The 72,089-nt window shown below is 34.7% G+C and overlaps 1 protein-coding gene across 1 annotated transcript; it reads left to right on the top strand.

Annotated features, from left to right (window-relative positions):
• Positions 1-34,320: 34,320 nt before the first annotated feature.
• RGS18 (regulator of G protein signaling 18) lies at positions 34,321-62,946 on the top strand. Its single transcript, XM_037825138.1, has 5 exons — positions 34,321-34,644; positions 35,116-35,217; positions 36,289-36,350; positions 58,945-59,111; positions 60,867-62,946. The coding sequence occupies exons 1-5, from the start codon at positions 34,526-34,528 to the stop codon at positions 61,122-61,124; spliced, it is 708 nt and encodes a 235-aa protein (XP_037681066.1). The 5' UTR covers positions 34,321-34,525; the 3' UTR covers positions 61,125-62,946.
• The last annotated feature ends 9,143 nt before the right edge of the window (positions 62,947-72,089 follow it).

Genomic DNA, 72,089 nt, shown 5'->3' with positions numbered 1-72,089 from the left:
CTTTGTCACACAACTCAATACTGTTGCAGTGTAGACTTGTGCTTTTTTGCTGTTTGTGTAAAAGAGAACTTGATAATTCTTTGCTAAGAGAAACTACACTTGAACTTTGACTATGTGATTGTCTTGAGATTCCTAAAAGAAGAATCTTTGTAAAGAAACTCATTTTTCTTCCCATGGAAGCTTCATCAGGGACCATCTTAAGCTCCCTGGGTCCCCACATTTTGGCAGATCTTCATTCTATATCTAAGCAACATTCAGTGCCACTGATAAATTGGCTGACTCAGGTAGCAGATTCTTTATCCACATTATGGGCATTTAGGAAATATATGTCTTTCCTGTTCAAAATCTATTATTCAGTTTTCTCTCAACAATTAATCAATGAGAATAATATCTACTTAGAATTAAAAACTATGGAAAATAGCAAAAAGTGAAGTATCTACAAATAAATAATAGTGTCTCTCTTTAGATACAAATACCATAAAAAGTAACATGTTCTCCAAGACACACACATTTAAGTGGAATAACATTTTTTTTCCCCCAGGAAGTCAACAGCAACTATTTAAAATATTAAATGTAATAGAAAGAAATTATTTATGTGGCCTGATAAAACTAAATATATTATAGTCAAGTATGTTCAGCCAGATTCTAATTGATTTATGCACAAATTCTTCATTTAAATTATCTTCACCCAAAGAAATTTTTCAGTATAGTTAATGTGCATAGTAAAAAATGTCAATGGGAAATACAGAAAGAGTGATCTCTTCCACTGTCAAAGGATTTGCATTTAAGATTAGAAAAACAACTGAACTTTTATGGGACTGTTAGAAAATAGAGAACATTGTTAAAGGGACTGTCAAGAGAAGATCAAAATACTAAATTTAAATAACTTGGCCATATTCTTTGCAAATTATTATTCCCTTGCTTAAAAATAATTTTAAAACAATTATTCTTTAATCTGTAAAATTGCTGACATAAAATCAATATTAAATAGGGATCACACTCCCGTTTGTCTAGTTTGTGGATGGATGAGTGGAAAGGTGGGGGAAGGAAACAAATAAACAAACAAACAGACAAGGGCGCCCAGTGTTCTTTTTTACTTTAGTTGCTCTTTTTCACTTTAATTATTATTCTGGTTAGTTTTGTGTGTGTGGTAACGAGGGTGTCGGGGATTGATTTTGGTAATGAATGTACAACTACGTAATGGTACTGTGAACAATCAAATGTACGATTTGTTTTGTATGACTGCGTGGTATGTGAATATATCTCAATAAAATGAATAATAAAAAAAAAAAGAGGAAGGGGAGCCAAAGAAATGAAAAAAGAGATGTTTTTTAAAAAGGCCCACACTTTAACCAATCACATAGTAAATTAATTTCTCCCTGAAAGTGCTTGTGTGACCCCTTATCAAAATTTTCTGCTTTCAGAATGATGTTTCATTGTTTGGAAAGACTAACCCTGCATTTCTCTAGTTTTGTGGTTTTAAATGGCAAAGTCTACAGAGACTAGGATTGGGTCTGTGGTTCTTTGCCATGTATCTAACATGGGAGAAAACTATAAAGTGTAAATATCTGATAATAACGTTTGTCTTCTGAGGCCTGAGAAAGTTTCCTTTGCATTTTGTTCACTAAATCCTGCTGACGTGGATCGGATGATGCTGGAGGTGACATTTGGTTGTACCCCTACAAGGAGTTTCTCCTTATATTTTCTCTGCTCCATTTATATTTGTGGGGATTTGCTTGGCAGTATGACTTGCTATCTCAATTCCCTTTCTCGGACCTCAGCCGACACCCCTTCAGAAGTAGGGCTCCCTTTTGTTGATCATGACTGAGCCTCCCATGGGAGATTCTGTGCTGTGGAGCCTCATAAAATGTGATGGTTACAACTCTAGATTGTAATATTTTTGGAGGGTGGAAACATTGTGCATCTCTTTATAGGGAACAGTATGTGTGTCTTTATGTGTACATTTATGTATCCTGTTAATAACCAGTTGTTGTCATTCAGCATCAGCTGAGTAACTGGCCAGCACTGCCTGTTCACTAAAAGCCAAAATATTAAAAAAAAAAAAATCAATATTAAGTCATGTAACTGATATTATACAGCCTGAAAATACATAATTTATTTTTTATCTCTCATTCATTTCTCTGGATTGTCTCCACTTAATGGAGACAAATAAGAATATACCTACAATGAATATTATGAAATTCCCTGATCCTAATGCTTGCATCAAAATAGCATATAGTTTACAACAAAAATAAAAAAATTAGATTGCTTATATTCATGAAATATTATGTGTAACAAGTGGCTCTATAAACATTCATTCATGTATATAGGCAGGGCATTCTTGCATTTTTATCTAGTATGTGATGACATCATGATCAAGACTAATAACATTCTGTAATACGTAAATTTTACTCCATGCTTTAAAAAAAGCTAAGATTTATGTAGTCTTTAAATCATTTAAAATATGTTCAGAAGTAAGTTTTGTTTGAAAAAAAATACATAACACAGAATCTGATTCCTTTTTTTTATTTAGCTAAATCCTAGAACTCCATGTGTGGGTCCACATCCATTTTTAAACCATGTCCAACAAAATAGCTAAGTTTATATTATTTTCCCATTAAGGATTATGTTTACAACCTAAGAGAATGGTCCAAAATGCAAACTGGAACATTTTACTTTCTATGAAAAACACTTGAAAGGACTTTCTTTAGATTACAAGATAAATTCCAAGGATTACATGGTCTTTAAGATGCTCAATGATCTCCTGTCTTCCTACTTTTCCATCCGTATCTCCAGTGTCCAGCAGCCAGCCCTGCCTTACTCTTCATACCAGGGGTCACAGACTCAAATGTCATCAGACGCCCAATGGCTCACTTAACACATGTACACAGTCTACCCCTGTCCTTTGACCCCAAAGCCCACCTCTGAATTCACCTGCAGCTGTAGAAAATAGTTAATGACATTCTCATAGCTTTCCACCCTAACCACCCATATCTCTCTCCTCTACCTGAGAACTTTTGCAGCCCCAGGAGAGCTTGCTATCTCCCTTATTGTTTACTTTCAGCACTTCTTCCTGTGCTTCCCACAACCAGCTCTTAAGGATGGTACGCAAGTCCTTGTTCCTGGGTTTGCTTAACAAACTAAAAGGACCAGTAGGCATTGTGTTGAGCTGGAGTGTCCATGACCAATACAAAAGCATTCAATGTTTCTTAAAGGAACCAAAGGGAAGGCAATTAGACAACCAGAAGTGTAGGCAATTACAATTAACTGCTCTGATACTAAATTGTTGGAAGTTTCCTGAATAATTATATTATTTCATGCCTTTCTATTTTCTCTCATGCTTTTCTCTAACTGAAATGCCCTTCCCCAGCTTCTTTACTCATATAAACCTTTCTCCAAATAACAGAGACGATATTCTGTTCCAGAAAGCTTTCCCTTAAATCCCATAGAGTCAAGCTTCTTCCATAACCTCTGGCACAAATTTCATAATATCATCATTAACACATTATAGTGAAATGCTTTATGTAAGTTCCTTTTCCCATACTGCATATAAGTTCTTTAAGTACATGGCCACACCTTATTTACCTTTGATACTCCAGGATAGCACTGTATCTCATATACACTAGCACTTAAAATAATAAACAAGTTCACGCTTTTTTAGAAACATTTACAAGGTGGCAGGCAACGTTTTAAGCACTTTACCTATGTTAACTCATTTAGTGCTCATGACAACTCTTTGAGCTAAGTACTATTATTATCATCCCTTAAAAAATATGAGGAAACTGAAACAGTGAATCTAAGGCACCTGCAGCACACACAGGCAGCAACTTGAGAACCAGAACAGACTGAGGCTGGAATCTGTCTTTCATAGTCATACCTTCTTGCTTCTCTGGGTTGAACTTAATAAGAAACAATGACATCTAACTAATCTGAAATGCAATGCCCTCTCACTTTGGTAGATATCTTGAGATCTAATCTGGACTAACCCCTGTTCTGTATCGCTACTTAGTTTTCAAAGGAAGAAGCTACAATTCTCCCTCAAATCACACCACATTATTTATAAAAGCTCAGCAAGGAAACATTTTCACCACAGCATTTCTAAACTCCCTAATTTGTAATTACCTATGTAGATTTTCTTGTGTACCAGAAACTTACTTAATAAATTTGTCAACACCCTAAGAAAAATGAGATGCCCTGTGTAGGTGTTTCTGTTTTTTAGAGATTGATACTCTTTGGAGTAAAGATTTAATGATTATATATGAATGGTGCATGATAAATGATTAATTGCTAATAAAATGCTTATTCTATGTAAATAAAACCGAAATATTAGACTTCTAATCCACTTGCTGTTCATGGCAGTAGAGTTGGTAAATTTCAGGGAACAGGTATCCAGTGGTGCAGCAAGTCATGTTTCACATGGTGTGCATCCTGTTCCTGTCAACAGTGGCTGTAATAGGCATATAAACTAAAATGTATGCACTATTTAGCTGTAAATGTTCTGTGACCAGACAGAAATATGCCCGTATCTTTCTCTTATATAATCCCCTTTCTCTATCTTATATGAAGAAATTTTATCATGGTATAAATTGTTAACATCACTTCTACATTGGTAAACTAATAGTGTTCTTAAATCCAAATAAAGAATTATCTTAAAATAAAATCATACCATAGTCATATGATAAGAAAAACTTACATCTAACATATACTTAATTAAAAACAATTCTAAATGCATTATCTATATAAACTTTGGGAGCTATTTAAAATTGGGGGTCTAAGAACAAATCTGGACTGAATGATAAAGCTCCTGAAAGCATTATTTAAGTAAAATGAATAAGAAATGGTGAAGAAATTTATTTTGTTAGCCAAAATATGTAACTAACATCGACTTTTTCTTTTTACTAATTAAATATTCCATAATCTCACTAAAGCCATTATTTTAATTGTATGATTTGCTCTCCACATTCTTCTTCCTTTAGTATACCCCAGCAAACAGGAAAATTTCTCTAATGTGATCATTTATTTAAAATACTATCTTTAATTATTTTTCTATTACATATTCTAGAAAATAGTAGTTTTATTAAACAATGCCAAGGAGAAGGAAAAAAAATTAAGTGAAAGGCCATTATAATACATAAAGCATATTTTACCCGATGATAATTGTGAATTTATGTATCTCATCAAATGTATCCTTTTTATTTTTATAAAAATTATTTTCCAATTATATTTCTATAAGCCACAGAAATATTTTCAGCATAAATACTCAGTGAAACAATGTACTTCAGGCTTCAGGTAGAGAATTTATGATTATTATAAATGCCTACAAAATATTCTTCACATGTATGGAACTTTAGTTTATCATAAAAGGACATCCTATTTCTTGAAGGCTTAAATCAGGAGTAAACTTTGAATATGCATTAGGCTCAACAGTTTATATGATTTGTTCTGAGAGGCTAGGGCCAAATTATCAAGTAGTACTTAGTAAGCATATTTTATTTAATTCTGTATGTTATATTAGTTTTAAATTTTGTTTTTATTTTGTACTAGACAGTTACTAGAGAGGGAGATTAAAAAATCAGCTTATTTGCACATTTCTGTTTTAGAAGTTTCAAAACTTTTTTCACATGTAATTCTAGGTATCCTGTATATAAGTGTCAAACCAGAGGCAAAAGAATTGTACAGTGCCCTTGAATATTTCAACTAAACATTTTTGTTCATCATGGGTATTGGAAAGATAGATTTGAGAGATTTTTTATTTTTACAAAGTATTTCTTACTCTTGGATAACGTTGGATTTCTAGAGTGGAAAGTTTTTGCAAAGGGCTTTGAACTTGAATATATACATATACATAAAAAAAGAAATAGCATGCACTTGTCCTATTGTCCGAAACACGTGTATGTGTCATCCTGAATAACATATATACTTATTTAAAAGCATTATTAAATCACAGTAGTTTTTGTCACTGTATTTCAAAATCAACAGATGCTGGAACTATCACAACACAACTACCACGTTGTGAAACTATTTTGACATCACTCAAAGACCTTCATACTCAAAATACTTAGGAAATACTGGTCTGGAATGCTTGCCACTGACTGAAAAATAATTTATATTTTCTTTTTCAGACTGTTTATCATTCATTTTGATTGTGACTCAGAGAATAATTTAAAGCATTGTGTTAAAAGAACCACTTCAGTAAGAAGTAAAAAGAAATGAATGGATTGTGGAGGGCACAATGTCCTCTCACTTCCACAGTTACTGAACTCTAAAATGTAGGCTTCAGTCAGAAAGACCATAGCAACCATCTGAAAAGCAAAATTTATGCCGGCTCAAAATCACTCTCACCTTTGACATGATACATTGTCATTGAACCAAACTCTCAACTGTCAGGATAATCAATTTTTACTCTAACCTGTTCTCTGGATTTGTCTTCTTATGAATGTATGTGTTGTAAGCAAAATATTGGCTTTCCAAAGATATCTATGTCCTGGCCTTCAGAACCTATGAATATGTTAGGTTGCATGGCAAAGGAGAACTAGAGTAGCAGATGGAATTACTGTTGCTAATGGGCTCACCCTGAAATAAGATGATCAGCTTAAATTATGAAGGTATGCCCAATGCAATCACAAGGGTTGTTAAACACGAAAGAGAAAAATAGAAGAAGAATCAGTACCAAAGTGATGTGATGACTTAGAGGTTTTGAAGACAGAAAGGGGCCATGATCCAGTGAATGTAGATGACCTCTAGAAGCTGGAAAAGGCAAGAAAATGGATTATCCTTGTCTTGGTTTACCAGGACTACCATGACAAATACCACAGGGAAGGTGGGCTTAAATAACAGAAATTTATTGCATCACAGTTTTGGAGGCTAGAAGTCCAACATCAAGGTAAACGCAGGCTGGTTTCTCCTGGACTCTGAAGTGTCCCAGCAATTCTGTCACAAGGTGACCTCTCTCTCTCTCTCCTTCCATCTGTTCCTCTGATTTCTGCTAACTTCTGCCTTCTTCTGAGTGACTACATCCAAACTTCCACTGCCTTATAAGAACTCCAGTCACATGGACTAATGCCCATCTGATTCAATTTAGCCACATCTAAACAGGATTGTTGAAAGTTTTATTCACAAATGAGTCCACGTCTTACCTAATAATAACATCTTCAAAGGTGTTATTTACAAATGGGTTCCTAAGCACAGGAATGCAGATTAAGAGTTGAATGGGTCATTATTAGGGGATGTAATTCAATCTCCAACATTTGCACTGTGGACCCCAAAAAGATATGTTCTTCTCCATACAAAATACATTCATCCAATCCCACTATCCCCAAAACCTTAAGCCATTTCAGAAACAACTCTAATCCAAAGTCCATAGTCTCATCAAAATCAATCATGGGTATGGCCTATCCTAGGACAAAATTCCTTTCTATATGTGGACTTGTGAAACTTAGGAACAAGGTGTCTGCTTCCAAAATGCAATGGTGGGACAGGCATAGGATAGATATTCCCATTACAGAAGGGAGACATTGGAAGGAAAACAGGGGCCATAGATCCAAGCAAGTCCAAAGCCATCAAGGTAAACCCCACTAGATTCCAAGGTCAGAGAGTCATGTATGGACTGATGTTTTGTCTTCTGGACTTGCTAGGGCAGCAGCCTACACTCCCCAAGTGTTGGAACAGTAATAAGTGCCCCCTGAAGGCTGCTGGGGCAGAAGAGCTTCCACTTCCAAATGCCAGGCCTGAACATCTGCCCCCTTCAATTGCCAGGGTGGGTCCACACTTTGCAAATTCCAGGACAGAAGAATTGTTCTATAAAAAGGCCAGGGAAGAAGCCCCTTTCTCTTTGCTGTGAAATCTCTTCTTTCCGCACCTCTGCCTCCATGGTTCTGCGCTTGAGGTCATTTTTCATTCATTTTATCCCATCTCTGTTCCTTTCAGCCCAGGGTGGCAGTATTTCTGCTTCTACAAAATTCTCTAAAACCTTGTCCATGAAATTCAAGGAGGCCTAAACCATCAGACAATAGGGTCTTTCACAAATCTTTCTTGGCTAACTGCATTTCTAATCCTCACTTCCTCTGAGGATTGCTCCCCTTTTAGCAAGGAGTTGTTCAGCCACACCATTACACACAGGCCTGTTCTCTGGAAATTCACACTGATAACTCAGGGAGGGCTCTAATAGAACCACTTGTAGCCCTAGTCTCAATGCACGCTATCTAGATATGAGAGGATTTTCCAAATCATTAATTTCTGGTTCACTATGCTTAACAGTTTGGTCTTCAGGTTAGCCCTTTCCTCTCTTGTTTTACTATAAGCAGCAAAGAGAAAGCAGGTTATGTCTTGCACATTTTATTGGATTTCTGCTCAGCTAAATATCCAAGTTCATTGTTTACAAGTTCTGCCTTCCATCCATCAGAATATAATCTTTCCAAATTCTCAGCCACTCTATTACAAGGGTTGCCTTTCCTCCAATTTTCAAAAAGATGTTCATCTTTTCTTCTAAGTCCCCATGAGAAGTATCTTTATCATTCATATTTCTACCAACATACTGCTTATGATGATACATGCATTCACTAAGATGATAGACACTTTCTCTACACCTCTCTTCCCAACAACCTAGGCTTTTCCTAGCATGCACCTTAAAATTCTTCCAGTCTTTATCCATTACCCAATTTTAAAGATAGTTTCATATTTTAAGGTATTGCAATAGCCGCATTCCATTTTCTGTTAGCAAAAATTGTCTTAGTTTACCAGGGCTCTTATGACAAATTCAAAACAAATTCCATTTTGCTTAAAAACAGAAATGTATTTTCTTGTGGTTTTAAAGGTTATAAGTACAACACCCAGGCATTAGCAAGACTTGCTTTCTCCTGGCATATGTAGAGTTTGTCATTCTTGCATCTCGTGGTGTTCTCTCCTTCTTGTTGTTTGATTTCTGCTGACTTCTAACTTCTTCCAACTTCTGGCTTCTTCTGACTCTGAATCCAAATTTACTCTGCCTTATAAGAACTCCAGTCATATGGATTAAGGACCACTCTAACTCAATTTGATCTCATCTGAATACGATTTGTAAAGGTTTTATTCACAAAAAACCCTGACAAGACCTTGATTTTAGCCCTTGAGACCCACTTCAGATTTTTGACCTACAGAACTGCAACAGAATAAATTTGTGTTGTTTCAACACACTAAATTTGTGTAATGTGCTACAACAGCAATAGGAGTCTAAACACTATGATAAAGTCTATGCATTTAATAATTGTATAAATTTTCATAGACATAGAGTGAATTCAAGTGAACTAACAATGAATTAGATTCTCTCCCAATATAAATGCTGATGAGTTTTTTGTCAAGCTAAATATGCTAAGATGAGAAGGGATGCCTTTTTTTCCTCAGAAGATAGCATTTTAGCCAGTAAGAAAGAGGCAGCAATCAGTAATGGTGCATTAAGTTAATGGTGTTGAGTAAAGCACTAGACTAAGACAGCTCAGACAGGGTAATTTCGGGACCACCTGGCCTTGACTTGTTCTGGTTTGCTAATGCTGCTGTTAAGCAAAATACCAGAAATGGATTGGCTTTTATAAAGGGGGTTTATTTGGTTACAAAGTTACAGTCTTAAGGCCAAAAAGTGTCCAAGGTAAGGCATCAGCAACAGGTTGCTTCACTGGAGAAAGGCCACTGGAAAACCTCTGTAAGCTCGGAAGGCACATGGCATCTGCTTGCTCCCAGGCTGCATTTCAAAATGGTGTTCTCTAAATGTTGCTCTTGGGGCATTTTGTCCTCCCTTAGTTTCTCCAGGGCAAAAGTTTGCTTTCAACAGCCATCTTCAAAATGTCTCTCTAAGTTTCAGCTCTGAAGTTCTTCTGTTTGTGAGCCCCTTTATAGACTCTAATGAACTAATCAAGGCCCATGCCAAATGGGTGGGACCACACCTCCACAGAAATATTCAATCAGCGGTCACACCATAGCCAAAGGTGTCACTCACAGTTGGGTGGGTCACATCTCCATGGAAATAATCAGACGGTTCCAACCTAATCAACACTAATACCTCTTCCCATACAAGACTGCATCAATGAACATGGCATTTTGGGGGCATAATACATCCAAACAGGCACACCTGGTCATCACAGCACTGATACTGCACAGAGGTGGGTTGAACAACTGATGAAAGCACTTGATTCATTGGCAAGCATGAATCTGTGGGGGATTTTAGGACTATTTATGGGAGAAGGAATCTCTGTGGGTAGGGAAATTTATGCTGGAAAAGGCAACAGAGGCTCTAAGTAACTTAAATTTTGTTATTAAAAAGGCCTCTTTTATTCAAGGATAAAAAGGTCTAGTCATTTAATATACACTTAAGTTTGTCAGTCTTAATGGATGAATGATTAATCAAGAGAACAAACAATAAAATAAACCCTTCTTTTATCAAAAGAGAGACAACACAGAGGGAGCTGAACTGATAACTTGGACAAGCCTCTCAAACTGACAGAGTAACTTCAGTCCCAGAACTGATAACATTTTGTGAATTGATTATGCTTTAGAAGCCTGGTTCCTGCAATGAAACTTAAAAGAAACTGATACATAAACCAGAAATCCAATTTATGTGTTAAAGATGAGGAATACCTCTTCCCTATGTCTGCTGTCAAGATTTCCTGAAAGTCTCAGTTTGTTTGATGAGCCAAGAATAAGAGCAGAAAGAATTGGAGAGCCTTAAAGAATATTTTATCCTATTCATAAAAAAAATTAAGCACTATCCTTATTCAAAATCTAAGTCTAGGTTTCCAGTGGGCGGAACAGTAATGTCATTTAAAATACTATTTCACTCAATTTCTTGGACCAAGCTAAAAGAAAAATGTCAAATTTTAGTATTTAAATCACTTTTTTGAACTTCATGTGAACCACATTTCAATGCAGTTATGAAAAATAGTTTAAAATATAAAAATATAATTTTGTATTGTACATATATAATGATGGTAAAGTTCATGTGTCAACTAGGCTAGCTTATGGTTTCCAGTTATTCGGTCAACCAAGCACTGGCCTGATTGTTACTGTGAGGATAGCTCATGGATATAAATCATTGGTCAATTAACTGTACCTGATTACATCTACAAATAGCTAAGGAGATTGCCTTTGACAATGAGTGAAATCTTATGCAATCATTTGAAGGCCCTAAAAGTAGAACTAAGGATTATAACAGTCAGAAGGGAGAATTTCAATCTCTACTTCAGCCAGCCAGCTTTTCTGGGGGAATTCATCACAAAGCTTCTTCACGAGGCAGGGAAATATGGTGGCATAAGGAGGTATGTAATTTATTTAATCCTCTGGAACAATTAGCATATAGCCAGGAACAACTAGTAAATAGTCTGGAAAAACTGTTGGAGAACTTCTGTGACCAGACACACATCATACACCAGTCTGAAATGGGTGGAACAGCTGAGATTGCAGCATAACAACTGTAAGTAAATCTTCTCAAACTGCTGAGCTGGTGTCCCTCCCCCACAGCAGGGCAGGCTGAGCTGAAACAGCTCCCTTTGGGAAAAAGAAGCAGTCTACTAGGAGGAAGCGAAGGTAGCTAAACCAAGCTCCAACTGCAGTTTAGTTAACTAATTTGGACTACTGAATACAATCTATGAGCACAGATAAACCCAGAGCAAGGAAGAAAGGAACCCACAGTTTCCTCCCAGAGGAGAGGAGGCATAGAGGGAAAAAAATACAATCAATACAAACTAGAGTCTATAGTTAATGGTAACATTGTAAGATGCTTCCATTAATTGTAACAAAGGCAATATACCAAAGCTAAATGTCTATAAGATGAGGTTATGAGGGAGTGATATGGGATTCTTGGTGGTGGTGGTGGTGGTGTCTGACCATTTCATTGTATTTTATTTTATTTTTCAACTATCTTTTGTATTTTTACTCTTCATTGTTTTCTCCTTTTCCTCTTTACTTGCAGAAGAAATGGAAATGTCCTATAAGTTGTGGAGGTGAATGCATAACTATGTGACTATACCATGAATCATTGCTTGTTTACTTAGAATGGATTGTGTGGTGTTTGAATAAAACTGCTCAAAAAGTAAACAGAGGGATAAAAGTGCTGGAGTAAATGTGGAGAGAGGAATGGACCTATTCACTATTGGTAGGGAAGTAGAATGGTGCAGTCTATCTGCGGGATAGTGTGGTGGTTCCACAGGAAGCTAACTATGGTGTTCCATATAGTCCTGCAACCCTCTTATTGGGTATATGCGTGGAAGAACCAAGAGCAGGGACATGAATGGATATCGCATGCTGGTGTTTATGGCAGTTGTATTCATGATTAGCAATGGATAGAGGTGGCCTAAGGGTACACTGACCAATAAAAGGAATGCTGAACTGTGGTGTATGCCTTCAATGGAATACTGAGCAGTGACAGGAAGAAATGAAGTTGTGAGGCATGCAAATAGGTGAATGGAACTTGAGGACAGTATGTTGAGTTAAATAAGCCAGAATCAAAAAGATAAACATTATAATGCCTCACTAATATGAACTAACTATAATGTGCAAACTCTGAGCATTGAATCTGAGAGCATAGGTTATCAGGGAAAGGCTTAAGGTGAAGGGTCCTAGATTGTAAGGTCTTACAGCAGTCACATTTATTCAACAGTTGTAATGGTTATTTCTAAATTCTGAGATGATGAGCTGTATGTGTATAACCTGGTCAGTCCCTGGAACTTCAGATGTCTTTATGACACCTGAGACTCAGAACCAGAGTTTGGAAGCTATGAATGTCAGCATTACCCCATACAGCAGATGTTAAAGAAGCTAAAAGGAGATCAGACTTTAATTAGAGATATGAACAAAATGGATTTGGTTAGGACTAAGGTAAACCAGACCAAAGGGAAAAGGATGATATTGATTGTATTTTAAAACTTCAACTTCTATGTGAGACCAAAGGAAGAGATGTTTGTTTGGTGGAAAATCTACATTCTCTGTAGCTTGCTATATAATTTAACTTGTATGGTCAGTTTATTCAAACTTGAATAGGAGTGAGATCTGGTTGGTTTGTACAGGTTAGCATGAAGCCCCAATACATCCCAGAGTAATTTGAGCAGGGAATAAACATATTTGCAAAGGCCCCTTGAGGAACTGGGGAAAATTGGAAATATTAAACTTCCCCACCTGGGGAATTCCTGATATTCCCACAAGCATTAGGGACTACCATTGTAGTAGGCCAAGCCCTCGATCTTGGGGCTTGCCCTTATGAAGCTTGTTACTGCAAAGGAGAGGCTAAGCCTACTTATAATTGTGCCTAAGAGTCACTCCCAGAGAACCTCTCTCATTGCTCAGATGTGGCCTCTCTCTCTAAGCCAACACTGCCTGCAAACTCACTGCCCTCCCCACTATGTGGGACATGACTCTCAGGAAACATGGAAAATGACTTCCAGGGATGAGCCAGGACCAGGCATTGTGGGATTGAGAAAGCCTTCTTGACCAAAAGGGGGAAAAGAAATGAAATGAAATAAAGTTTCAGTGGCTGAGAGATTTCAAATGGAGTAGAGAGGTCATTCTGGAGGTTATTCTTATGCATTTTAAATATATCCCTTTTTAGTTATTAGTGTATTAGAATAGCTAGAAGGAAATACCTGAAACTGTTGAACTACAATCCAGTATCCTTGATTCTTGAAGATGACTGTATGATTATAAAGCTTATACCATGTGACTGTGTGATTGTGAAAACCTAGTGGATCACACTCCCTTTATCCAGAGTAGGGACTGATGAGTAGAAAAAAGAGGGACAAAAAGTAAATGAATAATAAGGGGAGAAAAAGAGTATGATGAATGCATAACTATATGATGATACTGTGAACAATTGATTTTACACTTTGGATGATTTTATGGTATGTGAATATATCTCCATAAAATCACATTTAAAAAAAGAACCTTCCTCACCAGACTTCTTGACCAAAAGGTGGAAGAGAAATTTAACAATGTAAAGTTTCAGCTGTTGAGAGATTTCAAATGGAGTTGTGAGGTCATTCTGGAAGTTATTCTTGAACATTATATAGATATCCCTTTTTAGTTTTTAGTATATTACAAAGGCTAGAAGGAAATACCTGAAACTGTTGACTGTAACCCAGTAGCCTTGATTCTTGAAGATAAGTGTATAACTGTATGGCTTATACAGTTTGACAGTGTGATTGTGAAAACCTTGTGGCTCACACTCCCTTTATCCAATATATGGACAGATAATTAGAAAAATGGGGACAAAAGAGCAAATGAATAATAGGGTGGAATGGGCATAATGGGTTGCTATAGGTTTTCTTTTTTACTTTTAACCTTATTTTTATTTTTATCATGTTTTTGGTATAATGAAAATGTTCAAAAATTGATTGTGGTGATGAATGCACATTGATATGATGATACTGTGAACAATTGATTGTACACTTTGGATGACTGTATGGTATGTGACTATATCTCAATAAAATTGCAAGGAAAGAATAAAAAAAAAAACCTTCTTCAGAATTCCCAGCTTTCAGCCTGCACTACAGAATTTGGACTGGCCCATCCCCACAGTCTTCTGAGAAAATTCCTATAATAAATCCTATATATTTTATATTATATATATATATATATATGGATATATATATATATATATATCCTATCAATTGTGTTTCCCTACAAAACCCTAATACATATGTATATCCATATGTATACACATTTGCGTGTTTGTGTATGTGTGTGTGTGTGTATTGTTAGTTTTATTCCAGTCAAACCTGGTCCTCCAGAATTTGAAGGCCTTCTATTTTCATTAGCAATCCACTTAGAGGCACTATTTTAAGTTGGAGTATTTCTGAAGATAGTCTCTCTTTCTCTCTCCTTCCACACACATCCAGGTATTTTTATTTTTACTATTTTCCTTCTTAATTTAGGCAATTTCAACATATTCTAGATGTAGGTCATTTTAGCCATCTATATTCTAGTATTTAGCAAAACAAACAAATAAACAAAACTTTGTTGAATATTGCTTAAGGCACATGATTATGAAAGCCCCAGGTTCAAAGAACAGAGTAAAACTATGACCAAAGAAAGATGTCAATAAAACCCCTTCTCAAAGGTCATTTCATTACCACTTCCTAAGAATAATCAGATACTCACCATAGGAGGAAAACTAGAGTCATGGGTCACCACTGATAAACATCAGCATGTCCAATCAGTACCACAAAGGATATTTTAAAACATCAACCAAAAAAGCAGCCACCTTTGTCTATAAAAATGAGATGTGAATAAATGAATATTTGCTTGTGGAATTGGGAGGGGATTTCATCATAATTCATTAAATTAAAAATAGCAGCAGAATTGGGCAGAAATTTCCAACAAAGATGCCTATAACTACAATATATACTAACCATTACTGTCCTCTTCTGATTTACCCACTCGTCTATAGTAAATGTGAACAAAGTATACAGGAAGAAATATCAACAATTATAAATAGATATTTTCAATGAAATAATAAATGTTAGAATTTGGATTTTAAGTCTCTGATTTTTCTGTTGTTTCTTTAAAAATTCTCATTATGAAAGCATGTTTGTTTTATTTACCCATGTCTCCACTCAGAAAAACTTTACTGATGACCTTTTCATTCTAAAATACACATAAGACACATTAGAGAAAACAGTAGTGAAATTTCAGTAAGGATACAAACAGTACCCCGAAAAAGGAATAAATAAGAGAAGCCAGAAAACCATGGAACACAGGAAAGAAGACTAATCTAATACACTATAAAGTATCAACAGTTAAAAATAGATGTGACTGCTGAATTTTTTCATAGACCAATAGAACAAAATAGAAAGTTTAGAAATAGATTCAAATAAATAAAGAACTTTAAGATAAGCATCATCTTAAATCAGTGAGGAAAAGAAGGAATTTTAAATTGAAAATGAACAACAAATTAAAAAAAAGATAAAACTAGATACTTACCCTTCCATTTATAAGAAGATAAATTCCAAATGACCCAAAGATTTAAATATTAAAAAATGAAACTATGTTAGTGTTATAAAGAACTATGGATAAATTTTATTAAAATATGGGAGAGGATAGAAATATCCCTAAATGCAATTCAAAATCCAGAAGTAAGAAGTTAAAACATTTGAGAAATTTGAATATATTATAATGAAAGGAGAACATTTTAAAAACATAAACCAGAAGCCATAAACAAAAGACAAGTTGAAACAGTAGAAAAAATGAAACACAGAACACATAGAAAGGACTAATATACCTAACATGTAAAAAGTTCCTAAAAATCAAAAAGTGAAAAATCAAAACCTAAGGGGGAAATGGGCAAAAGGCACAAAAAAGATTTCACAGAAAAAGAAGTACAAGTGGGATTGAAATACATGAACTAATGCTCAGTCTCAGTCATAAGAATAGATCAAAGTAAGCAGACATGGAGGAGGATTCATAGAAACAGGTGAAATCAGAATAAAATTTATAGTTTAGTTAACAGGATTATCCAACTTTTAATTTCTTTGTATTGATAACTGTAACATGATTATATGAGATACTAACTTTAACTTTATGGGAAGCTAAATGAAGCATATATGGAAACTATTATTTTGCAACTTTTCTATATGTTTTTAATTATTTAAAAATATAGAGTTAAGTTTCTAAAAAAAAATCAAGCTGCAAACATTAAAACAAAATAAAACAAAAGGCAATGAAGGAATACTTCCCATTTTTTATGTGGTAAAACTTGAAAAGCTTGACAACAATGTGTTGATGAGGCTGTGAGGTAACAAGCAATATCCTACATTGCTTGTGAGAACACAAAGTGGTATAACCCTGAAGAGGGGAATCTTTAATATATAGCACAAATACCTACGCATTTACCATTAGATTCAGCAATGCCATTACTATCCCCAAAATACACGCGTACAAAAATGAAAGGACATAAGCATAGTGCTATTCAGTGCAGCCCTATTTGTCTTGGCAAATGATAGGAAACAGCCAAAATGGGTTATCAGCTATAAAATACCCACACAATATACTGGAAAAGTAAATAAGATCTCTGTGCTCTGATACAGAGTGATTGCCATATATACTTATTAAGTAAAACCAGCAAGGTGAAGAAGAATGTTTACAGAATATTTTATATATAAAAGATTTTGTATTGTAAGCTGAGAGATACATATATGGATATACACAAATATGTTTATTTATGTATTTACAAAATTAAACACTGGAAATACAAATCAAAGAGTAATAAAAATATATCTATCTTTATGGAGAAAGGGGGTTAGGTGACAGGGACAGAAGCAATTCTTCCCCAATATACCTCTGGTTATATGATTTGAAAACACCTCCTCCTTATGGAAATACATTGTAAGGATAAAAAGATTTGCAGAGAAAATTTAAGTGTTGATCAGCAGTCTTATTTTAACGTTAATTTTGTTACTGGTATTTCTAAACTTTCTATGTACATTGTAGGATATAATACATGGAGTTTTTTGGAAATGAGATTTTTAATGTAATAAAAATGTCCTAAAGTTAAAGGAATATAAAATTATTTTATTTCTTTTCAAAACATGCATTTGCTCTAGAAGCAATTACAAACCTGTGGCAAAGAACACCCATAGTGTTTTCATTTTAGATTCTAAATACCATTCACAAATAAAGTGAATTAGAGCTCCTTAGAGATATGACTTTTTCCAGGACTGGGGCAGGAAATGTACCAATGAAAATGAGAAAATTAGTTATGCTAGAAAGCAAAAGAGCAATTAAAAAAAAGAGAAAAAAAACTAATGGGATTGGGTCATATGGACACAAGAGCCCCTTTGAGGTTCCTCCCATGGCCCAAATAAGAGACAATTTGGGCACCAAGAAGAAAAAATGTAAAACTCATGAATTCATAATTATGTTTAAAAATAGATCAAATAAAACAAAATACAGGCACAATACCACAGCAGGTAGGGAATCAACTCATTACTATAAAATTTGGTTAATTACAGGGGACAAATTAAGTGTTTGCCCATTCCTTCTACATGAATTATATTTCAGATTAACCAAAAAAGTCTCAGTAAATGAGGAAAAATTATTTACACAAAAATTCCATGTAAAGCAAGTGGAAGAATTATAGAAATGAAAAATCATCATTTTGTAGCTGCTAACTAATAATGGATTTTGACAATGATCCCATATGCTTTAGATATTTGGTGAGTAGTTGATAGAAAACAGAATATCCAAATAAGTGCCAAAGTATGATGAGCTTATCACTGGGGAAAAATATTACAATGGAGGAATCAAGCTGTTACCAAACAAAACCCACTATCTTAGGATCTCTAGTCATTCCGTCTGTTCTGATGTAATGTACTAGGAGGTGCACTCTATCATCCATGAACTATTCTTACAAAAAAGGTTGGAACTGAGTAAAATCAAGTCTTTAGTTCTAATTTTCAACTTACAAGAAACACAGGTAACAGACACAAATCCATAATGTAACTCAGTACTTAAACTAATCAATGACATGAAAAAAAATTGGAAGGGGCAGAGGTGCAGGGTTATGTTCTATATTAAGTGTGGCTTAGACAACATAACTAACACATTTTGTTAGGGGGCAGTTTTTGGAACTGATCAAACAAACTATAAATACACATTTTTGAGGGAAAGAAGTTTGAATCTGGACTGGCTGTAAGGATATTAAGGAAAGATTGTTAATTTTTTTAAGCTGTGATAATGTCTTTGTGGTTATATAAGAAAATACTATTTATAGGTACATGCTGAAACATTTGGAAGAGGAATATCAATATCTGCACTTTGATGTGAAATACTTCATTAAGAAAAAAATATTAAAAGACTAAGAGAAAAAGTGTGGCAAAACATGGCTAACTGTAAACTGGCTGATGAGTGTATGGGGACAACTCTTTCTAGATTGCTGAATCCCCTGTCTATTTGGAAACAGGGATTGATTTTACATATTAAGCTCAGCACTGCATTATCTCTTTTACAAAGCTATTCATCACCTATTGGACAAAACTGACCACAACCTCCTTTGGGCTCCATTAAATCTGCTATGGCTTGCTAATGCTGCCATTATGTAAAGCACCAGAAATGGATTGGCTTTTACAAAGGGGATTTATTAGGTTACAAATTTTCAGTTCTACAGCCATAAAAGTGTTCAAACTAAGGCATCAAAAAAAAAAGCACCTTCACTGAAGGAAGGCCAATGGCAGCTGGAACACCTCTGTCAGCTGGGAAGGCACATGGCTGGTGTCGGCTAATCCTTTGCTCCTGGGTTGCATTTCAAAATGGCTTTCTCCAAAATGTCTCTAGGTTTCTGTTTCTCTTAGCTTCCCTCAGCTCTCCTGGGGTGTTTCTAAGCATCTGTAAGTCCTCTCTTAGCTTCTCTGGGGCAAACTCTGGGCTTCACCTCTTAGCTTAGCAACTCAAAACATCTTTCTGTCTCAACTCTAAGCACCCCCAAGAATCTGTGTCAGTTCTTGGGCTCTCTTAAGTAATCCAGTGAACTAATCAAGATCCACCTTGAATGGGTGGGGTCCATACCTCCATGGAAATAATTCAATCAGAGTTCTCACCCACAGCTGAATGGGTCACATCTCCAAGAAAACATCGAATCAAAAGGTTCCACCCAACAAGACTGGATTACAATTCATGGCTCTACTTGTATCCATTACAGTTTCAACCTGGCAACTTATCCAATATATAATTTTTCATAACAACTGCAAGATTCTGCTGCAATCGCCTCTTTTGTTGTTGCATCTTGGGTTTTTATTTTCCTTTATGATTTTAGTCTCAGACTCAGGAAACCATTCTTATTCATGTTTGTAAATCTGACACATAGCACTTTTCCAGCAACACATGAAGATCTTCATTAAGTATTCTCTTTAAAAATATATTTTAAAACAAATTATTTAGATATCTGTTAAAAATCTCACAAGACACATGTATAATTTAAAGAATTATTATTAAGCTAACACCCTTGTAACCACCATGCAGGTCACAAAATAGTACTTTGCCAGCTGCTTGGAAGCCCCATCTGTATGGCCTTACTCCAATCACCAAATCTTCCATCATCCCGTAAGTAACTATTATCTCAACTTTCATAATAATCACTTCATTTTTACAATTTTATCACTCAGACATATATCCTTAGATATTATAGTCTCACTTTTCCCATTTATTTTACTTGACATTAATTTTATGTCTCTTTTGATAGGTCCCCACTGATCCATTTTCCCCCTTACTGTTTATTTGTTAAAGAACCCAGGCTGTAGTTTCCCACAGTCTAGATCTGGCTGATTGCACATTCAAGTTACAATCCAACATGTTCCCCCATACTCAGTAGTTCCTCCTAATTGGTATCTGGTTCCAGACTAAATCAGACTCAGGTTAGTTTTGGAAAAACTATAAATGGGGTGTGGCAAGGCTGTAGGCAGCGTATAATGCCTGGTTGTCTCTAGTCCTCTGATCTTAGCAGTTTTGAAGTTTAATTTCTATAATTAATCATTTGTTTGGGATTGCAAAATGGTGAGATTCTAATGTTATTTCATCTTTCCTTGGTAGTCAGAATATTTTAAAAAGTAACATTTCCTTTCATCTACTATTTGGTTACCTATGGAAGATTTCATAGAAAAGTAGGATAACTGCTTAAATTTTCCCTTTATTAAACATTTTCATGCAAATGAATTGGTTTTCTATAATCCTCTGAAGACGGACAATTCTTTTTCTTAAATATAATTACAGATATAAATATGTTCAATTCATTGTAATTATTATAATTATCAAAGCTCAAGTGGTCTCATCTTTGGTTAGTGGAAGTCTTACCAATGTGACTTTTGAATCCTTTTGACTTGACGCTTGACTTTTGTAGCTTACTTAACAGACATGACAAGATATTCCACACCCAGCTTTCACATTTGTTATCCTAGACCTGAAATTGACCATTTTCCCACTAAACCCAGTAGCTTTTAGTGAGCAATGATGTTTCAGGGCTGCAAATCTGTGTCTCACTGCTACTGGATTCATTATTATATTTTAAAAAGATAGGAAATTTTACCAGTATGGAAATATATATATATCCTAGCTTCATTCACAATGAAGTTTTAGAAATCATGACCAACCAAATAACAATTTCCTAAATGCCTATTGAAAATTCCAGCTCAACTTCAAGGCTAAAGAGCTTTTAAGTCCCTTATACTACACCAAGAATTCTACTTTTCAAAGACACAGGGGTGATATTAGAATAGTCACTAATTATTCACTTGCTTTATTATTCTCAGAATAGTAATACTGATACTACAACAATGTGATTCCTGAAATCAAATATACCAAAGGCAGAAAAAATTTATTGCATTCTGGCTTATTCTATAACAAAACTAGTTTCATGTGAAAATCAACATCAGAAAAGTATTGAGGTCAAATGTCATTAAAAATTATAAGAAAAGAAGAGATTAAGGAACAGAATTACACACACGCACAACACACAGAAACACATAAAATTAGCCCAACTTCATCTTTAATTTCAGCGTTAATTTCTCCTAACACCAAAAGAAAGAAAACAAGCCTTCCTACTCTCAACCTGTCCTACTTAACTTATAAATCAATAATATAAGGGTAGAAAACAAGTTAGAATTATAAAAATCATAAAAGAAGTGTTGAAACTAATAATTTTATACTGATGATTGTATACTGAGCAATCTAAAGAAAATCTATCAAAAAACTTCTATGAGCAATAGTACTAATAATAGAATTCAGTATAATAATAATTTGGTATAAAAGACACAATATTAAATCAGATATTCATTCATCCATTTATTCAAGTTGGCCATGATCATCATGGATTGACTGAAACCAAATATTCTCACCTGCAATAAACAATTAAAAAATTAGACAATGTATACAACAATTGTATTTAGACAATGAAAGCAGGCAGCATAGAACTGTGATCCTTAATAGCAGAGAGACAGATGGAATGAACCCTACAATTTCCGTAGCTTTTGCCTGGTGTTTTTCTACAGACCACAGTGCAAGAGGGGATTTAAATATCTCATTTAAATATTGAGAAATTTACAGAGGTATTCTTTATATAGAACAAAAATTACTTTTTTGACTTAAGGAAATAGCTCAGTTCAGTGAGAAAAAGAGGGCTGAAATTTAAAAGACAGATTACTAGAAAGAGCTCAAGAAATTTATTTAAGAGTTTCTTTGAGTTGACCAAATTTTAGCACCTCATGTGCTGGATAAAACTCCATGAAAATACAGTATCTGAAATAAAAAATTTACAACAGATTAGGAGCTGCAGAAGAAAACATGAGTGAATTGGAAGACATAATAATAAAAACTCAAAACTGAGGAATAGAAAGAATAAGGCTGAAAAAATAAGGAAGAGTACCTTAGTGACTAGTGAGACAATATCAAGGGATCAAATACACTGTAATTGAGACTCAGAAGAAAATGGAACGGTCAATAAAAAAATGGAGAAATACTGCCTAAAAATTTCCAATTTTGATGAAAACTCTAAATCACAGATCCAAATGTCTCAACAAACTACAAGTAGAATGACTAAAAGGAAAACCCTGCCAAAATATCTTAGTAAAAATTATTAAAACCAGAGATAAAGAATAAATCTGAAAAGTTGCCACAGGAAAAAAAGACACAATAGAACACAAGAACTATGATACAAATTATCACTGACTTCTCATTAGGAATAATGGAGGCCAGAAGAAAGAAGTATATATCTTTTTATTATTAATATTATTATTCATTTTATTGAGATATATTCACATATCACGCAGTCATACAAAACAAATCGTACATTTGATTGTTCACAGTTCCATTACGTAGTTGTACATTCATTACCAAAATCAATCCCCGACACCCTCATTACCACACACACAAAAATAACCAGAATAATAATTAAAGTGAAAAGGAGCAACTAAAGTAAAAAAGAACACTGGGCGCCCTTGTCTGTTTGTTTATTTGTTTCCTTCCCCCACCTTTCCACTGATCCATCCACAAACTAGACAAATGGGAGTGTGATCCCTATGGCCCCCCCAATCCCACTGTCCCCCCTCATAAGCCACATTTTTATACAATTGTCTTCAAGATTCATGGGTTCTGGGCTGCAGTTTGATAGTTTCAGGTATCCACCACCAGCTACCCCAATTCATTAGAACCTAAAAAGGGTTGTCTATAATGTGCATAAGAGGGCCCACCAGAGTGACCTCTCGGCTCCTTTTGGAATCTCTCTGCCACTGAAGCTTATTTCATTACCTTTCACATCCCTCTTTTGGTCAAGAAGATGTTCTCCATCCCACGATGCCAGGTCTACATTCCTCCCTGGGAGTCATATTCCACGTTGCCAGGGAGATTCACTCCCCTGGGTGTCTGATCCCACGTAGGGGGGAGGGCAGTGATTTTACCTTTCAAGTTGGCTTAGGTAGAGAGAGAGGGCCACATCTGAGCAACAAAGAGGCATTCGGGAGGAGGCCCTTAGGCACAATTATAGGGAGGCCTAGCCTCTCCTTTGCAGCAACAGTCTTCCCAAGGGCAAATTCCGTGGTAGAGGGCTCAATCCATCAAACCACCAATCCCCTATGTCTGTGGGTTGCTAACAACCATCGAGGTAGGGCAGGCCAATACCCCTGCATTCTCCACCAGCTCCTCAAGGGGGCTCTGCATATTTTTTCCTTTTTTTTTTTTTTTACCTTTTTTTTTCTAAATCAACTGTATGAAAAATAAAAATAATTAAAAACAAACATACAATAAAAGAACATTTCAAAGAGACCATAACAAGGGAGTAAGAAAAAGACAACTAACCTAAGATAACTACTTTACTTCCAACATTTCCTTACTCTACCCCAAGAAAGTAACCTAATATAGCAACATTTCTGTGAACTTGGTCCTACTATACCCATCAGAAATTAACAGACCATAGTCATTCCTGGGCATTCCCAGAATATTAAATTTACTCATGATTAGCTTATCTATTCTTACTGGATTATCGGTCCCCCTTCCTTAATTGCTCTCTGTCCTAGTTTGCTAATGCTGCAGAATGCAAAACACCAGAGATGGATCGGCTTTTATAAAACGGGGGTTTATTTCACTACACAGTTACAGTCTTAAGGCCACAAAGCATCCAAGGTAACACCTCAGCAATTGGGTACCTTCACCGGAGGATGGCCAATGGCGTCTGGAAAACCTCTGTTAGCTGGGAAGGCAGCCGGAGTCTGCTCCAAAGCTCTGGCCTCAAAACGGCTTTCTCCCAGGACGTTCCTCTCTAGCAAGCTTGCTCCTATTCAAAACATCACTCCCAGCTGCACTCAGTGAGTTCCCTCTCTCTGAGTCAGCTCATTTATATAGCTCCACTGATCAAGGCCCACCCTGAATGGGCGGGGCCACGCCTCCATGGGAACATCTCATCAGAATCATCTCCCACAGCTGGGTGGGGCACACTCCAAGCAAATCCAACCAACACCAAAACGTCTGTCCCACAAGACCACAAAGATAATGGCATTTGGGGGACACAATACATTCAAAACGGCACACTCTCTATCACTAGTTCCCCTACATTCTACATTATAAACCATTTGTTTTTACATTTTTCAAAGTTCACATTAGTGATAGCATATAATATTTGTCTTTTTGTGCCAGGCTTATTTCGCTCAGCATTATGTCTTCAAGGTTCATCCATGTTGTCATATGTTTCACAACATCGTTCCTTCTTACTGCTGAGTAGTATTCCATCGTGTGTATATACCACATTTTATTTATCCACTCATCTGTTGAAGGACATTTGGGTTGTTTCCATCTCTTGGCAATTGTGAATAATGCTGCTATGAACATTGGCGTGCAGATATCTGTTCGTGTCACTGCTCTCCAATCTTCCGGGTATATACCGAGAAGTGCAATCGCTGGATCGAAGGGTATCTCTATATCTAGTTTTCTAAGGAACTGCCAGACTGACTTCCAGAGTGGCTGAACCATTATACAGTCCCATCAACAATGAATAAGAGTTCCAATTTCTCCACATCCCCTACAGCATTTGTAGTTTCCTGTTTGTTTAATGGCAGCCATTCTAATTGGTATGAGATGGTATCTCATTGTGGTCTTAACTTGCATCTCTCTGATAGCTAGTGAAGCTGAACATTTTTTCATGTGTTTCTTGGCCATTTGTATTTCCTCTTCAGAGAACTGTCTTTTCATATCTTTTGCCCATTTTATAATTGGCCTGTCTGTACTATCGTCATTGAATTGTAGGATTTTTTATATATGCAAGATATCAGTCTTTTGTCACATACATAGTTTCCAAAATTTTTTTCCCATTGAGTTGGCTGCCGGTTTACCTTTTTGAGAAATTCCTTTGAGGTACAGAAACTTCTAAGCTTGAGGAGTTCCCATTTATCTATTTTTCTTTTGTTGCTTGTGCTTTGGGTGTAAAGTCTAGGAAGTGGCTGCCTAATACAAGGTCTTGAAGATGTTTTCCTACATTATCTTCTAGGAGTTTTATGGTGCTTTCTTTTATATTGAGATCTTTGGTCCATTTTGAGTTAATTTTCGTGTAGGGGTTGAGGTAGGGGTCCTCTTTCATTCTTTTGAATATGGATATCCAAATCTCCCAGCCCCATTTGTTGAAAAGACCATTATGGCTCAGTTCAGTGACTTTGGGGGCCTTATCAAAGATCAGTCGGCCATAGATCTGGGGGTCTATCTCCGAATTCTCAATTCGATTCCATTGATCTATATGTCTATCTTTGTGCCAGTACCATGCTGTTTTGACAACTGTCGCTTTATAATAAGCTTCAAAGTCAGGGAGTATAAGTCCTCCCACTTGGTTTTTCTTTTTTAGAGTGTCTTTAGCAATTCGAGCATCTTCCCTTTCCAAATAAATTTGATAACTAGCTTTTCCAAGTCTGCAAAGTAGGTTGATGGAATTTTGATTGGGATTGCATTGAATCTGTAGATGAGTTTGGGTAGAATTGACATCTTAATGATATTTAGCCTTTCTATCCATGAACATGGAATATTTTTCCATCTTTTAAGGTCCCCTTCCATTCCTTTTAATAGAGTTATGTAGTTTTCTTTGTATAGGTCTTTTACATCTTTGGTTAAGTTTATTTCTAGGTACTTGATTTTTTTAGTTACTATTGAAAATGGTATCTTTTTCTTGAGTGTCTCTTCAGTTTGTTCATTTCTAGCATATGGAAACATTACTGACTTGTGTGCATTAATCTTGTATCCTGCTACTTTGACAAATTTGTTTATTAGCTCTAGTAGCCGTAGCATCGATTTCTCGGTGTTTTCCAAATATAAGATCATATCATCTGCAAACAATGACAGTTTTACTTCTTCCTTTCCAATTTGGATGCCTTTTATTTCTTTGTCTTGCTGGATTGCCCTGGCTAGCACTTCCAGCACAATGTTGAATAACAGTGGTGATAGCGGGCATCCTTGTCTTGTTCCTGATCTTAGGGGGAAGGCTTTCCGTCTCTCACCATTGAGTACTATGCTGGCTGTGTGTTTTACATATATGCTCTTTATCATATTGAGGAAGTTTCCTTCAATTCCTACCTTTTGAAGTGTTTCTATCAAAAAGGATGTTAGACTTTGTCGAATGCTTCTTCAGCATCTATTGAGATGATCATTTGATTTTTCCCTATTGATTTGTTAATGTGTTGTAATACATTAATTGATTTTCTTATGTTGAACCATCCTTGTATGCCTGGAATGAACCCCACTTGGTCATGGTGTATGATTTTTTTAATGTGTCTTTTGATTCAATTTGCAAGTATTTTGTTGAGGATTTTTGCATCAATATTCATTAGGGAGATTGGATGGTAGTTTTCCTTTTTTGTAGCATCTTTGCCTGGTATTGGTATTAGAATGATGTTAGCTTCATAAAATGAGTTAGGTAGTGTTCCATTTTCTTCGATGTTTTGAAAGAGTTTAAGTAAGATTGGTGTCAGTTCTTTCTGGAAAGTTTGGTAGAATTCTCCTGTGAAGCCATCTGGCCCTGAGCATTTATTTGTGGGATGCTTTTTGATGACTCATTGGATCTCCTTGATTGTGATTGGTTGGTTGAGGTCTTCTGTTTCTTCTCTGGTCAGTCTAGGTTGTTCATATGTTTCTAGGAAATTGGCCATTTCCTCTACATTATCCAGTTTGTTGCCATACAGTTGTTCATAGTACACTCTTATAATTTTTTTAATTTCCTCTGGATCTGCAGTAATGTCACCTTTCTCATTCATTATTTTGTTTATATGGGTCTTCTCTCTTTTTGATTTTGTCAGTCTAGCTAGGGGTTTGTCAATCTTGTTGATCTTCTCAAAAAACCAACTTTTGGTGTTATGTATCCTCTCTGTTGTTTCTTTGTTCTCTATGTCATTTATTTCTGCTTTAATCCTTGTTATTTCTTTTCTTCTACTTGATTTAGGATTAGTTTGCTGTTCATTTTCTAGCTTTTTCAGTTGATCCATTAGTTCTTTGATTTTGGCTCTTTCTTCCTTTTTAATATATGCGTTTAGTGCTATAAATTTCCCCCTCAGTACTGCTTTTGCTGCATCCCATAGGTTTTGGTATTTTGTGTTCTCATTTTCATTCATCTCTATATATTTAGCAATTTCTCTTGCTATTTCTTCTTTAACCCACTGATTGTTTAGGAGTGTGTTGTTTAACCTCCACATATTTGTGAATTTTCTAAGTCTCTGATGGTTATTGACTTCTAATTGTATTCCATTGTGGTCAGAGAATGTGCTTTGAATACTTTCAATCTTTTTAAATGTATTGAGGCTTGTTTTATGTCCCAGCATATGATCTATTCTGGAGAAAGTCCCGTGAGCACTAGAGAAGTATGTGTATCCTGGTGATTTGGGATGTAATGTTCTATATATGTCTGTTAAATCCAATTCATTTATCCGATTGTTTAGGTTTTCAATTTCCTTATTGGTCTTCTGCCTGGTTGATCTATCTATAGGAGAGAGTGATGTGTTGAAGTCTCCCACAGTTATTGTGGAAACATCCATTGCTTCCTTTAGTTTTGCCAGTGTTTCTCTCATGTATTTTGTGGCACCTTGATTGGGTGCATAAACATTTATGATTGTTATTTCTTCTTGTTGAATTGCCCCTTTTATTAGTATGTAGTGGCCTTCTTTGTCACTCAAAACATCCCTGCATTTAAAGTCTATTTTATCTGAGATTAATATTGCTGCACCTGCTTTCTTTCGGCTGTAGCTGGCAAGAAATATTCTTTTCCATCCTTTCATTTTCAATTTCTTTGTGTCCCCGTGTATAAAAATGAGTCTCTTGTACACAGCATATTGATGGTTCATTTTTTTGATCCATTCTGCAAATCTATACCTTTTAATTGGTGAGTTTAATCCATTTACATTCAACATTATAACCGTGAAGGCATTTCTTGAATCAGACATCTTATCCTTCGGTTTATGTTTGTCGTATATATTTTTCCCTCTATTAATATCCTTTAATGTACCCATACCGAATCTCTTTAGTACTGAACCTTTCTCCATGTCTCTCTCTCCTTTCTTTGCTTCTCTGTCTGTAGGGCTCCCTTTAGTATCTCCAGTAGGGCAGGCCTCTTGTTAGCAAATTCTCTCAGCATTTCTTTGTCTGTGAAAAATTTAAGCTCTCCCTCAAATTTGAAGGAGAGCTTTGCTGGATAAAGTATTCTTGGCTGGAAATTCCTCTCACTCAGAATTTTAAATATATCGTGCCACTGCCTTCTTGCCTACATGGTGGCTGCTGAGTAGTCACTACTTAGTCTTATGCTGTTTCCTTTGTATGTGGTGAATTGCTTTTCTCTTGCTGCTTTCAGAACTTGCTCCTTCTCTTCCGTATTTGACAGTGTGATCAGAATATGTCTCGGAGTGGGTTTATTTGGATTTATTCTATTTGGAGTTTGCTGGGCATTTATGATTTGTGTATTTATGGTGTTTAGAAGATTTGGGAAGTTTTCCCCAACAATTTCTTTGAATACTCTTCCTAGACCTTTACCCTTTTCTTCTCCTTCTGGAACACCAATGAGTCTTATATTTGGATGTTTTATATCATCTATCAAATCCCTGAGGTCCATTACAATTTTTTTGATTTTTTTCCCCATTCTTTCTTTTGTGCTTTCATTTTCCATTCTGTCATCTTCCAGGTCACTGATTCGTTGTTCAACTTCCTCTAGTCTTGTACTATGAGTATCCAGAATCTTTTTAATTTGGTCAACAGTTTCTTTAATTTCCATAAGATCGTCTATTTTTTTATTTATTCTTGCAGTGTCCTCTTTATGCTCTTCTAGGGTCTTCTTGATGTCCTTTATATCCTGTTCCATGCTCTTCTTGATGTCCTTTATATCCCGTGCCATGGTCTCATTGTTCATCTTCAGTTCTTTAATTAGTTGCTCGAAGTACTGTACTTCTTCTGATCTTTTGATTTGGGTGCTTGGGCTTGGGTTATCCATATCTTCTGGTTTTTTCATATGCTTTAAAATTTTCTGTTGTTTTTGGCCTCTTGGCATTTGCTTAACTTGGTAGGGTTCTTTTAGGATTTGTAGACCAATTGAAATCCTTATCTCTAATTTGTCAGATCTACAGCTTTGTGGAGTACACTTTCTGTCACTAACTAGCAGGTGGCGTCCACGAGCCACCTGTTCCCCTCAAGCCAGTTCTCCCCCACTTTGCCTCTGTGGTGAGTGCGGGAGTATGTCTTGTGGGGTCCAGTTGGTGTACCAAGCTTGCGTGTGTAGTTGGTGTTGCCCGCCCTGTATAAGGGGCATGTGTCTGGGCGGTCAGGGAGGGAGGTGGCTCTAACAACCAAATCTCCCTGGTGTTCCTGGAGTTTTAAAGCTGCTGCAATAATCTAATCCTTCAGTTCAGTCCTGCCACTGTTTGTCTCTGCCACTGACCCACAAGTCCTTGGTATTGGTGTGTGGCCCCTGAGACTTGTGAATGGGTCCCTCTTCCAGGCCTTGCACCCCCTGGTCCTCTGTTGAGGGATGACTGTGCTATGTTACAGGTGAGTGCCATCCCCCCAGGGTGGTTCTGGGCTGCCGGTCTGTAGAGGGAGGCTCCCAGTCTGCTGAAATGATGTCTGAATGGGTCATGTTAATTCCCACTGCTCCACCTTCCCAACTCTGGGACAACCAGCTGAGGGTGCAGGGCAGACTAATGTCCATGCCCTATTTTGTGGTGTATGCATGTTATTTGAAGCACTTCCATCACACTGGGTTGTCTGGGGCAGCTCTGGGCTATGGGGCTGGCAATGGGCAGGAGTGTTTCCTGTCCACCAGGATGATGGTTGTGAGAGGATGCCCCCCTTTTCTTGGGAAGTTGTGGTGTTTAGTGAATTTTCTCAGCCACTGGATTATTGCCTTTTGTCTCAGAGCTCTCAGTTCTGCTCTTGTCTTGACCTGCCCAAATTGCAAGTCTTTGAGGCTTTCTGTATTGGGCTTCTTAGAGTAATTGTTTTAGAAAATGAAAAAAAGATAAAGGAAAAAAAAAGGGCCCTCCTGGCAGATCTAATGTGTTATTGAAATGCTAAGAGACAAAGCAATTAGGGCTATTAAGGAAAGATCCAGAGGGCAGAGAGATCAGTTTTCCTTTGGGTTTTGCGAATGAGCCTGCGGGCCTGAGCTCTCCCCTTCCCCTTTCTATGTTCACCAGAACTCCAAAAAGCATCCACTTTTATTTTTGAGTTTGTCTTGCTGTTTTTTTGCTATGCCTATCTCCTCTCTGCTGGGCTGGCTGCTCTTAGATTCTCTGGTGTCTGGTCTCAGTCTATCTATGGTTGGAGTTTGGATCAGTAGAATGAGTTTCCAATAAGAGCTGCCACTGCAGTTCTCCCTTCTCCTTCCCAGTGCTGACAGCCCCTCCTCCCACGTGACTGAGCCTGGCAGGGAGGGGCATGGGTCCCCTGGTCGCAAAAACTTACAGGTTTCACTGATCTCAGCAGTTCCATGTTTTCATGAGTGTTGTATGAAGTATGCCCAAAGTCAGATTGCTCTGCAGTGTCCAGTCCACACAGTTCCTGGCTTTCTACCTACTTCCCTGGAGGAGTAACTAAAACATACACCTCACCAATCCACCATCTTGCCCTGCCTCTCCCCAGAAGTATATATCTTAATGTTAAAATTTTAAAAATTAAAACAAAACAAAACAAAACAAAACAAAATCCTCTCAACTTACAATTCTATCAAGTGAAAATATCCTTCAAAATGAAAGGGAATAAAAGATATTTCAGACAATCAAAACATCCAAAATTTGTTGTCAGCAGACCTGCACTACAGAAAATGTTGAAGAAAAGTCTAGAAGCTAGAGGAAAATGATATTAGATGAAAACTGAAATCTGCAAAAGGAGTGAAGAAAGCTGGAAAAGGCAAATATGTGGATAAATATAAATGACTCTTCTTTTCCATTTAAAAGTTTCTTTAAAAGATAATTGACCATGCCCCAAAATGATTATCAGCTGCAGCCACTATGCAGCATTCACCATTTTCCTCTCCTGCTTCATTTCCCACCTTTCCGTATACAGAGGGTTGAGCTACACATTTCTTTCCCAGTTCTGTTTCAGATTGTTGCACAGGTCTTTGAAGTAGTGTGCTTGTGGCCGAATTTCTGCAAATCCTCTTTCCATAGTTCTATCAGCTTTTGTACCTTGCACATACAACTTACATACAATTTCAATAAATCTTGTTAAAAATAATTCAGTAAATTCATAACCCTCATTTTTCTAGCAATTTTAGTTCAAATGTGGTCCTGGGACTGCATGAAGTCCAGGCTCTTGTAGTATTGCCTTGCCCTAGCTCAACTTTACAAAATTAAACTTCAAATAAAAAAAAAAAGGATGCTAATAAATACCAGGGGACATCTTGATGGAGAGTTACCTGCATTACCAGTCCCTGGTTCAAGGTAAATTTACAGTAAGATGCCCTTATATACAATATTGTAAATAATAAATTTTCAGCTAAAGAATGGATTTCAAAAACTGTTCAGAATAAGTCACAAACTCAGCATGGTGTATGTAGGGATTTATACTAGATATTCCTTCATTACAATACAGCAAATATTTTGAGCTTCTAGATGATGACACTGATAACTATTTTCTTGGACAAATCAATAATTTGAAAAGATTGAAAAATAAATTATTTTTTCTGGAGTTTTATCACTTAACCTTTAATACATACACCTTTGGATGAATTAGAGCCATGAAAATCTCTTGAAAAAAGCAAAGCATATGATACTGGTGATCAAACACTTTGGTAATTCCAGATCTTCCATTGACCTCTGGGACTTTGTGAGCATAAATCATTTGACATTGTTCTAGTTTGCTAATGCTGCCAGAATGCAAAACACCAGAGATGGGTTGGCTTTTATAAAAGGGGGTTTAGTTGGTTACACAGTTAAAATCTTAAGGCCATAAAGTGTCCAAGGTAACATATCAGCAATCAGGTACCTTCACTAGAGGATGGTCAATGGTGTCTGGAAAACCTCTGTTAGCTGGGAAGGCATGTGGCTGGCATCTGCTCCAAAGTTCTGGTTTCAAAACGGCTTTCCCCAGGCTGTTCCTCTCTAGGCTGCAGTTCCTCAAAAATGTCACTCTTAGTTGCTCTTGGGGCATTTGTCCTCTCTTAGCTTCTCTGGAGCAAAAGTCTGCTTTCAAAGGCCATCTCCAAAATGTCTCTGTAAGCTGAAGCTCCTATCTCAGTTCCAGTGCGTTCTTCAAAGTGTCCCTCTTGGCTGTAGCTCCTCTTCAAAATGTCACTCACAGCTGCACTGAGTTTCTTCTGTTTGTCAGCTCATTTATATGGCTCCACTGATCAAGGCCCACCCTGAATGGGTGGGACCACTCCTCCATGGAAATATCTCATCAGAGTTATCACCTACAGTTGGGTGGAGGCACATTTCCATTCAAACAACCTAATCCAAACGTTCCAACTTAATCCCCACTAATATGTCTGCCCCACAAGATTGCATCAAAGAATATGGCTTTTTTGGGAGGATATAATACATTCAAACCAGCACAGACATCAATAATCCTTATTGTCTTTTCCTGCAAAATGTGAGTTGTAGACTAGATCAATATTTTCACACTTTTGGGTTTCATGAAATAGTAAATGAAACGGGCTGAATCAACCTGAAATTGCTTGTTTCTTTTTGAATAAGGACATAAACAAACATGCAAACTGCCATCTCTGGTTAAATTATCTCATTACAAAGAATGTTTTAACAACAAAATAATCAGAAGGATGAATTCAAAATAGAGACATCCTTTAAATTAAAAAAATAAAATATAGTTCTGTGCTGGTTTGAATCTTTTTTTGCACCTCAGAAAAGACCATGTTCTTTTAATCTGTTTTTGTGGGGGCAGACTTATTTGTGGTTGGGACCCTTTGGTTAGACTATTCTATTGAGATGTGACCAGCTCATTCAAGATGGGTCTTAATCCTTTACTGGAGTCCTTTGTGAAGAGGATAAAAGACAGTAAAAGCCCAGAGAGCTGAGAGAGGCATGCCACTCTAGGGGACATATAAGTAAGTACTCATAGGAGCTGAGAGAGAAAGCCATTAAAACCAGAACCCAGGAGAGAAGGACCAGCAGACATCACTAGGTGCCTTCCCATTTGACAGAGGAACCCCAGATGCCAGAAGGCTTTCCTCAGAGAATGTATCTTCCCCTTGATGCATTAATTTGAAAATTTTCCCAGCCTTAGAACTGTTAATTTGTGAACTAATAAATCCCCATTGATAAAGCTAACCCATTTCTGGTAGATTGCATTCTGGCAACTTTAGCAAACTTAAACAAGTTCTAAGAAAAAAAAAGGCTTTCCATATTATCTCTCTCTCTCTCTCTCTCTCTTTTTTTTTTTTTCATTTTCATCAGATACTAGTAAAAATTTCATAGAAGTCTAAAATCATTCCATGGATCTGTGCTTAGAAATTATTGAATTAAATGCTTTCTATGGTCTCTTTCAACCACAAACTCTATGATCTACATTCTTCTTTATTTTAATAACAGATAATGCCAAGCAAATTTAATTAACATTAGGTAGTATTGTTAATTAAATGTAATTTACTTAATTAATACAATTTAAATGAGTGAAATACATTTTTTTTTTAAAAAAAGGGAAAATATCTCCTGGTGGAAATACTTTGCCACAACATATTTTAACACACATTACACACATTAAAGTACTTAAAAAAGTTCCTGTGGGAAATGACAGTGCATTTGAGTCTACTAAAGCGTCATTCTAGTTGCACAAACATGAACAAGAAGTTGCACTGTGGTAATACTAGCCTTTATCTTGGAGAACAAGAGTCACTTTGCAAATTTGTAGTATCATTTCCCTAAACAACTCAGGACAGACTTGTACTTGACTTCCTCAGTTCTACATTTTTGCAGATGTGAGAAGCATAGCTCTTAACTCTTTTCTTAAGTATTGCTGAAAAAGTTGAGACAACTTTCTATCCTTCCATGTATAACTACAGAATAGCATTAACAAGTGAACTAGAGAACAATGTAATAAATTAAACATCTCTTTATTTTAGACAGATAAGATGGAAACATCATTGGTTTTCTTTTCTCAATTAAATATGTGTGAATCAAAAGAAAAATCTTTTTTCAAGTTAATGCATGGTTCAGGAAAAGAAGAAACAAGCAAAGAAGACAAACTCAGGTAAAGTCAAACTTTTTAAACAGCCTTATGCTTTTTAAAATGCACTTATGTCAAATATTTGTTAGCACTTGTTTTGGAAATATCTACTTGAAATATATTGACTGTACTGTTGCAATAGGAAAAAAAGCCTTTTATTTACTCAGCAAACAACTGTTAAAACCAAGATGTGATTACTTAAAAAATAAGTGCCACAATTTTAGCCACACAGGAGAAACAGTAATAAAATCCTTATTGAAATACAATCTTGAGTATTTTATTTTTCAGTTACTGAGTGAAAAAAGAAACATATTTCACATATGCTGTCTTCATCCTTCCACATAGTATTTAAATGGATTCTCTAAGAAAACCATTGTAAAGTGTATGTGTGTAAGGGTGTTCAGGTGATAACCAATTCCAAACTTGTTTGGTAGTCAGAGGAGAGATTTTAACTGTCATCCAAATTGTTCTGAAGCTAATGCCTTTTTATTCTAGAGCTAAGGAAAAAAGAAATAGGCTAAGTCTCCTCCTGCAGAAACCCGAGTTTCATGAAGAGACCTACTCCAGTAGATCTGGGCACTTGGCCAGTGATTCAAGGTGAATAATTTTTAATTCTTTTTTTTGTGTGTGTGTGGACATTTTATGGATTCTATCATTAAAATTTCAAGAAAGAAAAAAATTAGGGATTTCTATTTTATTGGAAAAGTTACATAGAAATATAAGGAAGGTTAGATATCTCATTTCAAGAAACAAGAAACAAGGGATATTTCATAAAATTAAACCAACTTAGTAACTAGAATTAAGTAATCAAATACAAATTTAAAGGAACTCAAAATTACATACCTGTCAATTTTAAATGATATATATTAGTCCTTATAAACTGATGAACTACACATTAAAGAGTTTTCACAATTCAATATTGTAACAGAAAATGGCTATCCATCAATTTCAGTAGTTTGAAAACAAATGCCATATGTATAGCAGCAAGTAAAATGCAATTGTTATTTTGCAATTTCAGCCACTTTTAATTCAAAAAGAAAGTAGCACCATATATTAACCAAATCAAAGCTTTCTAATTTGAAATACGACCAATGAAATATCTAAGACAAATACAATCAACTCTCTAAATTTTCATAATCTCTAAAATATTTTATTGTATTTAAAAAATGCTTTACATTTCTTATCCTTTTGAACATTATTAGTCAAACTTCCTGTATCTGTTTAAAAAAAAAATTGCAGCATATTCTGGTAAGAATTTCAAGGAAATTGCAGTAAAAGAATTTTTTTTGACTGAAAGATACTGTCATGTAGTTTCTTTTATTTGCTGAATTTCAAAAAATCATTGACCTGTCTCCTTTGATTTTATTTTTGGTACTTTCTTACATAACACCTGATTATATTTTCCTTAAAAAATAAAACAATTCACACAACCATGAAAAAAATATTTAATGTTATTTTAATACTTTGTTGGATAGGCAAAATACCAAAAGAAATTGTATCAATGTTTTTGAAGGTTGCCAATGTAAATTAAGCTTGCATTTTATAATAATCAAAGGAGAAACCCGGTGAAATATGACTGAAAAGAGCTGTAACATAGTGTATGCTAGAGAAGATTTGTAAATGGACTTACTATACATTTCATTATAAAATATTTTGTTTGTTGAATAGAATTTCCCCTGAAGAAGCAATGAGATGGAGTGAATCATTTGACAAACTGCTTTCCCACAAAGGTTAGTGATATTCTCTCCCCAGATATTTTATTCCCTAATGGAAAATTTTACAACGTATGCATGTAATTATACAAAACTGAAGTCTGATTAGTAATTTGCAAGAGTTTCTGATCAGTGGAGGAAACTAAATAGAACAGGCAACTGAAAGAAAGTATTTCAAAAATATCCACATTGTATTAAGAATTACTTGTTATGGCTGGCATACTAATAATAACTTTCTATACTTTGGTAAACAGATTTAAATTTTTAAGTGTTTCTGATATGAACTACCCTTAGTTTTATTAAGCCACAGATTATCCACATTCCTTTATTGTTAAGGTTATGTAAAATTTAAAGCAATGTTTTGAGGGACATTCAGGAAATCATTCTGAAAATAATAAGGAGTTTTAAAATTTTATTTTATAAATGTTTCACACTGAGACCTCCCTAACAGTCATCTATTTTTGAGGCAGACATTTGTAGAAAAGCTGAGAAGTGGGCAAGGATTTAATAGAAGATGAAGACATACATATTAATGTAAAATAAAGCACAGATTAGAGGGCAAGCTTCCTGGATTGCTACTTCTCTACTGTCAATTTGTATAAGGTACCGGCAAATGAGCTTTTTTGTCCTTACTTGGTCCATGATTTCTTTGAAGTAACAAAACTGACAAGTTGAACAGAGGAGGATATGGGGCTAGGCACAGGGTTTATTCTTCACACTGAACTGGTCGGCGTGCTGCAGAAACATCACTAGGCATTTCAAGCCCACAGCTTCTGTTTGCACCTCAGAAGTTTTCCTGTTCCTTTTCTCATTCTTTGCCTGAAGCAGAAATCTTTCCCAGCTCTTCCTCAGAACACTTGAAGATGAGGCTAGCTGGATTTCTTTACTGTTCATGGCATTTGCTCTTGGTTTTCACATTCTAAGGTGTCTGCTGTAAGAAGGGGTTTCTTTTACCAGGATAGCTGTGAGTATAATACTTAAATTCAGCATCAAGTGCCGTGCTCCATTTGACGAAACATCTTTTTCTTGTCTAGGCTCATTCTTGGTGTTTTACATTCCTTAATTGTCCAACCTTCTTTAAGGTCATGTTAACCTGTTTGTGTTTTAATTTACTCATAAGGATTCTATTTCTGTGGACTAGTCCTGAAAAATTTCTCAATTTCAGTGAAAATAGACTTCTGCTTCTGAATTACAATGTTGGCTCAGACAAAGAATAATATAGGTAGAAAAATGAAGGCTTGAATCTAGGCAAGGACATAATCAGTGAGAATGGAGGATAGAGGTAAGACAAGAAGTTTAGGCTGATGAAAATATGACCTGTTCCTCCTTTCTCTTTTCTTTATTTCACCATAATGCTACTATCACCCTGTGCTGGTTTGAAACTGTTATGTACCCCCAAAAAGGCCATGTTCTTTTAATCCATTCTTGTGGGTGTAGACCTAGTGTAGGTGGGACCTTTTGATTAGGTTGTTTCAACTGAGATGTGACCCACCCAATTCAAGTGGCTCTTAAACCTTTACTGGAGTCCTTTATGAGACGATAAAAGGCAGAAAATGCCAAGAGAGCTCAGAAAAAGAAAGCCCCCAGAGGAGCTGACAGAGGGATCCACTAAAGCCAGAAGCTGAGAGCAACAAAACCAGGGAAAAAAAAAAGGACCAGCAGATGCCAGTTATATGCCTTCCTGTGTGACAGCGGTGTCCCAGATGCCAGCACCCTTTCTTCAAAGTCCAGGTATCATCTTGTTGATGCCTTGAGTTGGACATTTTCATGGCCTAAGAACTGTAATTTGAAAGTTAATAAATCCCCATTGTAAAAGCCAACCATTTCTGGCATACTGCATTCTGGCAGCTTTAGCAAACCAAAATACACTCCTATTTTGGAAAAAGAGTAACTTAAACAGTCATCCTCAACTACCCACTTTTCTTTGTTCCCAATATCCAGTCATTTCTCAACTATTGTTAAAAGTCTTGCCAAATATATATTAAACCTACCCCATCGATTGCCACTGTCTTGGTTTAGGCCCTATTATCAATTAGTTCTTAATAGGCTAATTACAACTTTGTATAAAAATTTCCTCCATAATCCATTCCACCACAATTTGTTTCTCTTCTTATTTGCTGTTATTTACTACATTTTGGCACATCACTGCTCTTTAGTATCATCACCGGTCAGAGCAAGTAAAAAAAAAAACAGTCTTCAAGTTTATACTGGATGTTTCATGAATAATTAAAAGAAAGTCCCTGGAAGTTATTTTTAATAAACAAGTAACAATTTCTGTTGCCTGTCACCATATGTACAATCCCTTTTATGTGTCAGCACAAGATATTTTATTAACTTTTTCAATTTAACTACTTATTAGAAGGAAGCAGTTGCCTTTTCCTCTGTGCATCCCTCAAATGAGCTAAATACTAAGTACTCACATAATATAACTGAATTTTTTGTTAAGAAAAGTTGTACCATGAAGGATGCCTTTGAGATTTGAGCCCTAGTTCTCTTCTCCAACATAACGGATGCACAATCTCCCTTCCACTTCTTCAGCTGTCAAAAGAGATAACAATACCTTTACCTACCATAGAAATAGATTTCTGGCAGGATTAAATGAGGTAATGAATAAAAAACTAGTAAATTTTAGGCACTACACAAATGTAAAAGGTTACTATTATTAATGAAAAATAATCATGACTATCAGTTTTTCTGTTTTTTCATTCTACTCCCCAACTTGACAGACATCAGTCAAGTCAGATGGTCAAATTTCATTTGGAAGTAGAATATAAATGGAATTTATTTCTTTAACATAATAATTTTTTATACAGTAATTCCATTATACTCTCATTACCCATTCAAAAAAGAGAAAGATTTAGGAAGAGTAATTAATCCTAGAGAAAATCCCCACATGGCATTCTGCAATCATTTGCTTTACAAGTAGCCAAAACCAAATAGATGAAGTTGAATCAGCCACTTTCTTATTCCTCCCTTGGCGGAAATACAAAAAAGCTGTACAATATTAGCATTTGGAGCTTCTGAGAATAATTCATAATATGTAAGATAAAAGTAGGATATATAAGTCATTGCATCCCCTTGATTTAAAAATATAAACTGATTATGCTATGGAAAATGCTATTGACTTTGTGTAATGTCTGAAAGGAACTGCAACTTCTTTTGGGGAAGGAAATGAGTACTTCTTACAGTTTTCACCTTGTGGCTTTGCAAGTTACCCTTCCCAATTTTCAGTTACCAATTTTCTGCAAGATAAGGGATTCCAGTATTCTGCAAAGTCAAATTTCTGAATCAAGCTTACCCATAGCAGACACCCAGTTTCTTAATTGATCTAAAGAATAAAAATAAATATTCAGTCTAAATTATAAATGGATCCAATAAATAAATCATTATTGCAAGAATAGCAGGTCAAGAGCTATAAGTCCAAATATTAAAGGAGAAACAATGTAACTCAGTACTTAAGATATTATTGCTCTTGGGTATCCAACTTCAGTTTCTTGAATTTTGTTTCGTTTGGTTTCTTGGCATCAGAAAATATTCCAACAGATGCTAGAGTTTCAATTTAGAAACATGCAATTACAAGCATTTCATATTTGTATGACACATCGAGCCAGCTTCTTCCAGTGTGAATTCTAATCCCAGGTTATATCAAGCACTTTTGGCAGCTGCATTTGCCACTGCCGCCTTCTGAAGGACTGTTTAGTACGCTGCTGCCTCCGGGTGAGAAATAGTTCCCTTGTGACCTGACTCAGTGCAGCTGCCCAAAGTAAGTAAGAGAAACAGGAACTAACTGTACAACATTGTCCATCACCTTTTAAAGAACAATTTACTTGAACCTTGGCATAAGTGAGCCACATTTCCATTCACCGTTAAGTCATTTTTAGCTTTACTATTTGTTTTTCACTATTATATCTATATTTTGCAAAGAAAATCCACTCGCTTTGGTTAACTCATCCCATGTGGAATACATTTCTTGACTTCAGTGTTGTGACTTCATTTTAAATGTAGTTATCAAACTGAAGACTCACCATTTTAACAAAGGCTGCTGTGTAATATTCCCCAGCACAGTGGCTGGCACATAGTGGACACAGAGCTTTGTGAACTTTTAAACAATGGCTATTTTATTTTCTGAAGGACTTCTCTTTTGAATTCCAAGAAAGCTGATTTTCTCTTGCAGCTCCAAACTGAAAAGTCACTCCTGCAATTGTTCTTCCTTAGTCCTTGGCACATACCTGTATTGCCCGTTAATCCCCATATCCCTCAAAAGTAGAGACTCCGTTATCTTTATGGTAGTTTAGTAGCAAAAACTTCATAGTTTAAATAAAGTAAACCTGGCTTCCAATATTTGTGCTATGTTTTACTAGCCGTAAGATTTAGGGTGACTTAAGTGTCTGAATCTTAACTTCTTCATCTGTAAAAATGGGTATAATAGTACTGACTCCGTAGGGTTGATATGAAAATTAAATGGCATTGTACAAATGAGCCACATGGCAATCTGCCAAGATTTAGTAAACACTCAAAACTTCTTACAATTGCAATTAATATTATTGTATTCTCAGAATACAACACTGTCTTCAGATTTATACTGGGTGTTTCATAAATAATTAAAAGAAAGTCACTGGAAGTTATTTTTAATAAAGAAGTAACAATTTCAGTTGCCTGTCACCATATGTACAATCCCTTTTATGTGTCAGCACAAGATATTTTATTAAAATTGAGATACATTAATAGGAAAAGCAATGACCATATCATCCTGAAATCTTTACAATTGTGTATAACCCACTTAAGGAATGATTTGGCATTTAAAAGCTGATCAATCCATGCTTATACGTGAGATGTGTATAGAATAAACTGAAATAATTCTTTTTTTACCTTCACTGGGGTCAGTGAAACTTTATCCACAAACCCAATAAAACAGATAAATGATTTCCTCTTTCTGAACTAAACCTGTGCTGGAACAGACTGTTCTTTCATTGTAACAGCATTTGGTTTTATCAACTTTACTCAGTTTCCATTTAAATAATGACAGAGGGAAAGTAAGGACAAGCTAAAATACCTCCTATGATGGAAGGGGGGAAATGCAGGCCCTACTACATAAACAAACAGAACAATAACACCCAGTGATATTCTTTCTAATATTAACAGAATGTACAATTCCATATGACTACCTTTATTTCTTTTAATTAAGCTGAGCTGAAAAATCTTCTCACAATCATTTGGCGGTTTTGCTTCCTAATATTTAGCCAAAAATCCTCTTGCGATACCTATTTTATAGCAGCTACCAAGAAAAGTATATCAAGGCATTGACCCTATAATAATAAGGAATTTCAAAATTCTATTAGAAAGTGCAAAGAATCAATCAGTTCTGAAGGAAGTTATTAGAGAATGAATTGAGAGAATATAAATATTTTTGAGAAATTGATCCAGGAAAAAAATGGGTTTTAATTTTGGGAAATGAAAAGCAAAATATTTTACAAATTTGAAAGAGGAAGAATGTGCGAGTGCTAAGCAGCTGGCTTCCTTTGTGCTAAAGATTCAGCAAGAGGAAAGAACTCAAGAAGAATTTTTTTTTCTTTTTTTTTGACTGTTCTGACTAGAGGCTAGGACATGGCTATATAACTGCCTAAAGATTGGCTCAAGCCAGTTAGTCTATTCAGCCTATTTCCTCAAGTCATCAGGCTAAGGCTCCAGTTTCACCTGACGTATAGACAGGATCCTGCAACATGGTTGTGGTGGCTTGGAGTTATGCAGCCTAGAAAAAAATGCCGTTAGTTTAATCCATTCTTGAGGGTATGAACCCGTTGTAAATAGGACATTCTGATGAGGCTCCTTCAGTTTTTTAAGTTGTGGCCCAACTGAATTAGAATGGATCTCAATCCTTTTACTGGAGGCCTTATGAGAAAGGCCTTGGAAAGAGTTGCAGCAAGAAGCTGGAAGTCAGTGGAACCCGGAAGAGAAAGGAATTTGAATTGCCATGGGATGGGAAAGCTAAGCACCAAGCATTACCAGCAGCCAGACCCAGAATGCCACTGTCTTCAAGGAGAAAGCATCATCTTGCTGAAACCTTGATTTTGGACTTCTCGCACTCTCAAAACCATGAGCCAATTCATTACATTGTTTAACCTAACCCACTGTAAGGTGATTTTTTTAGCAGCTAGGAAATTTAAAAAAAATAGTTTTCAAACATTGAATTATTGTAGCCTTGAACATTAGTAATGACTCATCCCACTTAAGGTACTGGGATAGGAGTGTGTGTGAAAGAGAATTATGGGAAGGAAAATCAAATGGGAGCACACCAAGAGCAATAATCTCTATAAGGCGGGGTAAAATCAGCAAGTCTGACACCCTGATGTTCAAATTGGCAGCTATTTTGCTTTAAAAACATTAAAAATAGAGAGACTACTGACTTTACTCTGAAACCTGCACATTTCTAAGTATTTGGGGAAAGTTTGCTATCAAAATGTTTCAAAGAACCATTGCCCCTTTAAATTTCTTTTTACATTCTGAGAAAAGCACACTGTTCAGCGTGTGAAATAAATCTTGAGAACAATACATTGACTGTGCTAGAGAAATAAAAAGAGTGGATTAAACATCAACCATATTGATCGATCTTGCTTCTTCTCAGTGGTCACAGTTTGCTGACTCATTCAGGAACCTCTTAGTCCTAAGGCCTCCATAAGAAGGTTGTGTTTGACTAGGGATTATCTCACTAGCATCCAATGACTACAGACACATTCTGAAAGTTGTTTGTCAGACTAATGATGCTTTTTCAAATTCTTATTGAGCCTTTTCTCCACTTGTTTCCCTAATTTATTCATTAAAATCTAACCACTAACATTTGGTGCTCAGGGTCACTTTACTAGGAAAAGAAATATCAGAACAGCCCCCTCCCCTGGAGCAAACCCAATAGCAGGAGCACTGGGGTGAGAGATCCATAACAGTGTTTTGTTTTTTATTTCCATGGGAATTGTTGGAGGCTCCCCATACTCTGATGCTTAGAGATATCTGTAGGTTGACATGTCAATTTTTGACTATGAATTCCTTAAACATTACCTTCTTGGCACTCTAATGTATTCAAAGGATTGCTTACAACATAAAAATATGATGCTTCATGACACAGAGTACATGTTCTCTGTATAGGAGAAACAAATGGTTATATATAAAGCATAATTTGAGGAGAGTGTTAGCTCCCTATTGCTGCTGTGATTTTAGTGATCTTAAGCAACAAACTTTTATTATCTGAGAGATCTTTAGGTCAGAAGTCCAATACAGGTTTCATTGAAATAAAATCAAGGTGTCGATAGATTGTGGCCCTATCTGGATGGTTTAGAGGAGAATTACTTTCGTGTTCATTTGGGTTGTTGGCAGAATTGAGTTCCTTGCAGTTTTGGACTGATTTTCTTGCTGTCTCTCAGCTGAGGGCCATTCCCACCTTCTAGAGGCTACCATATTCCTTGGCTCATTACTACCTTTTCCATCGTCAAAGCCATCAATATAAGGTAAAGTTCTTCTCACATCCCATCTCTCTAACTCACTCTTCTGCCTTCCTCTTCTACTTTTAAGGACTCATGTGATTAAATTGGGCCTTTTGGATAATTTAGGACAATCTTCCCCTCTCAAGGTCCTTAACCTTAGTCACATCTGCAAAGTCCCCTTGCCATGTCAAGTAGTATATTTCCAGTGTCTGGGGAATAGGGAATGGAAACCTTTGAAAGACCATTATTCTCTCTACCATAAGAAGTATTGCCTTCCTTTGAATGACAAAATTCTGCAGTTTTTAAAAGTAAGATCTGGGGCAGTTTAACTTACTTAAACCACAGTTTCTTCATCTATGAAACTGAATATATTGAACATATTTCAAGCATCTGTTGTGAAGTTTAAATGTGCTAATGCATAAAAGAATCACTTAGCACCCAAACCCTTTAAACATGGTAGAAATGCAAAACCTCTATAGTTATAATTCTACTAATAAAGATTCATTCTTATTATTTCATTCTGTATGGGACTTTTTATGTTAGAAATAGTCATTGACCATGTGGGAAAGTTGTAGAGATCAGTGGATATAAGGAATGGAAGTATACATGAATTTTAGTCAAACAAAAAAAGGGAATTATAAAATCCTTTTTTCACATTTTTTCCAGTCATAATGCCAGAATTTTGTTCCTCTTGGCAATATGTGATAATGTGCCTTAACTATTAACAAGCTACTCATAGCAAATCACTGCAGAGCAAGCAATCATTAATGCAGTGGCTCTCAGGGAGCATTTTAAAAGCATTATGAATAATATATTCCACTCGAAATTAATTAACTGAAAATTCCTGAAAATGAAAATTCCATCCCTCAAAAAACAAAAAACAAAAACAAAATCTTCTCCAGATAATTCTTACGAACAATCAGAGCAGAGAGACATTTTCAGAGTCATAGAACAATAACATATTTTTATAATTGTCATTTTATAGATGAGGAAAAAATGCATTTTAGAGATCATTTATTCAAAGCCTAAAGTAATTTAATAAAGTAAAGTGATTAAGACCCAGCTCTCTTGACTTCCAGTCAGGAGTTCTCATTCTATTGTGCTTGAGCTGCCATGCAGATAATAGTTCTCAAGTGTGGTACCAGATGCCACTTCACCTGGAAACACAAAATTTCTTGGCCCCTCACTCAGCCCTACAACATCAGAAACTCTAGGGATGGAGCCTGCCATCTGTGATTTAATAAACCCTCAAGGTGATTCTGATGCCTATCAAAGAACCAATGATAGTTACTTGCTGTTCAACAGGTGGTTTATAGACTAGAGCCTTCTAGAAATGAAAAATCTCAAGCCCAATCCTATACCTACTGAATCAAATTTAACATTTTAATAAGGTCACCAAGTCATTCAAATGCACATTAATGTTTGAGAAGCACTTATCTAGTGCTTGGCCGTCTTCCCCATTTCCAACCCCCTCCCCACCACATACAAAATCAAAATTTTAGGCAACAATATGCAACCAGGGTGAGCAAATGAAAGATTCTGCAAATCTAAAGACATCTTTGTCTAATTGCCCATGTGATTCTTTTTTTTTTTTTTTTTTTTTTTTTTACTTAACCTAGAGCTAGGAAATAGTTATTTCTACCAAGAAATTGACAAACTTCCTTTTTTTAATGAAAGACCATTTTACTGCCATTATTTCATATGCTCTGTATTATATGTTGCCTCAAACTCTTTCCTGAAAGAAGCAGAGTACAAATAAATACATTTAAAATAAAATAAATTAGTAGATATGAAAAGGAGAGTGATGGTTATTAACATGGGAGTTGTGTCTACACTGAGATGAAGTAGGTAGTTTGCTTTGATTTGTCCACCGGAGAGGGGGATGCAATGAAGAAACAAACAATCATGAATGAAATTAAGAATCTTCTGACCTAAAATCAGAAGTCTATCTCCATAGACCTCATGAAGTCAAATTAGACCTTCCTGCATGGAAAATAAACCAATGTTATTGGAAACATAGTATGGCTAGCTGTTGACGTATCTCAATTCTCACACCAAAGTGGTGAGGTAGAGAATATCCAAGGAAACTGAAGTTCATATGGAATCACATACTCAAGTTCTTTCCAATGCTTCCTTTCAGTTCCTATAAAATCTTCAATTCCTAAGACATTGTTGTTCTATATGCCTAATTTTCTTCCTAAGAAAGGGAGGTACTGTGCCCTTAAACTATCAACATCATTTTCTTGCCTAGGGATCTTTCAATGGCAGTGGTGGTGGCAATTGTTAGAGATATCGTTTTATGATATGTACTCTTAGAAGTTGTTATCATCAGAGCTATTGAAGTATAAAATCCTTCACCTAAAGCTTTCATAGAAAGGAGAAAAAGAATAGAGAGAAAGAATTTAAGTGTATTCTCCTAAAAGATACTGAGTTGTGGTATGAGTGATAAAGGGGGGGCTTAAAGGAAAAAATAAAACACTTATTTTAGCTTTAAGCTTACTCTGAGTACCAAATTTTTATCATTGTTTTATTAAAGTGAAATTTTTATGCAATAAAATACACAGGTATTAATTATACAGTTTGGTGAGTTTTTGGCAAATAGATATAGTCATTTAATCCAGCCTTATTGTACTGGCTAGGACCTCCAATCTTTGTTTTATTCCTGATCCTAGGGTAAAAGCATTCCGTCTTTCAGTATTATCTATAGCCATTTTTCCCCCTTCTGGAGTTTCTTTATCAAATTGAAGAAATTGCCTTCTATTCCTTGTTTGCTGAAAGGTTTTTTCATGAATACGTGTTGAATTATGTCAATTCCTTTTTGCATTATTAAAGTGCTCTTTATTTTGTTAGTGTGTTGAATTATATTGTTTTTTAATTGATAGGATTATATACTGTGCTTTGTATAAAATTCTGATTTTAATTTGTGTGTGTAATTAAGAATTTTTGTACCTCTGTCCATATGGGATATTGGTCTGTAGTCTTGTTTCCTTTTTTCTTTCTTTCTCTCTCCCTCTCCCCTTCTCTATTTTCCTCCCTCCCTCGCTCCCTCCCTTTCCTTCCTTCCTTCCTCTCTCTTTCCCCTACTCTCCCTCCCTCTCCCCTCCTATTTTTCTTCTTTTTCTTTTCTTTTCTTTTTCCTTTTCTCTTTTTTCCCTTTCCTTTCTCTTCCCTTCCTTTCTCCTTTCTTTCTTCCTTCCTTCCTTCCTTCTTTCCTCTCTTCCTTCCTTCCTCCCTCCCTCCCTCCCTTCCTTTTTTCTTTTTTTCTTTCTTTTTCTGTAATGAATTTGTTAGTTTGGGCTATGGCAGTTATTCTAGCCTCACAAATTGAAATGAGAAGTATTCATTCCTTCATTATTTTCTGGAAATAGAACACAATTAGATATACTTCTTCCTTAAATGGTTGATGGAATTTACTAAAGAATCATCTAAGATCTGAGAATATTTTAAGAGGGCAGAGGGACTTATTTATTACAAAATCAACCTATTAATTGAAATATGGCTATCAGATTTTCCAGTTCTTCAGTGTCAGTTTAGGTAGGTTTTATTTTTTAAATGAATTTGTCCACTTCATTTCAAATATATTTATTGGCATAACATTGTTCACAATATTCTCTAATTATATGTGTATTATCAGTAAGATCTATGATAATATCTCTGACTTATTTTCTGATATGAAACACTTTTTTTCTGGTGTTCCTATTTTATTAATGTTTTCAGAGTTCTTATTATTTGCTTTATGAGTTTTCTCTAGTTTGTTTTCTATTATATTGACTTCTGCTCATCTTTTTTTTTCCCTAAGTGTTTAATTTGCTTTTATTTTTGATGCTTCTTAAGGTGGAAGCTTATCTTGATTTTTATGCCTTTCTTCTTTTAGTAGTATAGCAGGCATGCAATAAATTTCCTTCTAAGTACTGTTTAAGCTGCATTCCACAAATTTTGTCGTGCTGTGTTTTCATTATAATTCCGTAGTCAATATTTTCTAATTTCCTTTGTGATTTCTCTTTTGAGCCATGATTATTTAGAAGTGTATTATTTTATTCCTAAATATTTGGAAACTTTTCTAGCTATGCTACTGCTATTCATTTTTAAATAAATTCCTTTGTAGGCAAAGGACATTCTGGGTAAGATTTAAATCTTTTGAAATTTATCTAGAGTTATTTCATGTTCTTGCATGTGGTCTATCTTGTCTAAGCTTCCATTTGCACTTGATAAGATGTGTTGAGTAGAGTGTTTTGTAATGATAAAATAATGTCAATTTGATTGATAATGTTAAGTTGTATATACCTGTATTCTAATTGATATTCTGTTCTACTTGTTCTATCAACTAATGAGAAAGGAGAATTAAAATCTACAATTATGAATCATTATGAACCATGAATTACTCTGTTTCTTTCAGTTCTGTCAGTTTTCTTCATGTGTTTTAAAGCTCCACAATCAAGTGCATGCATACACAGTTATGTCTGTTATATTCTACTGATAAATTGACCCTTTTATAATTATGAAATGGAAATAATCTTTATTTTTAAGTCACTTTATCAGGTCACATCAGATTTCTTAGGCACCTTTCTTACACTTAACCTCTGCCTTATGTATCCTTTTAATTGTTTTACTTCAAATTCCTGATTCTTTGTATTTAACATGTGTCTCTTGTAGCCAGGATATAGTCTTGTTTTAATTTTTAATCCAGTATGACAACGTCTGATTTTAATTGGGATGTTCAGTCCATTTAAATGTAATATCATTATTGATATGGGCAGGATTATGCCTAACATTTTACTATTTGTTTCTACTTTCCCATCTCTGCAGCTGCTGCTGCTGTTCCTTTTTTCCAGTCTTCTTTAGGTCTGATGATTTCTATATGTCTATCTTCTTGTGTACTCACTCCTTCTTCTGCAATCTTTCCAATGAATTTTATATTTCAGATATTTTCCTTTTCAGTTTTATAATTTCCATTTGATCTTTTTTTATTACTTCAATTTCTCCACTGAAATTGTTTCCAATTATATTTGTTTTAACCTTTAAGTTCTTGAACATATTTATAATAATAGCTGTTTTAATGTTCTTGTCTGCTAATTCCAACATTTCGTTTACCTCATGGTCAGTTTCTATTCACTGCTTTTTTTTTTTTTTTTTTTTTTTTTAAATCATCATTTTATTGAGATATATTCACATACCACGCAGTCATACAAAACAAATTGTACTTTCGATTGTTTACAGTACCATTACATAGTTGTACATTCATCACCTAAATCAATCCCTGACACCTTCATTAGCACACACACAAAAATAACAAGAATAATAATTAGAGTGAAAAAGAGCAATTGAAGTAAAAAAGAACACTGGGTACCTTTGTCTGTTTGTTTCCTTCCCCTACTTTTCTACACATCCATCCATAAACTAGACAAAGTGGAGTTTGGTCCTTATGGCATTCCCAATCCCACTGTCACCCCTCATAAGCTACATTTTTATACAACTGTCTTTGAGATTCATGGGTTCTGGGTTGTAGTTTAATAGTTTCAGGTATCCGCCACCAGCTACCCCAATTCTTTAGAACCTAAAAAAGGTTGTCTAAAGTGTGCATAAGAGTGCCCACCAGAGTGATCTCTCGGCTCGTTTTGGAATCTCTCTGCCACTGAAGCTTATTTCATTTCCTTTCACATCCCCCTTTTGGTCAAGAAGATGTTCTCCATCCCACGATGCCGGGTCTACATTCCTCCCCGGGAGTCATATTCCACGTTGCCAGGGAGATTCACTTCCCTGGGTGTCTGATCCCACGTAGGGGGGAGGGCAGTGATTTCACCTTTCAAGTTGCCTTAGCCAGAGAAAGAGGGCCACATCTGAGCAACAAAGAGGCATTCAGGAGGAGACTCTTTATTCACTGCTTTTTTAATTGATAATGGGTCATATTGGACATTTCTTTACATACCTAATAAATTTTTATTGTATCTGGAAGGAATGGGAGAAGATACGCTATGAGAGTCTCGGTTATGTTGTCTCCCTTTAAAACTTCTGGATTGCTTTTCTGGCAGTCAGTGAAATTACCTGTGGATCCTCTTTCAGACTAGATTGGTTCTTTAAGGGTGGTCTCTTTCAGATTTGTCTTAGTATAGAACTAAGTACTTAGTATTTATAACAAAGATCTGATCTTTCCTGATACCTCCAGTAGGGCTGAGCCAGAACTTCAAAGTCTCCCAGATCTGGGCAGCCTCTCATATGTCCGTTCGCCTCTTAGCCTCAGCAGCTCCCCTCTACTAGGTTTCACAGAGGTTGCCCAGGTGCAGCCCACCTTCAGTCAAAGACCTGCAGGGAACTTATATGCAGACTTCTGTGCTCTTTCTGCATGTGCCCTAATTTACAGTATCCTTTCTACAAATTTCAGCAATAGCATGATCCCCAAAATCTTATTTCTGTTGCTTAAGCTCTGCATGACTATACTCTGCTGGGGCTCCATCTCCATACACTCTTGTCCTGCAATTGTCTCCAGGTGGAAAGCAAGAGCAATCCCAGTGCTCACTTCACATGTTTCTCTTCTTACAATATTTCCAATGCCTGCTGCCAATTTTCCTCTGCTTTAAAACCACTGCCTCTATATTTCATCCAGTTTATATTTGTTATTATCAGTTAGCAAGTATGGTTTTTGTTACTGCCATAGGCTTTCTCTTCTTTATAGTTGAATAGTAATATTTCCTTCTATTAGGTAGGGCTCTGTAGATTAAACATCAAATCAAAGACTGTCCATATTTTTAGCCTGCTGGATCCTTAGTATGTAGAACAGTGTCTAAACATAGCACTCAATAAATGATTTTTCAATAAGTGAAAGAGTTGGTTTTGAATGAATGAATTTCAATAAATGAATGAGCTCAGCATGAAAACTTATTTAATAAGATAGTTGATAAAAGTTACAAATACTCTATAGAATTAGGAACATGCTTGCATAACCCCAGTGATATCTAAGAGGGAAGAGTGTACCTTCAGGCAATTTTGTCAGCTTGTCTGAAGCCACATAGGCAGGCTTAGTCTCTGACTTCTCAGATTCCAAAAATTAATACTGTCAGCTAGTTGGCATACCAGGAAGGACCCAATTCTCAGTAGACAGATCACATTGGCAAAATTCATGAGGCAGAATTTCAACTTATTTTTATAAATTCAGAAATAAAACAGTCACTGATAGCCATTTTGCCCTTTTGGTATGCCCATAGGAAAAGCCAAATCATAATAATATTTTGCTTGTCAATTAGGAGATTAGAATATTATATAAATGTTTAATGGCATCAGGATAGGATAGGGGTTGACTTCCTCAATGGATTTGGATGCTATTAATTTTAGATACTTGTATTGGACAGCCTTACTGTAGAGGAAAAACACTTGAAGCTGAAAGGCTATTTCCATTTCCTCTGGAGCAGAGATCTGATGGGCTTTGATGACATCAGCCTGGAATCAAATTTTTGTTTTGTTTTGTTTTGGTTTGTTTTGTTTTTTTTCCCATGCTTACCTAACTCTGGCAATTTCTCTTGTTAATTTGTAAATTTGAAATTTCTCTTGAAATAGGTTTGATATTTCATTAAAAATCAAAACATTTCCCAGGGCTATGTTGCATTTTTGAGGAAAATGTGTATTTTTCTCCATCTGTTCATATTTATTGATTATTTCTTACAGTAAATAGTAATGGAGTGATTACTTTGTGCTGGGGTTTGGGGATTTGATTATAATTTAGACAAAGTTCCTCCTCTCACGAATCTTACCTTGTTCTTGAGAGAATGGTGAAGTCTTTCCAAATGAGTTGACCTCTAAATTAAACATGAATAGGCAGTAGAGACTAGACTGATGAGATTAGAGTGAGAAAGGAAAAGTGTTTCAAACAAAAGCTAAAGCTAAGGTATGTGGGAACATGGCACATGAATGGGAACTGTATTTCTCTATGTCCAGAGCTTTGAATATGCAGAAGATAGTGTAAAGAGATGAAGGGCACTGTTCAAAATTTGTAAACAGTGAAGAACCATAATGGTTCTATACTTTAGAAAGATAATGCTGACTGGAGTGTGGATGTTAGTAAACTGGGAGGATCAGGTGACAGGTGAGGGAACCTGAAGTGAGTGCCACAAGTTAGGAGGTTATTATGACAGTTTACAAGAGAGATGATTCTTGTCTGAATAAAATTAATTCAAAATTGAATAAAAAGATATAGACAGATACAATATATATTAAAGAGGTAAAATTGACAAGATTTGATTATAAATTGGGTGTGATTTGAAAGAAAATTGGGGAGCCCTGAGGATAAGTGCAAGAGTTCTGGTTTAAGTGGCTGGCTGTCTGGAATCATTAACTAAAAAAGAGAACATACGCAGGAAGGTTTGGGGGAATATGATGAATTCAGATGGGACATGATTATTTTGGAAGGAAATTCAATGGAAATCTTTTCCAGATTCTAGTTGATATGGTCTTGGATTTCAGGAAAGAGGTCTGAGTTGGAGATGAATTGTGAGAATCATTGGTATATTGAGTGTAGCTGACTATTGAAATGTTAAACTGATGCCTAGGAAATAGTATTTAAAGGACAGGAAAAGAAGGATAAACTGAGAAGGATCCAAAGAACCGACAGTCAGTAGTATAGAGGAAAGTCAGGAGTGTAGAGGAAAATTACAGACAAATCTCAACCACGCCTACTGCTGCAGTGAAACAAAGTAACATATGGATGGAAAAAAATTTTTCACTGAATACAATAATAAATTATATTGGAAAAATCATTTAAATGGAGTGTTGAGTAGAACTCACATTTTAGTAGGTTGGTAAGTAAATGGGAGGGAGGAAGAAGAGGTGAGAATATTAAGAGACCAAGTGTAGAAAACTTACCAGAAAGGCTTTATTATTGTGAGGAGCAAACAGATGGATCAGTAGCTGGATGAATATCTGGAGTTAGAAGAAGATTTTTTTGTTAATAATTTTCTGTAATACGATTAGAATCTTTTAATGACATCAAAATTTAATTCAGGGATACATTTCTGTTGTCCAATATTGTTTATAATGCCTCATTTTGCCTTCAGGTACTGGGAACACATGCAAAGTACTGGGAAGAGGGGGAAGAGACTTCATGAAAAATGGTGGAAGAGAAGATAGAGAAGGGGGAGATGGGAGAGGAAAGGAAAAGAGGAGGGTATAAAGAAAAAGCCCATGACCATCGCATTTAACTGGAGAACAGGTGAAGATGAGCTAGCACAGATGACTGCACAGCAAAGAGGAGCAATCAGATAGTGTGACCTAGGAGATATGGCATTTAAGAAACTTTGGAAGGAGAGTATTTCAAAAAGGAAATGGCCATTATTATCAATTACTGACAAGTGAGGAATCTGGGCAGGACTCATGAGATTTCTGTATGCAATAACTTGTGTAAAAGCACAGAGATAAATAGGCCATAGCTAGAGAGAAAAAAAAATAAATAAATAACAGAGCCTGAGGGGCTGAACTATAACAAGAGATATTTGTTATAGTTGGCAAAAAGATATAATATTTAGCAAAAAGATATAATAAACCTACAAATTCAGTGGAATAAGGAGGTCCCCTTTGGATTTAACAAAGGATGAACAAGGAACTTGAAACTCTACCCACTCTGGGAGCAACTAGGCAGCCCCCTTTCTTCTTTTGCTGAAAGAGTATCACAGGAAACCAGCTTAAGTAAATGGTTTAAATAAGATCCAGAATCTCATAGCATGATACCCAAAATACAGAGTTCATAATTAAAAAACCACCTGTAATACCAAGAGCAAGGGAGATCTCAAAGTAAATGAAAAAAGGCAGTCAATAGTTGCTAACACCAAGATACTACAATTATCTGACAAAGATTTTAAATGTCACCATAAACGTTTCAAGGAGAAATCACAAACATTCTTGAAACAAATGGAAAAAGAAAAAAGAATAACAGAAGTCACAGCAAAAAAAAAAAAAAAAAAATAGAAAATGGCAGCAAAAGAATAGAAAACATAATAAGCCTAATGGAAATTTTATAACTGAAAAATATAATAAATGAAATAGCTTAATATATGGCCTCTTATGAATGACAAGAATGGAGGGAATAAAGGAAAAAAACAGTGAACATGAAGATAGAGCAATATAAATTACATAATCTGAACAACAGAGATGGACTTAGAAAAATAAATAAATAGCAGAGTCTCAGGGGATGAAATACATATTAAAAAAAGATGTAACATTCATGTTATAGAAGATTCAGAAGGAAAGAAGAAAAATAACAGAATGAAAAGTACTCAAAGAAATAAAAAGATGAAAACCTCCCATATTTGGCAAAAATATACAATAAACCTACAAATTCTTGGATCTGAGAGAACCCAAAAAAAGATAAACACAAAAATATCCACATCAAACTACATCATACTCAAATATATGACAATGAAATACAAAGCAAAAATCTTGAAAGCAGTGAGAGAGAAAAATTATACTTTTGGGACAAAACTGAACATGAATGAGAGCAAATTTCTCATCAGAATCCACGGATTCCAGAAGGAAGGGCTGAAAGGAAAGCTGTCAACCCAGAATCCAATATCCGATGAAAATATCCTTCAGGAATCATGGAGAAATAAAGACATTCTCAAACTGAGGAAAACTGAGAGAATTTGTCACCAGCAGACATTCCCTAAAAGAATAACTAAAGTAAGTTCTCAAAATAGTAAGGGAATGATAAGAGAAGGCAACTTGAAATATTATAAGGAAGGAAAAACACAGTAAGCAAAAATATGAGCAAATGCAATACACTTTCCTTCTCATGAGTTTTCTAAATTCTATTTGACAGTCTAAACAAAAATTAAAACACTATTTGATGTGGTAATACATATATGTAGAGAAAATATTTTATAGGGTATATTATAAACAAGGGAAGATAAAGGGAAATAAATGGAGGTTAAGTTCTCTACACTTCATTCAAACTGGTAAAATGATGACCCCAGTAAACTGTTATAGCTTATGCACATGTAATAACTAGAGCCACCACCAAATATATATATAAATAGATACAATCAAAAATACCATAGATAAATCAACAGGGAATTCTAAAATAATGTTCAAGAAACTCTCAGGAAAGACAGAAAAAGAACACAGAGAAATGAAAATCAAAAAGAACAAACAGAAAACAAAATTCAAAAGAATGGTCTTCAACCCTAACATATCAATAATTATATTAAATTTAAATGGTCAAATGGACCAATTAAAAAGCAGAGATTTGTACAGTGGACAAGAAAATAAGACCTAAATATATGCAGCCTACAAGTACCCATTTCAAATATAACAATATAGACAGAAAGTAAAAATAAATAAAAAACTGTATCATGAAGCATTAATCAAAAGAAGGCAGAAAAGGCTAATTAATTTTATATAAAATATAATTAAGAGCAAAAAAAATTACCAGAGATAGAGAGACATAGATAACATGTCAACCCACCAAGAAGACATACCAATTCAAACACGTATAAAACAAACACCAGCGCTGCATTATATATGAAGCTAAAACTGATTAAATTGAAAGGAAAAATAGACAAATTAATCACTATACTTGTAGATGTCAACACCTAAATCTCAACAATTGATAGAACAACCAGGAAGAAAATCAGCAAGGATATAGAAGAACCCAGCAGTACTATCAGCCAACAGGATCCCATTGAAGTTTATAGAGCACTCTACCCTGTAAGATCAGGAACAAAGCAAGGACATCCACTCTCATCATCCTTAATCAACTAAGTGCTGAAAGTTCTAACCAGTTCAATTAGGCAAGAAAAAGAAATAAAAGGCACACAGATCAGAAAGGAGGAAGTAAAACTGTCTCTAATTTGTAGGTGACATGATTGTCTATGCAGAAAATCCCAAGAAATTTACAAAAACAAACTCCTGGAACTAGTAAGTGAGTTCAGCAAAGTAACAGCATACATTACAAACATGTAAAATTCAGTTGTATATCTTTATACTAGCAGTAAACATGTGGGCACTCAAATTAAAAATAGAATAGTATTTCTAATCATTCAAAAATGAGATGCTTAGGTATAACTGTAATAAAACATATATTGAACTTGTATGCCAGAATCTACAAGTGCTGATGAAAGAAATCAAATATTTAAATAAATGGAAAGATATATCATCTTCATGGATTGGAAAACCCAGCATAATAAAGTTGTGGATTTTCCACAAATTGATATAAAGTTTTAACATAATTCCTATTCAAATATCAGCAGGAAACTCTGTAATCTAGACAAAATTATTCTAAAATTTATATACAAAGGAATTAGAACAGGCAAAACGTTTTGAATAAAGAAAAATAAAGTGGGAAGAATCAATGTACTGATTTCAAGACATTATATATATATATATATATATATATATATATATACACACAATCAAAATTTGTGGTGGCAGTGGAACAGTAAACACATAGATTATTGAAACAGAATAGAATACTCAGAACTAGACCCAAAAATTATGTCCACTTTACCAGAAAGGCCCAAAAGCAATTCAGTAAGGAAAACATTGTCTTGTCAATAAATACTGCTAGGAAAAAATGTACATCCATAGGCAAATATATATGTATATATGGGTATATATGTATGTTAGGTATATATTATGTATGTGTGTGTTGTGTGTGTATATACATGCATGTGACTATATATATATAATCTCATCTTAAGTCTTTCATCTTATACAAAAAAATGAACTCAAAATGAATCATGTACTTAATTGTAAAACTATAAAATGTCTGGAAAAAAAATGGAGAAAATCCTCAGGATGTAGGGCTAGGCAAAGACTTGTTAGACTCGATACCACAAGTAAAATTCATAAGAGGAAAATTTCATAAAATAGACTTCATTGAAATTTTTTAAATTTTTCTGTGAAAGATCCTATTAAGAGGATGAAAAGGTAAGCTACAAACTGGGAGAAAATGTTCCCAAACCACATATCTGATAAAGGACTAATATATAGAATATATAAAGAATATTCAAAACTCAATAGTCAAAAACAAGCAACCCTGTTAGAAAATGGACAAAAACTTGAAGAGATATTTCATGGAAGAAGATATACAGATGACAAATACACACAAGAAAAGATGTTCAATGTTATTAGCCATTAGGTAAATGCAAATTAAAACCACAATGAAATATCACTGTATGAATACAGAATTGAAGGGTTAAAATAAAAATAGGATCAACACCAAACGTTGCCAATGATGCAGAATATTGCTGATGGCATTGTAAAAAGTACAGCCACTTTGTGGAAAACAATTTGACATTTTCTTGAAAGTGAAACATGCAACTATCATATGACCAAACAATTTAACTTCTAGGCATTTATCTCAGAATGATGAAAACTTATTTTTACATAGAAACCTATAAACAAATGTTTATAGCAGCTTTATTTGCAATAGTCAAATCAACAAAACCACACTGGAAATAACCCAAATTTCCTTCATGGGTGAATGGTTAAACAAACAGTGGTATCTCCATACCATTGAACACAACATAGGAATTAACTAATAATACATGCATCAATCTAGCTTAATCTCCAAAGAATTATACTGAGTGAAAAGCACTATCCCAAAAGTATATGCAATATATAACTCCATTTATATAAAATTCTTAAAAGGCAAAATGACAGAAACAGAGAACAGATAAGTGGTTCCCAGGGGCTAAGAAGTGGTTGGGTGTGGAAAGAATGTAAACATGGCTAAACAATGGCAACATGAGGCATTCTTGTGGTACTGGAAATGTTCTGTATCTTAACTGTATCAATACTGATACCCTGGTTGTGATATTATACTAAGGTTTTGCATTACTGTAAACTGGATAAAGGGTACATAGGGTCTCTCTGTATTATTGCTTGTTAATCTATAATTTTCCCCAAATTAAAATATTTTATTAAACAATATGCCTATGTGTCAATAAAACAAACAAAAGCTGAAACATAAAAAAAAAATAGTGGAAAGAATACCGGTTTTGTAAATCAGAGTGTCTTAGCATTGAATCCTAACTTGCGACATTTTAAGCTACGCAGCCTTTACTGATGGAGACTTAAATAAGTAAGTCAGCATTATCATCATCGCCAACACCAAAACACATATTATATATAGTACTTATGATGTGCCTGTTATTGTTCTGAGTTTGTCACATATTTTAAGACATTTAATTATCTAAACAGTTCTGAAAGGTAGATGTCATTATTACTTACATATTGGGAAATTGTTTACATACTGGGAAGCTGAGGCACATAAAGGAAAATTGATTCACTCAGATCACACAGCTACCCTGCCCCTAATATTTGTGGGGCTGACAACAAAAGTAAAACTGAAGATTCCATACAATATGTATAACCACTTAAGAGTTATAAAGCAAGCTAACAGACTGTATATATATATATATATATATATATATATATATATATATATATATATATGTATATATAAATACAGTATACAAAAATTGTAACATATTGGAAGGTCAGGTTTGAATTTAAAATTCTATGATCCCTCAGAGTTCCAACAATGTAAGCATGGGCTCCCCCTTTCTCTTGCCATTCATGGTTTGGTACCACACTGTGAGAGGCCTCCATGTACATTTTAGTGGACATCCCAGTCTGTAGATTCTATCTCTGTTCATACTTCTTGGGCCTAAGGGTATGGATACAGTGGGACAGTGTGCATTTGGTAAATGGACTTGAGAAGGAGAATTATGCAAACTTGAAAACACGGAACCTTTGGGCAGGGAATTCCAGGGTTCTGAGAATTTGCAGCATGGTCTGGAAGTGGGTGCATGGGCTCCAGGTGGGATGCCTTCTTGAGTGTCTGGAATCATCCACCCCTGGGGATGGACATGACTGAGGGACCAAAACCAGGCCCAGAGTAGGGTCCCACTTACCAAGTTCTATGTGTGATACTGGCCTTATTTCAAATAGGGTGACTTACCTTGCATAGTTGTGAAGATTGCCTTACTAATTTATAGGAGTTCCCTCATGTGTACCATGCAAGATACATATTAGTATACTGTATAAGAGGGAAGACATGGTTGTTCAACTAATATTTGTAGTTATACTTTAATATGAAATAAACTGTCTTGGAATTAATATTTCATAGTTAATATATGTAATATTTTTCTTGGTAGATGGACTGGAAGCTTTTACCAGATTTCTTAAAACTGAATTCAGTGAGGAAAACATTGAATTTTGGATAGCCTGTGAAGATTTCAAGAAAAGCAAGGATCCTCAACAAACTGTCCTTAAAGCAAAGGCAATATTTGAGAAATTTATACAAAATGATGCTCCACAAGAGGTATAGTAAAGAAAATTATAAAAATATATAACTTTTTGAAAAATTTTTAAGGGAATCTGCCTTCATGAGATTGCAACCTCATACATTCTACCACAAAGATCAGGAGTTTCTTGAAGCAACAATAGTTATTTAGATACATTTCCACATACAAATAAAATGCATTGATATTGAATGAAAGGAAAGGTATAAATGAGCTCACACCTTGGAGCTGCTTTCATTCTAGATTGAGTGAATACAATTAATTGCAACATTTTGATTCATTCATTTAGCCAGATTAATCATTTTAGCCCAAGCAATCTCTCATAAAAGTAAAGATTTCTTTAAGTGGTGAAGACAAGAAAAATCAACAAGTTTGTAGCATTTTAATGTTATGTTCATCTACCTATACCAAGTTTTGTTTGCCCCAAAAGGTTTATTACTCTACCTCAAGATGGGATAAAAAGAAAAATCCATAATAGAGAGATGAGATAACGCTAATTTATCAATTTTGCAAGTGAAAACACAGTTGTGTTTTGTAACTGAAAGCTCAGTATAAGTTAACTGCATAATGTTCTTGCTAAAATGGTTTTAAGATGAGCAAATTTTACTTGACTATCCTTAGATGTGAATTAAATAGTTTTTTAAAGTTTCTATTATGTATTTTAGCTTGCAATTATGATACTGTTAAGACTATTATTACATGTGTATAAACGGAGGTCTGGAACAAATATCCAGAGACCTAAAATATTTTTGTCTTGCACATATTGTACTTAATGTTGTGGGAGGAAGCAGGTGCAGTGGAAAGAATCAAGTTTCTACTAACTAGCTCCTAACTTTGGGCAAATTTGTTTCTACATATGTAAGTAGACAAAAATACCATCTTTTCTCATTTTTTAAGAGGATTCAAGATACTATTTTTAATATAGTATTTATAATATATATAATAGACTTCTGTCTATTAAAGTACCAGTGTGCTTCAAAGCTCCTAAAGGTGTTCAATAAATAGCGGCTATATATTGAGGTGTAGAACTGGTGTTCTGTCACTGTTAGGAGTTCTGTTTGTGCATGAAGTAAGCATTGTCTGTGTGGTATTTTTCCAAAGGACATGATGGCTATTTTCCCTGCTTCAAAGTGTTTCAATCTGTTCTGTGTTTGAATGTGTTATTCTGTCTTCCCCAAGGCCAACTATATTCACAAGTCAAAAGGGCAATGAGTTGCTTAGTATCACCCATTAGGGCAAAGAAAAAACCCCTATCTTAAAACTCACCACTATCAGACCAGAAAGCAGTTCTTTAATATAAGGCATTAAGGGATTTTATTTCATTAAAACATTAATGCCAAAGTACATATTGCTTATAGGAAAGCATCATAACATAATGAAAAGAGCACTGGATAAAAAAAAGTCCCCACTCTGAAATCCCAAATATTCACCCAAACTTATGCTGTGTGCCCTCACTCAAATATTTTAACCTCTGTGGTTTAGTTCTCCACTTTTAAAATGAGTGAGGTGAATTTGAGATCTCTGTGGTAACATAACATAATATTCCATTATTCTAAATTAGCAGAGAGTGAGAAGGATGAGGAGCCTAAGAGAAAAAAGCTAGATGAAATGCCAGCCCAGAATAAATCAGTGGAACCCTAGACCCAAAAGAAGAAACGGACCCAAACACCCAAGTGTACTCCACCCACACCAACACTGTGTCAAGTGCTGCACTGATTGTCTCTCAACTGTGTTTACTGAAGTAATCAACAATTATTTTTTTCCTGATTATCCAGGTTAACCTTGATTTTCATACCAAAGAAACTATTACTAGGAGCATCACTCAACCCACCCTCCACAGTTTTGATGCCGCACAAAGCAGAGTGTATCAGCTTATGGAGCAAGACAGTTACACGCGTTTTCTGAAATCTGACATCTATTTCCAGTTGATAGAAGGAAGACCTCTGAGACCAACAAATCTTAGAAGACGATCACGTTCCTTTACCTGTAATGAATTCCAAGATGTAAAGTCAGATGTTGCCATTTGGTTATAAAGAATCTTAATTTGCTATTTTTGTGATAAACTCTTGCCTGCTTCTAAGAAATAGAATGTTTATATTAACAAATGGATGTGTTTTCAATAAAATACATCATATGAAAGGTGATTAAAACTGTACTTAAAAAACGTTTACGTTAACAATACACACTGTATTTGTCAATATATTCTGTAAAACCCTCCATTTGAATTTATTCCATTCATAATCAGAAAAACTTTTTATCTTAATTAAAAGGCAGAAATAACAAAAAATAATAATGCTTTATAAGATTTAATAATATGAAGTTAAGTAAAGGTTAAACTTTTGCAAAATTGTCAACAGTGTGACAAAAGCTTTAGTTTGGATTTTGGTTTTATATATGTAAATGATATAATGTTCAGATTTTCTATTTCCATATGTAAACAACATAATGTTCAGATATCTGTATATTTAAACAGCATTTTCCATAATGATGAAGACCCTCCTTCCATCATAGGAATTGTAGAAGTGATCCATTTCTTACAATGAGAGAGGATGAACATTTTTTCTTGGGTTACTAAACCCTGGCTCAAGAATAACAATATATCACAAGTTACAAACCACCAACAGGAATTTTAGGAAGGATACATTCATCTGTACACACTCCCAGGTGAAGCATAACCCAGATTGATAAGAATGGGATTTCCCTTTGTGCTCATTTGTGAGTGAGCATAAGTTTATCTGGGTATATGGAGGTGAACTTACCTGGGTACACTTCTGCTGATATGCCCAGATTATATGTAGCTCCAGGTAGGGACTGAGTGGAACAGCTTACCTGAAAAGAGCCCTTGCTACTAATGTAAGGATAGGCAGTGGTTTGAATGATGACCAGAGGAATTTTCTCACCTTTGGCCTTATTTTTGTACCTTTACAGTTAGAGTAGAAATTAGAAATGAGAGGAAGTGAAGAAGAGAGTCCCAGCCTCTGGAGATTCAATCATCTGCCACATTGGCTCATACTCAAAAAAGTGTTCTTTCATTGGTTATATTTTTTTTCCAAATTTCATTGAATCACTTAATACTATATTATTGAAATAACATTATACTAATAAGTATATGTGTCTCTGTTTTTAGGGAAATATTCAAGATTAGATGTATGCTGCAAGGCCATAAATGTCTGTAGTTAAAATGCCATGCATTTAGCTTTGGCAAAAGTAATTTTAGGTGAAGGATAAAGTATAAAAATTTTAATCTATATTAATAAACATTTGTAAATACTTCATTCATGCTGTTAACATTTATTTGACCACTACATGCTGTCACCAATCATTGATTATTCTTCCTGTTATCAAATTTGGCACAGACATATTTTCTTATTTTAGAATGATTTGGGGATAGAAAGTATTAATTGAGGTATCACATTACTGACTTTAATACTAACTCATTTCTTATACTGTTGTGAATATGAAAACAAAGTGTGCCTTTCAAAGGTCAACTAAGAAAGGGCGTTTTAATTTTTGCTTGTGAATTTGTATTCTCTTATGGTAGTCTCTTTTCAGAGTTTGATTGCTTCATATACAGAATTAAGATTTGATAGTAGCTTTGTGATCTCATCAGAAAAATGGACTGATTTTAAAAGCATTGATCCAGAACCACGAACGTATTATTTTGCTTTTCCATTTGCAAGATTTTTCAGAATTAGCCAAGCTAATTTCTTCTCTTATTTAAATTATGAATTATTCAATGAGACCCTTCAAAAATATACCAGAAATTTTGATGAAGGTAATGCCTGATTTCAAACAGCTTTCAGTCTGTTAGGAGACAAGGTGTAAAGACACAGAAAAAAAAAAAAACTGATTAGACAAGTGATATAGAGCAAGTAAAAATGAACAAATAGCACTAAGCACTAACGGTTGGCAAAAATGCATAGTGAACATTAAGCAGCTAAAAAGCCTGGGCTCACTAAGTGGATTCTGATCCTCAGTCTTTCATTTGACTTTTAAGGACCCTTGCCCTACATACTTTTGAAAATAAAGACTCAGGATTACAATTTCTAATGCTTCTTCTGGGTTCCACATTTGATAATTCTAAGTGGATTACCTGATAGGCTCCAAAGAATGTGCTAATTGGTGTCAAAGCAAGGAATAGAGATAAATAATTATAATTATGATTACTGAGGGGAAATATCAGACAAAAATTAATAAGAGATAATGGCCTAAGAACAGAAAATGATTTTATAGAAAACTTAGAAATACAAGAAGGAAAAGAACCAAAGGAATAATCATACAGTTTTTTGATCTGTCAAGGTATAGTAACAGAATGCCTTCAAATTATTGGATGATAGAGTTGATGTGAATTAGGTAATTTGGAGATTTTGAAGTCCATAGAGAGAAGTCAATACCTAGTTTATCATGTTTGTATGTACTAGAAGTTCAATAAAGGATTGTAGAATTAAATGGAACTGAAATGAAGCATTATGAGGAAGACAGTGTAGTATTTCAGCAGAGTAAAGGCTTTAAGATGAGGCATGTTTGAGTCTTGGCTCTGCCACGTACCAGGTATGGCATGTTGGCAAAGTTACTTAAATATTCTGAACTTCAATTTTTCATTTGTAATATAAGAATAAATAATTTTAAGGATTCTTACGAAGATTAAACTAAAGAATGCTTGTGAAGTGCCAAATGTGAAGCATAGATTAACTGACTTTAGTGTATTGTAAGAGAGACAGAACTATGAAAATTATTCCTTATATTTAAGTTTTAAATTTTAATTCAATATAAATTTCCCTAATAATGTCTGGGTTACAATGTCAAACAAATGCTCTTTGCAATTCTTTTTTTTTTTTTTTTAAAGTTTTGGTAAAAAGTGTTCTTTGAGGATATTGGTACTTTTTGAATAAAATATGGGGACTATTACTCTCACCAAATCTTTTACAATTTTGCAATCTATAGAAAGGTAAATAACAATATTTAGCTAAATGAAAATATTAATTGTGTTGTTTTTAAAGTATCATATGAAAGTAACATTGTTTCAATTACAGAATTTTGCAAATATTATTGATTGTGTTTATCCCTGCATCTCTCAGTATGCTCCTAAGGAAGAAAACAATGCCTTTTAATTTCCATATTCTAATTTTGCATAGAATCCCTGAAGCCTTTAGAAATTTAGGAGTAGCTTGGCTCCAATTTTTTGAATGATTAAGGTGGAACATGCATCTCTGAGGACAGAGTTAAGTAATTATTATAGACATGTAGATATTTTAAAGCTGATTTTCCAAAAAATGATTTCCACCTGCCTAAGTTATCTTTGTAAAAGATAACTTGAAAATATTTTAAAAGATAAGATAGAAGGTATCTTAAAAGATAAGACGAAAAAAGATAGATTTTAAAAAGCTTGATTTCAGGGATTTATACATTGGCAATAAAAAAATGCATACGTAAAGCTGAAAAATAAATATTATAGAAACCTGAAAATTATGGTAAATTGAATCACAATGTCTGCTTTAATATCACGTCACAGTTTTAAAAGTACTGTACAGGAAGCCCAACAAGAGAAATCTTGTTTAATTCTACATGTGATTTAAAGATAAATTAAAGTGATATATGAAGAGCATAAGAAGGAGAGACCCTTAATCTTACAATCCAGATAGGAATTTTAAACATCTATGTATATTTCCTTCGAATGTTTTTTAACCTACTTAAATTTTCATCATTCAGATAATAAATTATTTTTTCATATTTTTTATTGTAGAATATAACATACATACATAGAAGTGATAACTCTCCAAATGTAATTTAACAAGAAGTTAGAGAGCAAATTTCAAAGAATACATAGGTCAGAGTTCCACGTGCAATGGAGCCATGAATACAATATAGCCAACCTCATAAAATGACAGGTGGTAATACTTTTAAGTAAATCCTTGCTAGAACATATGAAAAAATAGTTATTGCATTACAACATGTATGAAGATAAGGGATGAGGGAGAGTGAAGTTAGTCCGAAAGCAGGTGGTTACGATGGATACAGTAATGGTTTCTAAAAGTCAGTATTTTATTACAAATAAAGTATATTGAGGGATTTTTTTTTTTTTTTTTGAATAAAAAAGATTAGCATGGCTTGAAATTCTCTATTCAAAGCATGATATTTCATTCCTAGGTACCTTCATTTCACAATCTACCAAATCTTACAGATTTCTTACATTTTGTTTTATCATTGAACATTAGTGCTAGGAGATTTAGAGATCACATTTTATCAACCCCTCACATTTTACTGAGCAGGATAATGAAGTCATCTCTAAAATAACTTAGAGTAAAAAGGAAAGAATTTGAGTGAATATGTGACTTAGATGTCAACCAATGACATATTCATCTCATAAAGAATCTTAGTGCCTGCTATGTATCAAGATTCTCTTCTAATAAAACACAATATTATGTGAGTTTACCAAATATACCTCCCTGACAAAAATGTCATCTCATTTGTTTTATTAAAAATTAAAACTTAATAAGATCTCAACAAAACTAAATTCTTTCCTTGAAATTTATTTTGCTGATATTATGTGTGTGCATGTTAGCGAATATAAACATACATAATTGTTGAAAGAAATGCAATCTATATTAAAGTCAATTGTTTTTAATGTTATTTCATTTATGAAATGCTGAAGATACTACAGTTTCATTGAATGGTAATATTTAGGACAATGAAAATCCATAGAACTTTATTTTATGGAAGAAGTGAAGTCAATTAATTATTTTGTGAGCAAAGTATCTGAAGTCATAATTGATAATACTACCAAAAAGTTAGTCATCTGCATATATACTGTGTACATATTTCCAGGCTTCCAAGTTTTCAGAGCATTTAGATATCTAATGATATGTATCATATTAAAATTGCATATTAAATTCATAAATCTTCAACTGTAAAATTCTAAGTTTATGTAGTTCTGTCTTTGATTTTTATACTGGGGATGTGTGTTACATATTAAGTTAATCATTTAAGTTCATTTTTAAATGGGAGCTACCTTAATTTTTAGGTATTTGGTTGAATAATTTTCATAAGATTTTACTGGAGCTGCTGATTTATTCTTTTGTTTCATAAAAAGTATCATTGTTTCTCCATAATATTTTACAAATGCTACATATACATATAGATAAAAGAAGTATCTAGCATTCACTTACTCCCAAGATTCTAATACATCTGCAAAAGAAATGCAGCTATGACTAATAGTGGTTAAAATTAACAGTATAAAAGGTATATATATTAAAAATTGAAATTTTAAGTTTTGATCAGAGGTGTTTTCCTTTAATAGCATATGACTGAGTCTTTGGCAAAGATATAAATTGGACTGTTTGCTCAAGTCTTTTCAAAACGGATAAGTGAGGATTCAAATTAAAGTTGGCATCAATGAGAAAAAAAATTTCAGATATCAAATGTAAAAATCACAATCATAACTTTGCAAATTTTTAGTGAATAGATTCCTTTAAACACTATAATTATGCTACCTAAAACAAAGGAGAATAAAAATCATAGCATAACAGTGAATCATACAGAGGGAAATTTGGGTTTTGACAGAAATACCAGGGAGAATTTTCCAGGAGAACCAGAGAATTGATCCCTATGACTTCCTCAAATAGGAAAGAATTTTGCATGTATCTTAATATGTTATATCTGCCTTCATAGATTTTATGAAACCATTATTTGACCTGTTTATATTTTTTGTATTACAATCCTTCAAGTCAACCTACTTGACAGTTTTACTACTTAGTGGGTTATGATTCTTTCTTCTACTTCTTTGAAAGCTAAAATTCCTGAAAGAAACAACTGAGAATTTCTTTTATTTTGGATTCTTTGTGCATGTGTATGTTCATACTCGTGCTTTTATAGATTTAGTTATTTTATCTCTCAGAATTTGTCTTTCTTAACTAAATGATAATTCATTGATATTATTCTAAAATCTATAAACTCTCTGTGATGGTTAGGTTCATGTGTCAACGTGGCCAGGTAATTGTGCTCAGTTGTCTGGTCAAGGAAGCACTGGTGTACCCATGACTACAAGGACATTTTGTGGCTGGTTAATAAACTAGAGGGCTGGATTATTAAATCATCAGTTAATTGATTGCATCTATAGCTGATTACATCTCCAATCAACTAAGGGAGTATCTTTCACCACGGAAGAATCCAGTGAGTTGGATTTAATCCAATCAGTTGAACACTTTTATTGAGGAAGACAGAACTTTCAGTTTTTCTTCAGCCAGCCAGCCTGCCCTGGGGAGTTCATCGAAAACCTTCATCAGAGTTGCCAGCTTACTGCCTGCCCTATGGAATTTGGACTTGTACATCCTGCCCTATGGATTTGTGCATCCCCACAATTGTGTGAGAAACTTTTACAAAATCTTATATTTACAAATATTTCCAGTTGATTCCATTTCCCTAGAGAACCCTGACTAATATACTGTCTCTATAGTTATGTTCATTTTAAACCTGCCTTACAAAAAGAACTATTCTTGGGTGCTAGAATAAACACCAATACTTCTATTTTTTATTCCATATATGTTATATTCAAAAACATTTTAAAATGAAAATTGAGTTAGTATTTAGATAAACGAAATAAAATCCATGTGATATAATTTCAGAGTTTTGGAAATAAGATGCGATATGAATATAAAATAAACGATGCATAGGAAGCCCTAGATTTTCCTACTCCGTCAGTATACAAAGCATCAATGCAATTGAATATCTTAAGGTTAAATTTGCAAATTTTAGTAGGTGGTTGAGATTTTCTAAACAGAAAATATACAAACTCCCAGTTTCATTTCCCTCAGAAATCAAAAGAGATAAAAATTTTAACAACTCTAAAAGCCACCTCATGTAAAACAGAAAAAAATTATTATTTCTACATGAAATAAAACATTTTTTAATGTCTGGGTCATTTAATATATTTTTGTTGTTTCTTAATATGTGACTATATAACTGGAAGTACAAAAGGAAGATTTTAGGATATTTACAGAATCTAAATGTGTTTATCTCAGTGTTTCACCAATTTCAAACAGCCTGAGAAAAATGTTAAATAGGTCAGTATATGGCACAAGAAATACCCTCACCATTTGAAAATATTGAGCTAATTGTGACAGATAATTTTTACACTTCATTTCAATATTTTAAACACTTATTTTATTTACATTCTAAGGAAAACAAAATATTTTAATATTTAAAATTGTTTACCAATTATCTAGATTTTCATATATAGTATGATTGATAAGTGGAAATGCTAAAGCCTTCTCTTAAGCTTCAACAATATAAAAGAAGAGACATTTTCTGAAACAGATTTTCCTAAGCAGATTCATTTCACAATTTAATTTCCTTCAATGAAGTAAAGGTCAGAGTGAGGCTATGTGAAAGTTAATTTGCATGAGGTATGTACATGGAATATGAGAATAATAGAACATGAAATATTCATAATTCAAGCTTTTAAAACCAACTTCAGGGCTAGAAAAAAGCAATTATTATAGGAAATGGCTCAACAATTACAAAAAACTTTTTCTTTGATGATGTTAGCTATACACTTTCCATTCTGAGAGAGACAGACACAGTCCTGAGGGATTATAATAAACTCTAAGAATGAATGATTCTTTGGTTTGGCTCCTTAACACATCCATTTTCTTTAGAAAGCAGCTGTTTATCAATGCCAACTTCTTCAACCACTAGTATAATTTTCTACAGTTTTACTAGTGAACCAATTCCAAGTCAATTTTATATTTATGCTATTTCTTTGCATGTCTTCAAGCCTACATGGGTATTTTTTAACAATGGCAAAGCAATCACTTTTTTTTTTATTGGCTTTCTCCTATGTTTACCACGTGAACAGGATTGAAAATGAATTCTTATTCATGATACTAGAGAAAACATCTGTTGCTTCTGTATCTTAAAATTAAATATCTTAATAAAAGTGTCATAGAATTACAGTATCTCTTGGGTTCACTCAAGTGATTTCTAACTTGTTCCCTTTAAATCAGAACAACCAACAATTTTCTACATTTCTTGATAGAGAAGTCAGATTTTCCTGAACCTTATTGGGCAGGTAGAAGAGTTTCTTGAAATATGATGAAGGATTCTGCAAAATATTAATTCAGAAACATGATTCACTTTCTCTGCTGGTCAGAACTTCTGTAACGCACACACATACACACAAACACACAAACATTGCCGAGCAAGTACAGCTCCCAGGTTTCTTTCTTTAGCATTTGTGTACCAGGCATTAAACCTCCTACAATGCCCATTTGTCTCTTACAGTTTCCTGCCTCCTTCCGCAGCACCTCCACCCCTCTAAACAACCTTGACTTACAGAGCAGTTGCCTTGTTATTTTCTGAGCTTTGCAGTCTCTGCCCAGATGGAAAAAAAGTGCGCTGAGGAGACAGTCAGTGCTTGGAGACAGGGGATGGGAAAAGAAGCAGTAGTGTGGCTACCTCACGAGTCAGCCCTTAGGAAATGGGATAGACATTGTCCAGATTTTTGTAGGAAGAGCCAAAAGCAGCCTTTGGGAGAGAGACGAGGCATCTTCTTGCCTGATTTTAGTTTATCCTCCATGAGGTCAAAGTCAGATTACACTACTAAATAAAACCTGTGTCAAAAGCTTTCATTACACTTTCTTCTTTCTTAAACATAATAGAGATCCTACCCATTAGCAGTTTGTCAATCAGTCTTGGTCTTCACCAGCATTATGAGATTTCGTCTTTTTTTCCCTTTTTTTCTTAGTCAATACACTGCTAGTTTTGGCAAGGCTACAGCAGGCACAGTGAGCCAGAAGATGCTTTGAATTAGAAGTTCTTCCCCAATTTGTCTTTATACTCTTCTCAGATGGGTAATATCCTAGAATGGTTCAACCATAAAACAGCATCGGTGCTGGTTAAGTAAATGGACACATGCATTCAGTTTTACCTTTTTAATCATATTTTCTTTCCTAACGATCCCAAATAATAATCAATTTAATAAAAGCTACATTAATTGATACTATATGTTGACTCTAGTATCTGTTGAGCATAGTATCTCATCATTGCCATTTATCGACATTTTGAGCCTGGCAAACAACTTTGTGCCTCAGTTTCTTCATCTGTAGAAAGGTGATAATGTTGCTGCACATTATCTTACACAGTTGGAGGACTAAATTGAACTAATGCATAATAAGTGCATGTAAAGAACCTAGAGTAGTGTCTAGCACATAATAGGCACTCAAAACATTTTAGTTGTTGTCTCATGGAATGGGCCAATTTCCAGACAGTGGAACTACAGGTAGAACAGTAATTATAATCCTCTTTCTGTTCCTAGTAAGTACTAGTGTGGAAGTAACAGAACAATTCTCAAATGTGTTATGTGTGTATGTATTATGTGTGCGTGTGTCATTTCTTATGGTGGACATAATTCTAAGATGGCCCTAATGTTCTTACTCCCTGGAATACATGCCTGATATAACTACCTACCCTTGAGTGTGGGGACAGAACCTGTGTATATGATGGCATTGATAAGCTATGTTATATGGCAAATCATGATGGGATAGTCACTTCAATAATTATGTTACAGTTATATAAGACTCAGTCATAGTAGATTGGAGATGGATTCAAAATCATAGAGACAAGTTACTGCTGGCATGGAAGAAAGTCATGTTGTGAACTATCTATGGTGGCCACATGTCAAGAAATTCTGAGCAGCCTTTAGTAGCTAAGAGCAGTCCCTGGCCAAGAATTAGCCAGAAAACTCAACCTCAGTCTTATATAGCCACAAAAAAATGGGTTGTACCAACAACCAGTGAGCCTGCCAGAGGACCTCAAGCTTCAGAGGTATATCAAAGTCTGTTGAGACTCTGAGCACAGAACTCGGGTTAGTCCCGCCCAGAATCCTGACCCATAAAACTGGGCTAAGTTTGTGGTAATTTGTTACATAGTGATGGAAAACTAATAAATTCTTTGAAACTTCAAACTCTTCATGTTTACCTCCCTTATGGCATTTATATTGTCATTATTTGCTACCAATTCATCTATTAAATATTTATTAGTCAACTATTATACATATGATGTTATATAATAAGTGCTGTGGATACACTGGCTGATACATTAGACATGATAGACCATGAGTTTTCAAAATGTTATACACCAAATTAATCAAATACATCAGATGGTTTCAGACCAGTGCAAAGTTCAATGGAACCATTGATCTGAATATAAACTTTGGGGCAGACAAACGTAGCAATAGATTTTTTGGCTATTTATTCAGTATTAGGCCATTTATTCCCACAGAGAAAATTCTTTTAGCAATGACATTTTTAGAGAACATTTGTATTTTTCACAGTTACTATGAAGTACAAAGATATAAAAAAAGCTCTTTAAGCCTCTTCAAGGAGGCATATTTTGCAAATTCAAAAGAATTTTGCTATTAACAAAAGATATTTTAAGGATCTTATTTATAGAATCACCCTTCATCAAAAATATTGCCATAATATCCTGTATCTTTAAGAACAAACTTAGTTATTTAGTTACCTTATCAGATCAATATCTTTCTTCATCTTTAAAACATGCTTTATAGTGATTAGTACTAGAAATGAATAATAAATGACTTATACTTTTATAAGCATCACTTTAACCTGCATTTCAACAGGCAACATACTTATAGTTGATTATGGTATCAAAACTTCAAGTAGTAAATTAAAATATATCCTTATATGCGATCTTATTTTTAGTGTTCAGATTTAGAATTCCATGAGACAGATGTCAGACTATAGTATTGTTTAATGTAATAACTTTACTGAGCGAAAATATTTTGTTCTCTCTTTATCACCAATTCCTGTAAGCCTCCCAAAGAGACAATGGTTAAATTGAAATTCTAACTTCCAGTTGTCTCCTGCAGCACTTAAGGACTCTATAAGAAAAATGTTTGATTGTATTGCAATTAAATATAGAAAATATGCTGCATATAAAATAAGAAAAGATTCACACCTTTTCTAAAAAGTCCAGTGAAACCT

The sequence above is a fragment of the Choloepus didactylus genome, chromosome 2 (assembly GCF_015220235.1).
Source record: "Choloepus didactylus isolate mChoDid1 chromosome 2, mChoDid1.pri, whole genome shotgun sequence".
In the NCBI taxonomy this organism is placed as follows: domain Eukaryota; kingdom Metazoa; phylum Chordata; class Mammalia; order Pilosa; family Megalonychidae; genus Choloepus; species Choloepus didactylus.
The sequence above is the reverse complement of the archived record's forward strand: the minus strand, read 5'-3'. Positions and strand labels throughout refer to the sequence as shown.

Excerpts from the sequence above, each read along its gene's own strand:
- RGS18 (XM_037825138.1), top strand. The coding sequence starts at position 34,526 with ATGGAAACATCATTGGTTTTCTTTTCTCAATTAAATATGTGTGAATCA. Across the intron at positions 35,218-36,288 it reads CACTTGGCCAGTGATTCAAG|AATTTCCCCTGAAGAAGCAA; the intron begins GTGAATAATTTT and ends TTTGTTGAATAG. Across the intron at positions 59,112-60,866 it reads AAAATGATGCTCCACAAGAG|GTTAACCTTGATTTTCATAC; the intron begins GTATAGTAAAGA and ends CTGATTATCCAG.